The following is a 72,089-nucleotide window of genomic DNA, read 5'->3' as shown; positions in this document are numbered from 1 at the left end:
TTTTATCACGTTTTTAACCGACCGGAAGTTAAAAAAAAAAAAAATCGTAATCTGCTAGGATTGGAAGTTAACCAAATTTTGTTTGGGAGTTTTGCTGTTGGATTGTGGGACTGCACACGTGTTTTGGGCGATTGTATATACGATGGTTGATGAATTGACACAGAAAAAAAAAATGGCGTATTACTTCATTGGCGTTAGGAAAATATCACTTTGCGTTGTCCCTTGTTTTAAAAAACTATCTTACAAAGGCTATTATTTTACTTTTATCATCTGCCCGAGACTACTCGGGATAGTAAACCTGATGGTAAATTAAATGTTTTCACACGCATAAAAAAATTCAAATGTCAACTTAAAACTTGTACATCATGTTTTGTTTTAGTTCCTTGTATTTATTAATGAAATAAAAAAATTCGGTGATTTTTTGCATTTTTTTTTAAACAATTGATAAAGGAAGCGGTTAAGAATATATATAATTATAAATAGACTATACTAGATAACTAATTATATATATTAATTTAATTAAACAATGTTTAATTAGCAGAAAGTTTACTTGCAATGCATTGCTCAAAATATATCGAATAACAAGAATCCCCAAAGAAAATTTAGCGCAATGTAATAATTTCTACAAGTTAATTCGACAAAAAAAGAATTTTTTTTTTTTGTACTTTTATAAAGATATGATTCTTACTTTTTTTGACTTGACAGAATACGATTAAATAAACTTAAATATTAATATTTTCTTTCTTATTTATTACCTGAAGAAAATTATAAAGGGCATTATCATAATTTTGATTTTCCAAAGCTGACATTGTTTGTTTTATTTTTGTTCCTAGGGCTTAAATGAAACGGGAAATTACATCTTCTCGTAGATTAAACGTAAAATAAAAATGAATGCTTTTTTTAAAGATAATTGCATTGTTTAAAATCAGAATTAAAACTAAATAAATTTATCGTGTCGAAGTAAATACCTTTGATATTAAAATGTAAATTGAAAGTAACTTTTAAACAAAAACTTACCATCATAAATCAGGAAGAAGAAAAATAATCGTTTCAGCCTGCAAATAACGTTTGGGAATGAAATAATTTTTCATAAAGATAGGATAAGTTAATTTGTGGTAATGGTAATGTAATTGTAAATTTTATGAACTGAATGCGTTTTTTTTTTCTTTTACAAAATTCCAATTTATTCGAAAGTTATTGGAAATTTAAATGCTTATTTTCGTAATTTTGTTAATTCATTCTCTTGCTTTATATATCGACTGTTAATTCATTGTTGTAGAAGTTTTACTTTTCTCACTCGAGATCGTCATTCTATAAGTTCGTGTTTGATTTGATGTCAAAAGTAACAAAAGAATTTCATAAATCTTAACATGTATATGAAAATTTTTAAAAATAAAAAATTGTACTACAAAAAATATAAAACAGTTCTCTTTTTAAACTCGTTAAAAAGCAAAAGTATTTATATCTCATTTATTTATTTTTCTTGAGCCTTTAGGTTAATTCTCCGCATCCATTTCATTACGATTAATATATTGGCAAAAAGTTCTTACATATTTTGTTAAGAAATGTAATTTGCAGTTGTGGACTTTAAATATTGACAACAGAATCACTCCCGAAATAAAAAAAAAACCGACTGCATCTATAGCAAACCCTAACTGGCAAATATGGGGTGAGAAGATTTATTAAATCTACGTCTTGCCAGAAAAACAAAGTTCTTAATTTACAAAACAGTCAGGCCAGTTTTGACATACGCTTCTGAAGCTTGGACAATGACAAAACTGGAGAAAAATTGTGTCGCACTATTTGAGAGAAAGATTTTGCCGAGTATACTGGGTGGTGTAAATGAAAACAATAATTGGAGAAGGAGATTTAACTTTGAACTGTACAAGAGATTTATAAACACAACCCGATATTATTAAATGCATAAAAATAAATGGAATGAATTGGATGGCCCACGTGATTCGAATGAGTGATGACACTACAATAAAAAAGATGCTGGTTTTTAGATCCACTGGAACAAGAAAGCGGGTTGAGATGGGCTGACTCGGTGGAGTCTGATTTTCTTGCAATTCATGAAAAGAATTGGAGATCAAAGATAAATCGGAAGTGGTCATGGAGAAATATTCAGAGGAAGGCATTGGCCCACATTGGGCTGTCTGGCCAACTACTATGATGATGGTGTACTTTAAATGGGAAAAATGAATGGGAAACAATTACGGGTGAGCAAAGCGGACAGAGACTTCTAGAGATTAAAATTTGCTTTAATATGAAACAAGATTTAAAATTCTATTCATTAAAATAAATTTATCATTTTTGTTTTGATTTGATAAACAGCGCATGCAATTTAATTTTCTTAGTAAAAACTGGTTTATTCATTTTGGGATGACTATTCATTTACACCATTTTAGCTCAGAATCGATCATACATAGTTGATTCCAAACAAAAATACGAAATTGATTTATCATACCTTTATAAAACATTTTGTAGAAACGGAAAGTTCTTAAAAAAAATTTACAACATAAATTTAAGATCAAATGATGTCGCAGTTTTAGTTTTGTTTAAAGAGATTATAATCTGAGAAGAAAAACATCAAAAGCTTCCGTAAATAATTCACGCGTTTTCCGAAGAATGTTTCAAATAAATTCCTTACGCCAAATACATTTAAAGCCGATTAGGGGATTTAAAGATCGTAATTAAAATTTCTTAAAAGCACTTCATCTTAATGCTTTAGGCTGCTTAAAATTAAATTCTTTCGCCATCTACCAATAAAAATGCGCCAACTTAAACTAACGCGCAGTTTTCTTTTAAGTATTTTGAAATAACTTTCGTCTTAAGTGTTTCCTTTTAAGGAAGCATGTTGAAATTAAAATAAACACAAATAATAACCACAATGAATCTATTCCGTTTAATATACCTAATAAACGTAGATAGAAAACCAAAAGAAAGAAGAGCAAAGAATTTTTTGAAAAGTATAGCTCATTTATTTACTGTCGTAAAACCAGAACTGTTAATACAATCAAACCCCACTATAGTGAACATAGTTTATAGTGAACACCCGGATTTAGTGAATGAAATGTTCCCTCCCGTGCCTTGCTGATATACACATATAATATTATTTGTTGTGGATATAGAGAACCAAGAGAAGAGAGTAAATTGCATATTATGAATTTTTCTTTATTTGTCTTCGACTGATTTTACCACGTTTATATCAACTTGCCTTCACGTATGTCTGTTCGGGTGGAATTTTGTAATCGATTTTAAACTAACTTCCCGATTAGCTACAGGCTTCAAATTTGGCATATAGTTCAGAATCGGATGGCAATGCATGAAAATGAAGAGAAAGTAGACAGACAAAGTAAAATAAAATTAAAGAAAAATTTATATTTTCGCGATTGTCTTTTGTTGTCGATTCGATTATTTCAAATGAGTGTTACATGTCAGTTGAAAAGTTTTGTGTACAGTGAGTGAAAAAATTGAGATTTTGGAAGTGAGTACAAAAAAAAAATCAAAATAAAAAGTAATATTTTGAAAATCCACGTTTTTGTAGTGGAGAATAATAATTAAAAAACAAAAATTTGAAAAACATGGTGCGCATGAAATACATAACAGTACATATACACATTTTCTTACTCATACACATGCACAGCCACATATACATCCTCATACACATGCATTCTTTTTGTATTTCCTTTTATGGGTCGTTTATTTAAATAATGTGTCATAGAAGGAAGCAGTTCGGAAAAATGAGTTAAAATTTTTTGCAGTACGGATATAGTGAACACCCCGGTTATTGTGAACAGAAATTTGGGTCCCTTGAAGGTTCACTATAGCGGGGTTTGACTGTATTTTGATATTATGGATTTTCGACGGCGAAGTTTCAGAAGCGGTCGCTACCCTAAAGCAATTTTAAATTGGAGACGGGATTTTAAGGCGTGAAATTACATTTTAAATCAAGTTATGTGTTTTTCTTCAAAATTTTTTCAAACCGAATATGTTACTAATATAGGAGAGATTCCAGCGAACAATTTACACTGGATTTTCTTATTTATGAATATGAATAAAGTTATTTTTAAATATTTACATTTAGCATAAATATATTTTTGGCATACCTTTCGTGGATATTTTAGAAATAGATTTTCCATCTACAACACATTTTATGAGAAACGTATTAATTTCCCGCGTCTCCGTCGAATCGCCCAAAGGGAAAGATTTTCACAGTTCACTTTATTTTTTGGAATATCATTGTTGAAAACGAATGACATAGGTCAAACATATCTTGTCAAAATATTGAATATTTGTAAGAACGATTTTTTTTATATTTTTTTATCGGAAGAATAAAAGTTATAAAATGTAGGTGTGCGCGTGTAACGTGGAAAGCTTTGACAATTTTTTTTTACATCACTTCTTTTTCTGGGTTCTCCTTCTTAATTCGTTATTCCAGATTGAGCGCGTTCTCCCATTTTAAAGTATGCTAGAGTTAACATTTCAAGTTTTTCCTTTGGCCAAGCGTGAGAACCGGAGAAATTCCTCAACCTATTTCGTGAAAAAAATGATAAGAAATAATTCCTTTTTTATACAGTGACTTCATAGTTCATCAGTATTTCTTTGTAAGATTTTTCCTTGGTTTTTATGCCAAAGGACTTCGTGTCAAGAGGATATTCGCTCTCTATACCATTATGTCTAAATAAAGAAAGTCTTCAATATACAGTGGTGGCCAAAAGTGTGGACACTTTTTGAAAGTTTCATGTTTTTCAACTTTGCTTGTAGAATATATTAATTTTCACTTAAATACAAACGTTTATATATCAAATTGAAGGTAATTTAATGTAGAATTTAATAATAAATACAGTATCACAATATCTGTAGTACAAAAAGAGTTATGCAACTAATAGTAAGATCTATCTTAGATTTGCATTTTTTTAAAGTGATACTTACACAATCAATACTTAGTAAGATAACCCTTATTTTTTAAGACAGCTTCACAGCGTCTTTTCATCGAGTGAACGAGTGTTTGGAGTTTATCTTTCGTAACCACATGGTGCCAAGAATCAATTATAGCTTCAATAAGTTGTCTTTTATTGGATTAACGTTTTTTTCGTACAAGAATTTTCAAACGTCGCCACAAATTTTCAATTGGATTGAGATCAGGGCTGTTTCCTGGCCATGGTAATATATCTATGCCTTTATTTTGAAACCATGCTTTGCATACTTTTGCTGTGTGGCATGGAGCTGAATCCTGCTGAAAAATAAATGGTGCGTTGTTTGGGAAGACATCCCTGATGGAAGGTATTAATTTTGGTTTCAGGACAGTTTCGATGTATTTTTTGGCATTCAGTATGCCATCAATCACTTGAATTCGGCCTACACCATCTGCAGACAAGTATGCCCAAATCATGACATTTGTTAAGTTTTTTGTAGTTGCTTCAATGCAATCAGGATGAAGGGCTTCACCTACTCTATGTCTCACGTATTTTCTACCATTACTACCAAAGAGCAATATTTTACTCTCATCGCTCCAGATTACTTGCTTCCATTGATTTTCCGACCATTTAATGTGTTCTTTTGCCCACTTAACTCGTTTCTCATGTTGCTTTTGATTTAAATATGGTTTTTTCCTTGGAATTCTAACTTGTAGTCCAAATCCTGATAACCTTCTTCTTATTGTTCTTGAACTTACTGCAATACCCGCTGCATTCATTTCACATCTAATGGCATCTGATGAAATTTTTCTAACTTGTAGGCATAGTCGTATAATTTTTCTATCGGCAGTAGCACTTGTGCATTTTTTCGGCCTGATTTGGCTTTATTTTCACTGATTTCGTTTTTTCATAACGTAAACAGAACTTTTGTTCACCAGAACTTCCCCAACAACGCACCACTTATTTTTCAGCAGGATTCAGCTCCATGCCACACAGCAAAAGTATGCAAAGCATGGTTTCAAAATAAAGGCATAGATATATTACCATGGCCAGGAAACAGCCCTGATCTCAATCCAATTGAAAATTTGTGGCGACGTCTGAAAATTCTTGTACGAAAAAACGTTCATCCAATAAAAGACAACTTATTGAAGCTATAATTGATTCTTGGCACCATGTGGTTACGAAAGATAAACTCCAAACACTCGTTCACTCGATGAAAAGACGCTGTGAAGCTGTCTTAAAAAATAAGGGTTATCTTACTAAGTATTGATTGTGTAAGTATCACTTTAAAAAAATGCAAATCTAAGATAGATCTTACTATTAGTTGCATAACATTTTTTGTAATACAGATATTGTAATACTGTACTTATTATTAAATTCTACATTAAATTACCTTCAATTTGATATATAAACGTTTGTATTTAAGTGAAAATTAATATATTCTACAAGCACACAAAGTTGAAAAACATGAAACTTTCAAAAAGTGTCCACACTTTTGGCCACCACTGTATATATATAACGAGTGATTCTCACTAAAGATGATAATTCACTGTTCTTTGCTCCAAGATGTAATACTGTAATACTAAAAGAACTTTTTTTTAAAAAAACTTGACTTTAAAATGACTTTGCACTGGCATTGACTGTTTTGTAGTGTTAAAAAATTTAATTGAACTTCAAAATGTCATTTTCCTGGCATGTCCCAAACAATGTTTCCAATGATAACTAGCTTCAAATCTTCCCATAAATTTTTTAATATCTAATTTTTTTTATCTCAACCGGTGTAACCATTTCTAGAATATACGCAGAGGATATTATTTACAAAAACTTCGTTTAAAATAATTTTTTCTGTCAATAATTTGTTTGTCCCAAGAAAATCTGTCCTTTTCCTGGCTACTTTTATTTAGTGGTTTATAATCAAAATAGATAGAGCCAGCAATCAATATCTTATGTTAATAGATTGATTAGATACCCTCCTATATGAACATGTCTTGTTGCATGAATAAAGAACCAAATTTCTGGTTCAAAATCTAGTTCAAAAAATTTTTCAAGATGAGTAGGTTTTTGTGCTGTCATTTTCCTGGCTTCTTGAAATCATTAATAACATAAACTACATAGATTTATCTGAGTTATTTTGAGAAATCATGTTGCTTTCCGCAGAATGTAAACGTCTTAGGCCAAAATATTAAATTAAAGTAAAGTTATATGCTATAAAATAGCGAATTTGTCATTATCCTGGCTTATGAATTCTAGGACATTGAAGTGTTACCAGAATTTTTTTTTTTAACTGCTAATACTGTAAGGAGGAAAAGCAAATATTAACCTAATACCAAGTTTATGTATAATTGTAATATGGTTGGATGTAAACAAAGTTATTTATTTATTTAATGATTGATTATTATACAAAATTTTATTCTGTACATATCAACAACAACAAAAAAATTTGATTCTTTCTACAGTGGATAAAAATAATTAATTTAATCAATTTATGGTCCATCTAACATAAAGGCTTAAGTTGAGTTACTTACTATTAACTTAAAATGACTGTTTTTTAAACTTCTAAGCTAATATGTCATTTTCCAGGCATTCAAGATTTGGTGAATTTCTATTTAATTTTTTTTTTCGAGCAAATATGAATAAACTACACTGCTGTCTGTAAGATATTAATAAATGTAACTAAAGAAGTACACAAAAAAAATTTTAGATTATTTTGAAGACATTTTTTGGTCCGAAATTTCATGTTTAAAAAGAATCACCCATATATATATATATACTAAAGAAAAAGTGAAAAAAACTAAATGTTTCGTTAAATAGCTTATATTTTATTTATATAAATGCAACACGTTGTTAAAAAGTGTTGCATTATTAAAGAAGCGTATTATTTCCAATAATTTCTTTTAAATAATGTTTAGGGATCTTTAAATGACTGTTTATTGCGTTGTTTCTCCGATAAGTCTCATTTTACAAATGACCTCCGATTTAATTAAGCGGAAAACTATATTTTTACATAAATAGAAATCGTTTATTTTTATGTTCTAACAAGGAAAAGATAATTGCCTCCATTTTTAATTCCTCAATTGCCATTCCTTTATGATTTTTTTTTCTTCTGGCCGATCCCTTGAGCTATGTTTTATGTGGAAATGAAGATTTTCCGGTAGAATCTGCCCTGATAACGTGAAGGAAAAAAAATAATAAAAAGGTGTCATTGTTACTTTAAAAATTTACTCAAAAGGTAGTTTTTCTATCATCTATTTGTAATTAGCTTCCATCTAAAAGATTTTATACTAGTATCCGTTAGAGAAGGAAAGAAAAAAAAAAGTACATTTTGCATAGTTTCTTTTTTACTCGAAATTTTGTAATTAGGACTCAACAAAAGTAATTATGTTACGAAACAATTTTTTTTTACCATACATTTACAAATTATTTTTTTGATCCACTATTAAGAAAATATAAAATTTAAAAAAAAGGAAATTGTTAATTATAAGTTTCGAAATTGTAAGATAGCAAAGTTGGAAATTTGATTAAAAGTAACTTACGAAAAATGTATTCATGTTTTGGTTGTTGAACAAACTTCTATTTAAGGTTCACAGTTGAACTTCTATTTAAGGAACCTCCATTTTACTAATTTCTCTCTTTTGCGATTTTTTTCAAGGATTCAAGAACATTTTGGAATTTTCTATTGAACGAACTTTTCTTTAAGATCCTATTTCCCAAAATATTCGGAATATTTCAAACTTGTTAACGCACTTTACGGGGGAAATGACCTTGAATAAATTTTTGCAGCCACTTAACTTTTAAAGAAAGTGGTAAAATCCCTTTTCCTTTTTGTTTGCATTTCATACAGAAATCCATGCCAAAAATAAATTGATGAGAAATCATAGCAGTAATTTCTAAAGTATGAAACTATGATGTTATATATATAAACCTGATCGTACTATTCGTCAAAACAGGATTCTTAGTCAGCACGAAGAATTTTAAAATGCGGAGTACAAGGTTGACATTCCTTGAGAAGAACTTTAAAAAAATGTGGGTACAGCTGAGAGAGAACCACGAAATGAACGATGATGTACTGATTTTCCTTTTATTGATTCTGAAACTGCAGCCACAGAAACATTAATTGATTCGGATACTTTGGGCAGTGGGCAAAATAAAAACAATACGACAGTAAATTATGAAGACAGAAATGATGTTAAAATCACCAAACTTTTATATGATAAAACCATTTGAAACAGTCGTTATAAAATAAAGGTGTATCAATTGCTTATTATGTCAAATGTTTATGAATTTAAAACCTATTTTGTGTTGTATAAATATTTCAAATGGTGATTTTCTATTTAACGAATTTTCACATGTAACGAACATTTCATCCGGATTTAGCGACTTCGTTAAACAGACTGTAGTTACTGCGTTCATAAATACAGATATAATTATATTGATTTCAACAATTATAAACAATTATTGGCGCTAAGTTGTATCACACCTACAACTAGGCTTATATTATATAACTATAGGTTAACGATTCTGTAATAGATTAATTTCTGGATTGATGTAAGAGTTGTTGTTCGGAATTATATTCGATCTATGCTGAATCCAAGTTTAATCAGTCGATTTCGAATTGAGTTTAGTTAGTTAACACTAAACATACCAACACTTAATCTATACCTATTTCAATTTAGCATGTATATGCCAACATCTGAAGGTATACAGCAGAATGAAACGCCTCTGATATACTATTGGGAGTACAAATTAGTTCAGTCCGTTTTCAAAAGATGGCTCTAGCTGTTATGACTGTTTCATAGTGACAGCTGGTTTCGGTGGTTTCAAAGAGGTTAGACATCTGTCAATAATATACAATTTATATCGCTTTCATACAAAACCCCTTTTTTTTTACTTTGTTGTATGTGTCAAATTTTGTGGTTACTAAGCAGCATTTGCGGGAGGTTTTATGCTTCTGCTTTAATTGGAAAAAAGTGCAGAGCATCGAATACTTGTAGAAGTTTATGGCGACAATGCTCCAACTGATAAATCATGTAGGGAATGGTGTTGCATACTATGAGCTGCTACAATCTGGCAATTCCATTAGGGGGAGTTTGGTATAGGCTACAATTGATTCGTTTGAGCCGTGCATTACGAGAAAAACGGCCGAAATACGATCAAAGACATGACAAAGTTATTCTTCTGCATGATAACGATCGGCCACAGGTCGCAAAAAATTATTTTGAAACGCTCAAGTGGGATATTTCACCACGCCCGCCGTATTCACCGGACATTGCCTCTTCTAATGACTGGTTGCTTCGACAGATGCAGCACGATTTGGCATGTTACAGCTTCACTTCCTTCGCAGAAATCGAACATTGGCTCGTAACTTGGATCTCCTCAAAAGACGAGACATTTTTTTCCGAGATGGAATTCGAAAATTGCATGAGAGGTGGGGAAAAAGTAGTACACTACTTTGATTCATCTGTTCATTCTGAAATAAATGCATTTTTGACCACACAAAAAAGGGACCCAAACTCATTTGCACTCCGAATAGTTAATCATTATGGTATGCGTGTTTCGCACAATTCCTTTGCATTAAATTTTCAAGTGTTAGCAAAGGAAGAGAACATAAAATCGTTTAATAATAAGAGTACATTTATTCGCATATTTCTTTTACAACACTACCGAAATAGTTCGTGCCATGAAATCTTTCTATATCCAGGAACAAAAAATTCATTCCAAACATAATATATAAACCTATAATCGTAGATTCGAAGACTTAGTTAACTCGATTCTACTCGCGTCCTCCTCAGTAATATGGATTGTTCCAGCATTTCATGAAATCAGAAAAAAGACAAACATTCATCAAAGTGATCAAAACACTTCCCCAAAACAAATAGCTTTCTTTACTGGGGAAATAAATAAATAAAAAAAAACATGAATTATTCAACACTGATTACAAAACTCGAGTACTTTGTTCGTAATGTAATGCTCCAGATTCGTGATTGTCATGAAGTCTAGACTGTTTCACGTATAAATGTTGCCTTATCTGAAGATAGTTTATTTAAATTTCACGATACGTAGTTTACAAGGGATTTAAACAGCTGAAGAATTTAGACGATAAAAAATATCGCGTCATAACAGTTTAAATCCATGCATATTTATGTGTTTCAATCGAGGTTTTCTTTTTTTTTAAAAAAAAGGGTCAAATTTTATGTGACGCTTTTACATATATTTTTGTATTTAAGATAGTTATTTTCAAATGTGTTTTCAGTGTCAGGATTAATTGAATGTGGTTCTATTATAAAAGAGGCACAAGAGTCAGTTGTGACACTAGGTTTATAAATATAGAATTTAATGTTTATTCAAAACTAGATAGATGAATAAAATAAAAAACATTTCAAGCACTTCTTCGTAATCAGTACACTAAAGGTAGGTACTTTATTGACGTCACACTGGAAAACAACGGCCTATAGGCGACGGTCTGGAAAACATCCCCGAGGATGATCCGAAGCAATTTTGATCCTCTGCAGAGGGGATGGCTCCCCCGCTTCGGTAGCCCGACGACCTGAGCGAAGTCGAGCACTTTAAGGTACGAGGACCCATACCGCACACCCTCGGTCCCTACGCAGGCTGATCCAAGTGGTCACCCGCCCGCACAATGATGCTCGAGTTCGGTGTTCTACTGGAACCGCGACGATCAGTCCACTGTGGGACCAGTACTCTAAACGGTTAAGCGATTTTAAAAAATCTAAATTTGTCAACATCCATTTAATACCACTACTATAAATTTATAGAAGAGGTGACAGCATTAACAAGAACTAACAATTGAAGTATAAAAGTCAGTGAGTACGTGTACTTACAAATTTTTGAATGAGAATTCTTTTCTAGCGGGAACAACGAAAAACTGAAACAAACTGAGCTATAAGTTGGAATGAATTGGAAGGTTAAAAAGTGAATAGTTCATATCAATAAAGAGTTCTATATTATTTTATGTTGTTGTTAATTTACGTAGCACTAGAGCTGCATAATGGGCTATTGGCGACGGTCTGGGAAGCATCCCGGAGGATGATCCGAAGACATGCCATCACAATTTTGATCCTCTGCGGAGGGGATGGCACCCCCGCTTCGTTAGCCCAACGACCTGCACGCGAAGTCGAGCACTTTACGGTAGCACAGTTCAACGAGGACCAATACCGCACTCCCTCGGTCCCTACGCAGACTGATCCAAGTGGGTCACCCACCCGCACACTGACTGCAGCCAGTGATGCTTGACTTCGGTGATCTGCTGGGAACCGTGTCTTAACGATCAGTCCACTGCGGGACTCTCATGTTATAAGAGATCTATATTATCTAACAACAGAGCTCTACAAAGTACACTTTTTTTCCTCCTTTCTTCATGTAAAGATAAAGTTTTAAAGCTAATCGAGTTACTCGGTATAATTTCTCTCTAACGAAAGAATATTCATCTAATCTTCTCCGATTTGTCTTGAGAATTTTGCGAACTTGTTTCAAATCCGGTGGGACTTCCAATCTGTAGATTAAATCAACTCACGGAAAGTGTTGGAATTCTCCACAGAATTTGAGGAAAGGCATTACAATAATTAGAGCCCCCCCCCCCTCTTCCACGTAAAAGTTTTTCCTACTTTCGAAGAATTGCGGTTAGTGGATATCGTACACATTTTGGCAGCGATTAAATTAATAAACTGAATTTATCTAGAATAACATGTTAGATATTCGAAGAAAGAATTCGTGGGCATTTCGAAAGTAAGGTAATCGAAGAACGTATTATGAGAGAGCTTGACGGAAAAATTTAAAATCAAAATTTTTATTTATTACAGAATGACGATTTTGAAATTAATCTATAAAAAAAAAAATCGGCTTCAAAAGACATTTCAAACTTTTACTAATATTTATGAGTTTTGTTCAAACTGATATAAAAAAAAAATAATAAATAAATAAAATTGCATGCTTCGTTATTCTTTGAATGGTGCGAAAAATGAATTTCCAAAAGCAATGCGTTAAATCATACTAAATTCATAATCATAATTAAATTTTAAAGAAGTCGTATATTTAAAATTCAACAGACTTTAAAATGACGCAAAAAAATAAATTATACCTTATAAATCAAAATATTTTCGATTGTTATTAAATAAAAATATTTACAAAAAAAAAACTTTTTTTTTGCGTGGAATTATTTTTGGATCAGCGAATTTTATAATTGTACGCAAATTTTTTTAAATTCGCTGAATAAGTGATGTGGCGAAATACGCAAAAAGTAAAATTAACATGAAGCGATCCGAACTTTGGATCGCTCTCCAAAACAAACTATGGGGACACTATTTTCCCAGATTGCGACTACCCCTGATTTGGGAGGTCAGAAATCCTATCCGCCAAATAAACGGTATGGTTTTTCCGAGTAAGTATGCTTTGGGTCAGATTTTCCAACTTAAAATAGGGTCTACACCATGGGTGCAAGTTGGAAAAAAGGCCAAGACTGAAAATTTTTTGACTGAAATACCTAACATACACAATACCCCCTCGACATATGCAAACTATCTAAGAAAGCTTTACCATAATACATCAAGTTTAAATACTGTGCAAAAAATATTTATTCATCTGTTTTCTGATAAAGTAACAACAGTACATAAGAAAGTAGACCAATAACGTAGACCTAAAAAATATTTTTAAAGACAGAAAAAAAAATAATTCCGATTTCCGTCTTCGAGTCAGTCTTGTTTCCGTCCGCGGACATTTTCGAAAGACGGAAATCCGTCCTTGGGACGGAAGACTTGCACCCATGGTCTGCACTCATTAATTAGCTTATTTCAAGCCTTGAATCATTAAGAATATAATTCCTAGGATCTGATCATAAGATATTTAGGATGGTTCCTTTTTTGTTTGCCACACTGTATACGCATATTATGCTATGCTAAAAATTTTACTTCATTTAAAAATAGTACAATGTTCAATGACGGTTAGAAAATATAAAATGATACATTCTGATTATTATTCTATTATCAACATTTTTCTTTTCTTTTAAATTTTTTTTGTTTTTTGTAAGAAAAAGCCTGTCAACTTTATTTCTTGGTGTAGTAAAGGCAGGAGGTTAAAATAAAGTAGTTTGCCTACTTCGTGCACAAGCAGACTTAGAACTCGGGAGTTCAAACACACAAAATAACGTTCGAAACACGTGAATGAGTTACTGAAAGAAGAGTTACTGAGTCTTTTTTAAAAACTCTTATCAGTAAGAAAATAAACAAATGACAACAATTCTGAAATGATGCACATGGTCCTAACATTATTCAAGGCCCTGGTTCATTCTTTTTTTTGCTTTACGGCCTCCCTCATTTGTTAGTAATTCATTTTATAGCCCATAAGAGTTTCAAGAATGTTTTACATTGTAGTGCGTCTAACACACAACAGGAATACAATTCCAATTCACTCGCATATAAGACATGTTATATATATGTTACAGGCAAAGTATGAAATCCCGGCATTGTATAGAATGACTAGGCATTGTATAGAATGCCTAGGCATTCTATTCAATGCCGGATGCTATTTAGGCAAAGTATAAAATAAACGTCCTGATGAGGTTATTATGTAAATGATGTGCATGTTACAGTGAATAAGCGAAATCGGTGGTTGTTGACTTTCACCGGTGAATGTTGACAATCACATAGTCGCTTTGGTGAATGTTCGAAATATTTATTACATCTGATTTGATATTTAATTTATTACAGGATATAATTACATTTATTCGATATTTTAATACTTACAGACGATATATTAGAAGAAACATCAGTGTTTGGAGTATCGGGCAAATGTATACCGTACAATGGCGCTTAACTAGACCTAGTATATATTTCGGACATTTACCAAAGGTCCCGTCATGCTAGTTCTAGTTAAGTGCCACTCCCCGGTATACCCTACACTGATGCTTTTTTGTAAGGTCAAGTGCCACTGCCCGGTATTTCCTACACTGATGTTTCTTCTATTCTATCGTCAGTAAGTATTAAAATATCGAATAAATGTAAAACTACCGATTTCGGTCATTCACAGTAACATGCATTTCTCAAAAATAAAATTATTATTCTAAAACAATACTGAGAGTGCCATTGAAAAGCATTTATTCAAAATGTGGAAAGAAAATTAAAAAGTTATGCAAAACAAAATTTAAGCCTTTCTTATTAAGGGAAACATAAGTTTCATATAAAAAATATGAAATTAACCTACTTGTTGCAACATGGCAGGCTTGAACGACATTTTGAATTATATTTCATTAAATTCCTCCATTTCCATGTAGCACAGTAAAAAATAATTTTTGTTATTAGTCAAAAGTCACGAGCCTTGCTAAGTGATATTTGAAACGAATCGGAGATGTATTTTATACTTTGCCGGTTTCTCATTTGGCAATCTATAGAATGCCTAGGAAATGTGTGAAATCATTTCATACTTTGTCGGCTAATTTTAGGCATTCTATACAATGCCTAGTCATTCTATACAATGCCGGACTTCATACTTTGCCGGTAACATATATAAGACATGTCTTATACTCGCATATAGACGATTCTATGTTAGGGGTACCTCTTCATAGATGAAGGTTGACAGGGTCGATATCTCCACATGGGTGACCTTCGGACGTGATGTGAACACGCCTACTTCGATGGATGACTCCCAGTGAATAGTTGGCTTGCTACTTGTGACTGCTACAATATGGACCTCGCGCTTTTGCTACTCAGTCTCGATCACACACAACGCCGGCCTGTATAAACTCGACTGCTAATGGTAACACAGGAGCGACCACGACCGTGAGTTTAATACAGCTCTCACGATCAGCACTCAAAGAGTACGGTGATCTTAATACAGCTCTCCCAAAACAGCAATGAATCAACCAGTGGGATCTGCTCATCCATTCTATTACAGTTATAATTCTGGTGGGAGAGTACTGCCGTGCATCTACCACTACAAGAATAAAATTCCAATTTACCAGTATAGAAGATACATTAACTCGAGTCTAGGGTGTGGTATCTTTTCATAGATGGTTGACAGGGTCGTTAACTACTCTCCCCACATATATGTTGACTAAATAAATGAAGTTATTTCCATTCATCCTATGAAGGCAAGACAGAAAGAAATTCTTCACTATCATTGCTTTGAATAGTAACTAGAAGAGAAAAAAGAAACTGCTTTGTTGGATGCGAAATCTATTCATTGAAATGTGACTTTTCATCCTGCACTTGTAGTTAAGACATCTGTAAATCACGTTGTCTCGCTCTTAATGAGTCATTTTCCCTCTGCTCGTTCTTACTTAGGTATTGCAATTGAAACTGCAATGTTTTATAGGTAGACCCATCATTAGATTCATTGTGAACATCTGGGCTAGAAACATATGGGGTGATTGCGACACAAGGTGATAAACAATAAAAATGTAATGTGCAATAACTCGACATCAATTTATTGATTCTACATGTTTTTGAACTAATATCACACTTTCATAGTAACGCATTTAAAAAAAAAACTTAGTTCTTACAAGAATTGTGACTATGTATTTTAAAATCGTGATACGATTTTTATATCGCGTGAATACAAATCTCAAAGTGTCATTTTAAAATCACGCATAAATACAAAAATCGATATTACAAATGCGTGAACACGAATCGCCAAGAGCGCCGGCAGGGGGGGTGCACTTGCACCCCCTGGCTTTTTTTAAGCAATTAAAGAGATACAGAAAAACAATTTTGTTATAAAACATTTTTTATTAAAGATATTTTTATTCAAAAACAAATAATTAATTATTGATGCATTACAATTAAAAAATTATTTAATCAAACATGAGTTGTAATCGTCTTGTTTGCTGTCCAAATCTGTTTATAACTTTTTCAATGAATTCTGAGTCATCTTTGATTCTTTTCTTGTGCACACTAAGCATGCACAAACTGCTTAATCTCTCGCTGGACATTGTAGACCGATTCCATGTTTTGATGCGCCGCATTGTACTAAAAGTGCGTTCAATAGTGCAAGTAGTAGCTGGAAGAATTACGCCAATTTTGATTACCTCCGCTACAGCTGGATAAAACGGAGCCGCCTCATTATTGCAAATACTGAATTCATTATTGTAAATACTGATTGAAGACTTTAAAAAATTCTATTAAAAATTAAATATAAATCTGTAAAGAAATACTTACATAAAGCTACATTTTTCTACAAAAAAATATCAGAATGCAGTCAATTTGTAAAATCTATTCATATGTCGAACACTCGAAAGTAATTTTTTATCTAAACTGTCAAAAAAAGATTTTTTTCTTGGGCAGATATCTAAGCTATATTTTTAAATTTCATTGAATAAAATATAAATAATATTATATTTTCTATTAGTTATTTAGTTTAACAAAGGTGTATAACACAAACTGACTTCTCACAACTGTAAAACTTCATCAACACAATAAATACCAAGGTTAAGCGTGCACAAACACGTTAGTATGCGAAACTACTGTTAGTAGTTATTTGTGTTTCAAAGTCAATAGCTATGCCAGCGCCATCAATTCAGTTTCTCGTGGCAAAATTTGAAAGTACAAGCAATTCGTACTTTTTTTTAAATATCTTGTTAACAATGAAGAAATGTATTGTGAAAAAAATTAACAGATGAAAGTCTATGTAATAACAGAATATTTGTAATTTGTTCGAGGGTTGCACCCCCTTTTTATATTATATGCTGTTTAAAAATGTGTGCATATACATTGCGATATTTGATTTTTAAATGACGCACAGTTGTTGTTGTTAATTTACGTCGCACTAGAGCTGCACAATGGGCTAAAATGACGCACAGGCAAACCACTGTGAATGATTTTTAAATTGTGTGAATACGATTCACATCCACTTTTAAATCACGTCAATGCGAAAATCCATAGACTATTATATTGAAATTGTGTGAATATGAATCGCGATAGGAGCCGATTCCAGCGTGTGGTTTCAAAAATTAAAAACAGTGAACATTCCGTCACACTAAAAGAATAAAATGGGAGGAAGAATGACATTCATAAACACGTCTCGTACACGTGACTTAGCGGAAGTTTCAACATTTAATTTTAGATTGCAGAACTCTGATTTCCTCGAATTTCGACTTCATTTGTTTCATTAGTTTTGATTCGCGGAAGTTCGTGAATCAATAGTCTTCAAATGCGCGGAATGTAGCGACATTCGCAGAAAAATGACATGACCTACGCCTTCTTTCTAAACCTAGATGGATAATATGAAAACCCCGGAATTCCGGGAATACACAATCACCCCTGAAACATGGATGTTAGATAGAATGTTGTTCTCAAAACTCGTTCCATCTTAATGGTTTTTTTTTTAAATTTTAAATGCTATGTTGTTTATCATTGCAAAAAAAAAAAGTGAAGCGTGAATAGTCGGAAGTTTACTGTATAAGTTAAGTAATATTTTCCTGGTGGTCATCGCCCAAAATAATTATAAATTAACGCGTAAAAATAAGATGGCAGAGCAGTGACGGACGGGCGTGGGTTCGATCCCAACCGTTCCATCCTCGTGCTTATACTGTATAATCTGAAACAAATAAGAATAAAAATGAACAATTATGTATCCGTGTAGCTATAGTTAAAACCAAAAAAAGAACTTTTAAAATGTTATTTTTTTACAAACTGGCGGCAATTTTAAAAAATAACTAAAGGGGTTTTTTTTTTTTTTTTTTGCATTTATATTATATTTTTAAAAAATTGAATTTTGGCATAGGTATACTTTTTGTTAGTTCTAATTACCCTAGTCGCATCTAATTTTCTACAAATTTCCAAAATAAGCAAACATTAAAATCTAGTAGTTTGTAACCCAAATATTCAAATATTATATGTAGAATTTTAAAAATAAATGAAACAAAATTTATTTTTAAAAAAAAATATATTTTGCACAGTGTAGCTTATGATACAAAAATGCCAAATACATAAAAATCTCCATTCTAAATTTTTTTGTCTTTCTATTGCACAGCAGTACAGGGGTCTGTCTAGATTTCAACGAGGTACCTATTTCGTGAAAATGTAGTAATAATTTGTGAAAATTAAAAATTTTATTAAAAAATCAACAAAAAAATATGGTAAAGTAAGAAGATATTTTCAAAAATAGTCACTACAAATAAAAATCATCTTTCCCCATATGTTCAAAAATAATTCCTCATACGTTCAAAAATAATTTTGCTATTGTAAAATTTTAGGCTTAAAATTGTATCTAAATTTAAAAATCCATAAAAACCATTGTACATTGTTAAATGTCAACTTGAATTTTTTAAAAAAAAACATGCAGTACTTGCACTATAAGTTATTTTCAATATGAGTCATATAGAAAGAAGTTTCACAGAGAAAAAAAAATTTTTATAAAAAAAATAAAGGTCTGATAATATGGCTTAACCGACAGGCTAGGTCACCACACCGCACGATCTGACCAAGCACATGCTACCTATTCGTATATGTTTAATTAACCCGGGATATGTCGTTTCATACGGGGATACAAAAACAAAATTAAGAGAGAAGAATCTTAGAATTTTCTTTTTTAAAAGCATTTCGTGAAACTACCATTTCTCCTAAAGTTGAATTTGTGAAGGCACCGCTAAACGATAGTAAATTTGCCCTGGATGGAGACTTTTCCTATGGGGTTACCTTAAACCTCCAGTTTATGCGACAACTGAGGTTATAGCCATAGCAGGCATCAAAAGTATACTTGGCATATTCGAACGCTTCCAGTCATCGTTTTTATGTCGTTGTAGACTGAACAATGACGCTTGGGTCAGAGGTGTCCTTTTGAACACCGTTATGTGATGATTAGTGATATAAATCTTTTAATAGTTAGGTTGTCTTGTAGTATCACTTTCAGGGTTCCCACTCAATTTTCGAAAAAAAAAAGTCAAGGACTTTTCAGGACATAAAATCAAATAATTCAAGGACACATTCAGTATTACAGTCAATATACTAAAGTACATGTCAACCAGATTTTATAATTAGGTCAAAGCAGAAATTGTATATTTTCAAAGCACAATGCTTATTTGACAAAATAATAATATTAATAATAATTTAATTTATCAGCCACTAATGCAAATGGTTTATAGTTATATTTCTGCTTCAAATCACTTTGAAAAATTCCAATTGACTAAAAAAACTCCAATTGACACCTGCGAACATTTAAAAACTAGCATCAGTGAAACTTTTCATGAAAAATTTGATGAAGTACATTAGAATTGATGAAAAATAATATTACATTAAACAAGCATAGATAAAGTTTACGTAATTGCACGTTTATTAAAATATAAATACTTTTTTTTAATATGTTAAATCCAAATTTTAGGTTACAAGAAATGAATATAATTAGATAAATATCAAAATATATCCATTTAACACATCTGCTTCAATTTTAATAACAAATTATCGATTTTGTTACTTCCGAATATCAGTTGAACACAATAAAATCTATAGTAAAACAATATTTTACAGATAACTAACTAAGACTTACGAAGCTTTATTTTAGATCCATAAAATGCAAAGCGGGATTTTTAAAATTTTATGAACATGCGAAATTTTTACTATGCATAAGTTTTAAAAATCACATTTATACAAATCTAGATATACTATAATGTAAATCAAAATTATAAGAAAGGTGAAGTAAGTCTCGAAGATTGAGAAAATTACACATCACAATTTGCGATTTGCAAATTGAAATCAAATTGCGGTGTATGTTTCTTAAATTGGAACAATATGAATAGCAAATGTTATAAAAAGCAGGAACTATCAAGACGTAAATCACAATTATGTGAATTCTGTTGCATGATTAGCTAATAATTTTTATGTGAATATCATTATGAGAGAAATTGTAATATGTGACTCGAAAGTTGCTTAATTTAGAACAACAATGCGTGATTCATAAATCATTTTGATGAGAATTGCAAGCGTTAATTTTTAAATTTCTTTTATGCGAATCGCGATGCGCAAGTCTTAAATCCTTCTCATACCATATAAACTACTTGAATGAGAATTATGATGCAAGATTCTGAAATTACTTAAATATGCATCACGTTACATGATTCAGGAATAACTTCAATTGAAGTCATGATGTGTGTTTGATAACTCATTTTAATGTGAATCATGATGCGTAATTTATAAAATACCTTAATACAAATCCTGATGAGAGATTTGGAAATCACTTTAAAGCAACATTTGATATACGATTCATTCATTACTTTCATTTGAATCCCAATTCGTAGAACATTTTACGTGAATTCGGATCCATAAATCAAGAATCAGTTTAATGTGAATCATGATTTTTATTCATAATACATGAAATCTAGAACTAAATTTTATTTATAAGCAGTAAAAACTAAATATAAAAATCTGATTTTATATGATAACAAATTAATGATCCCTTCTTATAAAAATTAAAAAAACAATTAGGATAACAATATTATGAAGTTAACGCATTGAACATATTTCTAAATCGATGAAACACTAGTTATCATTCAGAAACTACGACTACAAAAACTAAAATATGCTAGAAATTTCAACTTTCTAAACATCAGAGATGAACAATAATCTGGAGTGAAAAATTTTGTATCTTCTTTAACCTCTTTTCACTTCAAGCATTAAAAATTGCATCTGCCAGAATTTCTATAATTTTCGTTTGAATTTATTTATTATTTTTTTACTGCTTTTTTGTAAGAAAGAATAGTATTATTCTAAATCCAAAAAAAAATCAAGTACTTTTCAAATACCCTATGTCAGAATTCAAGGACTTTTCAGGACCCTGATTTTTTTTCCACAAAATTCAAGGACTTTCAAGGTTTTCTAAGTACAGTGGGAACCCTGACTTGCATCCCTAAGGGTTGTTTTCATTCTGTAGTTACATTTAATGTAACTCTTCTGAATACCCTAGCTGCATTTCAGAAAGCAGAAGAAAAAAACACAGAAAGGAAACATTTTTAAGTTAATAATCAATATAATACAGGGTGTTTATAAAGTCCCGGACCCATTTTGATGTTTAATAACTCATAAAATAATAAAGATAGATTAAAATTAATAACATAAATGGTTAGATAGACTCAAAGAGTTTTATGACCCTCGTCAATGAACATCCACATGTGCCCCCTTTGTCGCACGGAGAATACCAAGTCAATAGTTAATTTTACGCCAGGTAGCGGCAGGCATGTCGGCATCCACAGAGGCTATTGCGGTTGTAATTCTGGCTCTCAGGGTGTCATCAATGTTCGACACGATCCTCCTGTAAACATTGTATTTAATAAATCCCCAAAGAAAAAAGTTCAGCGGCGTTATATCAGGTGATCTGGGTGACCAAGGAATTGGACCTCCCCGCCCAATCTATCTTCCTGGAAAATTATACCCCAATGAGGTGGCGCACCATTTGTGGCAAAAAGACATGTGACTGAAGCTCTTCTAGTTGTGGAAATACGAAGTTTTCCAACATGTCTAAGTGAACGACTGAGGAGACCGTCTTTTCTGTAAAAAAGAAAGGCCCAATGACTCGGTCGTGCATTAGTCCACACCACACAACCTTTGGGGAATCCCTTTGTGTCTCATGGGGGTATTCATGGGGGTTTTCAGATTCCCATTTGCGTACATTATGGCGATTAACAATGCCAGAAACATGAAAGGATGCTTTGTCGGAGAACATTATGCGCTTCAGAAAATCAGCAGCATCTTCTATTCTTCCTACCATATCTGTTGCAGACGATATTTACAAAAGTAAAGATATTCAAACCTGAAAAGGAAAATATATGTATTCCATCAATAAATGCCATAAGTTTGTTGATGTCTTCATTATTTTATGAGTTATTAAACATCAAAATGGGTGCGGGAATTTATAAACACCCTGTATATTCCACGGATACACAATTCAAAAAAGACCTGCTGTTGGATCACATGTTTCAAAAATAGCTGATTCAACAACCAATATTTACTTTTTCCCATCAGAATACTGAAAAGAAAATGAGTTCAGTTTTTAAAATATAAAAATAAAAATTTAGATAACACATTATCTGAATAGTGTTCAACAAATAAGTGGCAGCTAAATGTATGGTTTAATCTGTATTATTTTCAGTTTTGTAAATTAAAAGAATTTTTCTTTATTTTGTGGTAAAGCTTTTAAGGTATTAGCTACAAGATTTAGAATACATTCTCTACCATTAAATAAAATATTTTACAGAAAGCAGAGCATCCATGTGTTTACATGGGTCAGTGAGGTTTTATTATTTATTTTATTGCAATAATACAAAACATTTGTCATTCACCAAGTAACAGCACCATAAGGTTACAATTTTTTGAAGTAACTAAAATTTAATGGAGCTTACATTAGTATATCCAAAAAATAGAAGTTAAGAAATCATCATAATAGAAATAGCACTCAATTTTAAATTTATTACTTTTTATTGGAGGAAATGAATAGATTTTTATATGCTCCATGCGTTTATTGAAATTAGAATTTTACAACATATTTAAATAAATACTATTGTTAGAACATGTTAATATCTGACATACTTTCAGACCTTTATAGTTTGAGTTTCCATGAAGTTCAGTTATGCAATTTCTTTTACTACAGTAAAACCTTGCTGCAATATTTTGGGGATCTAATAAATATAGAGTTGTAGAGGGATATATTATTATATAACGAGGGCCTACATACTTTGGAGACAGAATAAGATTTTTTTTAAATTTTAATGTTATACATATAGATATTAACTATAAATGTATTCATATATTATGCCAAAAATTTATTTGCAGAGTGTTCATTATGGTTAAATATTACAAACAATTGAAATAATTTCAGAAATTAAGATCGTAGACACAGCTGAAAACCAATTTATTGAAAATAATCTGACATTTTTGTTTGTTTACTCATTTTTTTTACTGTCAAGTCAACCAACAAAGAATGCATTGAGTCCAAAGTACGAAAATGATTTTCATTTGTGTAAGGTCCTCCACCCACCCTCTACAGAGAAAATGTTCTCTTTCAGGTGTTAATGTGTGGTCATTTGTGATTTGTGATCAGCTCTTAACAGGAAGGAATATTCAATCAGATAGGAATGTTACGTCTGTGACTTCTTAACAGATAAGGGAGGGAATTCTAGGAATGGAAGCTCTTGGGGTGGTCAGCAGTGAGTCTTCTCTTACCAGAAAAGATGGGGGGGGGGGAGAAATGGTAAAGGAGGATAAAATAAGATTTTTAACTTTATTTGAAAACAATGGGAAAATAAATAAATGGGGAAAATAAGGTTAAAATTTGGAGAAAAAAAATCATTTTACAGGAGGTCGTTGCTTCAGAGAATATCGTAATATTGAGAGGAGCATGATATTAATTCATATGTAAGTTTGTCAGGACCACACAACATTATCGTTATAAAGGCAGTTATCATTCTATTGGATTAGTAGTAACAAGAGTTTACTGTATTTAAAATTGTGAAATAAACAGAAATGTGTAAGTAGATACACGTTTTCAGGTATTATTTTGTAAAGAATTTTCTAGATAACCTTGAGCCATGCTGTTGCCTAACCTCATCTGCACAACATTGCTTACAGTTCATGAGTAGAAACAAGGTTTCTATATTAAACAAGGTGCATAGTCAAATCTTTTAACAAAAAACCAGCACCTTTTAAGTACTTTTTAAGCACTCGAAGAAATATTTTTAAGCATTATATACACAAACAAAATGCAAAATAATTTTCAAAGAATTTTACATGATCATGATAAAATAACTAATTTCTGACGAACTCTTTTCTTGATTATATTAGCCATTGTAAAATGATCAAGAAATTTTTTGGTTCAATATCAGAGAACGGAAAATGAAGCTTGAAATTGAGAATATCTTGCAAAATGCAGCAGAATTGCTCATGAGAGTGTAATAATCTCACCGAACGCAGCTCAGTATACACACATGCGGAACCGCAAGTATTTCATCAAACATTTAAAATGATTGGTGCTTTCATACTGGACCGACGGCAGCCGAAATGGTCAGCAGTTTAATGAATTGTGAGAACATTGAATAGAACAATGCGAAAAGCACGCTTTCGCATAATGCATGGCGGAAATCAACACGGTAAAGAAAAATGTCTTATTTTTAAAAGGGGAATATTAAACACTTTTTAAAAACACCCACTAAAAAAATCACCATTTAAAAAACGAAAATAAGCACCTTTAAGCAGGTTTTAAAAACGCTACATACCATGTTTAAAGTGAATAAGAAAAACTTATTTTCAATACAAAAAGAACCAAACGATAATAAAATTGTAAATAAAATCTTTTGCAGAAAACAGTTACTAAAATATATTTTTCTGTGGTCACAAGAATAACAAAATAAATGACAAATTAAAAGTTATCACCAGGAAAAATAAAACATTTGTTGCAAGTTAAATGCTATTTATTACGTAAAATATAAGTATTTTTAATTATCAATTTCTGTTTTCAAATATATCTTGTGATAAATGAGAGAAAAAATTTCTTGATGTGGTCAAAAGTAACGCTGTACATAACCCTATATAAATCTTCCATATATTCAAGAAATTTTCATTTTCCCAAGTGATGGAGAAGATAGTGACAATTTATTGGGAGTTTAAAACTGGGCAAGTTGATGGTAACTTTCAAACTTTTTTTTGCATACTTTTCAAAGTGAACAGCACATTTCAGAGATGAGAGTAGTTAGAGAGCAAAAATAGGATATCCAAGAACACTTATATAAATATGCAGAAACTATGAAATACAAATTTCGACAGAAAAGTGTGATTTTTAAACCTTAAAACCATGTGATTACAAATGCCAATGATTAATTTCAAAATTGTCTGTATAGGAATCATATGCACAATTTTAAAATCGTGTGAATAAGTATTGTAATATTTGATTTCAAATCACATGAATGTGAAAGATATTGGATTTCAAAAATACAAATCATGATATGTAATTTTCAGATCGCTTAAATACGAATCACGATGCATAATTTTGAAATCCAATGAATGTGAATCACAATGTCTAATTTTTAGATCATATCTAAATACGAAAATCGATGCTTCATAGTACAAACACTTGAACGAATCAAGTTATTGGATTTTAAATTAGAGTGAATACGAATCGCTACGTAGGATTTTAAAAACGTGTGAATACAAATCACGATATTGGATTTTTAAACTCGTAAATAAGAATCGCAATGTTCAATATTTAAATCCCGTGAATAAGAATCGCAACGCACAACTTTTAAATCAGGTTAGTATGATAATGGATGTCTGTCATTAAAATCGTGTGAATAAGAATCGAGAAAAGAAGCAGCCATGTCTGAATTACGAAAATGAGCTATCCCGAGGGCAGGTAAGAATGTGGAAAATCTTATTTTCCGTGCGAAAAAGAAAAGAAAATAGCTCAAATAGGAAAATATGCGGAAGGGTGGCAGCTACGTAGTTTGAATTTTCTGTTTATCTTTGAAAATCTTAAATAAATATAATTATTTTATTTCAACGGCTGAATTTTCAGAAAAAGCGGAATATTTATTTTTAAAAAACTTAAACTTTTAGAGAATCAGAGTTTTTGATTTAAAAAAAAAAAGGCTGAAATTCGAGAGACAAAAGCGAAAAAATTTCATCCCTGACATTTAGGGTCTTATCAAAAGTCATTCAACTATTTTTTTTTACCCATCAATCGGTCCATTAAAAATTCTGGAGTATTTCAATGGCTCGAAATACAAGATTATAAATCAATTTATTAATGATTAAAAAATATGGCAGCCATAACTTTTCTTACAAAAATTAAGCACACAAATAAGAAAAACCTGTAATAGCATCAAATGCCAGTGCAAGTTTAAAAAAATGTACAGTAGAGAACCGATTATCCGGAACGATAGGGACCATCGCTATTCCGGATAACTGATTTTTCCGGTTTGCTGAAAAAAAGGCCTGTGGTATCAGACAACTATAAAATTGGTGACCTGGACCACACATGCTACCAGGTCATGTTCTTTATTGAATTTATCTGACATAGCAAATATAAAATAGTTAGATATTTAAATGTGAGCAATAAAGTATTTTTTTTGGTCAAATAGAGCTATAAGTAAGAAATTATCAATGATGTTATTTTTAAAATAGGTGAAAAACTGAATCGCTTATTGTAAAATTTGAAGCAGTGACTAACGCTTAATAAATCAGAAAATTCCATTTCGTTTTTCGATCATCCCTATTTATTTAATGAATGAATTAATATTTGAAAAAAAAAAAACTGTATTAACATCAAGTGTGATCCATAACAAGTTTAAACAAAAATGTATTTGAATTTGAATGGATAATATAAAGTATTTTATGAATGATTGAAAATTTTAAGATATAGGTAGAGTGTGAACTAATAGAAGGAATTGAAAAAAGATAACAAGAAATGGAAATAAAAATACTAAAAATTATTCTCCACAAGTATTAGTACTTACCCACTGTCGGCATTCGAGGCATCCAAATTATTTTCTAGGTTGGAAAGGTCTCTGATTTAGACCACCCCTGTAAAATGAAAACATAAAGTTCATAAATGACAATGATATAAACATAACTATTAACATATTTATTCAAATATAGTGTAAACAAAAAATTTCCAAAATCTAACAATTTCGCATCCATAAAATGTAAAATAATTTTATATACGAAAAACAAAGCTAACCTTTGAGGTTTCATTTGAAAAAGTGGGAGTGAGGTTCATGTAATTGTAAGACATGAGAAATGTCCACATTTTGGTTAAAATATTTAAAATCACCAGATCAAATATTTTTATGAAAGTAAATTCACATCCAATTATTATTGTTATTATGCCATTCAGGAACGCAATTGAAATTTAAAAACAAAATTCAAAATATGTACAATGACATGAATTTTGTTCTTGAATTTATAGTATATGTTTGTATCACATAACGTGACATGAGGATAAGGGTAATTGGGGGAAAGGGGAGTACAGGATAAAATTGTTAAATAATGGACAGCCTCTGCATTTAGTATAATTCTCATGAAAATAGATAAAATAATTAGTATTGCTCAAAATTTAGGTCAAGACTTAAATATTTGCATCCATTATTAGCTATAAAGTAAAAGTAAGTCATGTAAAATAAACATAACCAACTACATCTTAAACATTTCAATTAATTTAAATAAAACAAATCTATAATGAAAAATAAGAACAATTTCATTATTTAACTCTTTACATTCGGAAGCACAGTATCGAGCAGCTTCCCGACCTTAACTTTGAGGGCTTTTCACGCCCTCAATGCACAGCAGGAATCAAACAGACAGTCAAATGTAGGGTAGTTTCTAACGAAATCTCTGGATATTATCATTAAAAATAAGTTTTTCTGAGAGACTGACTTAGGAGTTTTTCAATTTCTTTTAACCCAAAATTTTTCTTTTATTGCATTTGAATACTGCATTGAAATAAAGATTTTTATTGCACATTGACTTTGCAATAATACATAACCAATAAGAAATTTCGATATTTCTGTGAAAAAAATGAAGCAAATTAATTGAGAGGAAAGTTGTAAATGAGATTTTTCAAGGAAGGATATACCGCCGTAAATAAAAAATATTTGTAAGACTTCATTACATCAAAGAGTATTTTGATTTAATAAAGTTTTATTTTGCATTGTAGAGTGAATGTTTAGTTTTCATATTCTAGAAATTTAAATATTTAATTTTGTTTTAATAATTGGAATGTTTTTTTTCTTCATTTCTTCAGATAATTTGACAGTTGAATATAATTCAAATTATAATGTTGGACTTGCACACAAATAGATTTCTACAAAAAAAATGAAGCACATAAAAAATCATAAATACATTTAAATATATTAAAAAAAAATTATTCAGAGGAACGAAACAAATCTCCCGGACTCATTCTGTAAAATGTCAACAAAAATAAAGTATGACACTTTTATTAAAATTGGCAATTTCATTATATTAATTGTAATATACTTAGTTTTTATTTCAATACTTCAAGATTCAGAATAAAGCGGCATGTTAATAGCAAGGTATTTTCAGAAACAAATCTCCCAGACTTAAACAAAATTCTTGCTATATGTGCCAATATTACTTGTTTTTTTTTATTCAACATATATGATACAAAGTCTCCATAAAAAAAAAATTCAAATATTACATTTTATAGACAAATTAAAAAAAAAAACAATTCTTCCCAGACAGAGGTTCAAGATGTAGATTCATATAATAGTATAAACAAATATTTAATTATGAGCAGAAGCAATATTTTCCACAAGAACAAAAAATATGAAACAACTTACAATAAAAACCAATTTATTAATAGACACATCAGTCATCTATTGTATATCTTGTGTGTATGCCAAATCTTTCAACAAAAATAAGCACCTTTTAAATACTTTCCAAGACTTTACATGATTATGATAAAACTAGTTTCTGACAAAGAACTCTTTTCTTGATTATATTAACCACCATAAAAAGATAAGAGATTTTTTTGGTTCCATTTCAGAGGGTGGAAAATGAAACTTGTAATGGAGAATATCTTGTAAAATGCAGCAGAGTTGCAAGTGAGAGTGTAAGAATCTCACTGAACCCAGCTCAGTTGACGCAAATGCAGACTCGCAAGTATTTCATCAAACATGTATAATGACTGCCGCTTTCATACGTTATAAAACCGACGGTTGGTCGAAATGGATTGTGGTTGAATGAATTGTGAAAACATTGAATAGAACAATGTGAAAGGCAAGCTTTTGGATAATACATGGCGAAAATCAACACTGCAAAAAAAAAAATCTCATTTTCAAAAAAGGATAATTGAGTATTTTTCAAAAGCACCTTTAAGGGCTTTGAAATAACGAAAATAATCACCTTTAAATATTTTTTTAAAATACTACACACCATGAGAAATAGCATTAATTTTTGATATTTCTTTTGGTCAGAAAAAAAAAAAGAGTTTCTTCTATTTTTTCAACCGTTGTTGGAATAAACTTATTTCTTCCAGGGCGGTTTTTTCTTCTGTGAAAGAAACTTGCCATCCCTTGATTATATTCACCAAACAGATGTCGTTAGAGATGCACTATCTTCCTAATATTCAAATATTTTACATATTCGAAGATGTGCCGAAAGAAGACGATACTTACTTTTTTTCGGCAAGTTTTCGAATTCAACGAGGATGATTTTTTAAAACTTATTAAACCTGACGACTAAATTAAGTTTTATATTTGGCACAAAAGCATTTTTCACTTTTATGAAACGCTTCCGCTCTGTATAACTAATTAAGTAAAGTTCTTTCAATTCTATCAATTACAGCACACTCATAAAATAAATAATTTCATTAAACAATTACACTAATAGAGAGAAAGTAGAATACAGCAGCAATTCTAAATCAAAGATTTGACTGGAAGATAAATACAAATCTGTTTCGAAACAAACTGACTTCAAACAACCTCTCTAACATCGAAAACTAAAGAATGTCACAGACGTAGACCACGAGGCAATTCAATTTGATGGAGGCGATTAAGAGGGTTTACGCTTTCCGTTGACTAACTCGAGGTTTCCATTATAAATTAGATGTCCTGCTCTGTCAAAAAAAAATTTTTAAAATAACAACCAAGTTTCGATTTGAAACTTGCTAAACGATAACGATTAAATGTCCAATGCCAATAAAGTTCTTCATCCATTTGTTATAGGGTCAGCAGCTCATGGGGCATTCTCACTGTTTGTAAATCGCATATGTGTGAGAATTTTCTCCTTAACAGGCACAAGCAGCTTCTAAACATTAATGACACAGGCTTACATGCCCAACTTTTGGAAAGGAATAAAATGAAGACAAGTTTTCATTTTGTTAAAAAAGTTTATTATTTTTAATATTGCATTATTTATCCTTGTGCAAAAACATAATTTAGTATTAAAAGCATATTTATTTACAGTTAAAGAATAGTGTATTCACTTTTGTAATTCAATAAATTACAGAGCTTCAAAAGTTATAAATATTTTCCTATAATATTTTTTTCCTTTAATAAGTTAAAGCTAGTTGTATAAAAAGTATCAAATATTTATTAATATATGTAATTATTATGTGTACAAATGTTACACATATAGAATTTTTATCTTTTACTAATGTTCAAGGTTTTGGACACTTTAAGACAGTTTTAGACGATAAAACTCACATGTCCTATAAAACCCAGTTTGGGGCATTCAAAATCCCAACCCTGGTAGAAACATATATTCTGATATAAAACTGCAGAATCATTTTAGAGCAGTGCTACAAGAAACAGAATAAATGTTGGTACTCTCATTCAAATTTAACAAATGTATTTAATTTGTAATAAACAATTTATTAATGATTATTCAAATTTCATTTAATGGGACCGTCTGATTAAAAATATTATATTAAAAATTGTTTCGTAACATAATTACTTTTGTTGAGTCCTAATTACAAAATTTCGAATAAAAAAGAAACTATGCAAAATGTACTTTTTTTTCCCTTCCTTCTCTAACGGATACTAGTATAAAATCTTTTAGATGGAAGCTAATTACAAATAGATGATAGAAAAACTACCTTTTGAGTAAATTTCTAAAGTAACAATGACACCTTTTTATTATTTTTTTTCCTTCACGTTATCCGGACAGATTCTACCGGAAAATCTTCATTTCCACATAAAACATAGCTCAAGGGATCGGCCAGAAAAAAAAGTCATAAAGGAATAGCACCTTATTCTTGTTTTTACCGACGGTTAAATTCTGATTAAAAATATCTGTTGTCTCATCATGATATTTTTCAAAGCAACTAATGGAAAAAAATATAACTAAATAACTAAAAAATAACTAAAAAAATAAAAAATAACTAAAAAAAATATCTGAAGCTCAATTCTCAAATCATTTTAAGAATATGTGTGGACTATTTGAAAGAAGAGGGAAATGAATTTTTCGAAGCAGAATCAATATTGTTATAATCTATAAGTTGTAGTGTGGATACATATATTGCTTATATATGACTCATATATATGCTTATATATGGCTAAGTAAAGAATAATAAACTAAAATTTATGATAATAAAATTTAGGACAATTTATACTATTTTTATGTTTTATTTACATTACAGCACAACAAGATCAGAAATAGGAAAAAAACTAGAAAATACTTTAGAAATACAAACTATAAATGAATTAAATATACCATCAACTTAGAACAGTACAGCTCGATCAGAAATAGGAAGAAAAAAACTAGCAAATACTTTAGAAATACATACTATAAACGAATTAAATATACCATCAACTTATAACAGTACAGCTATATTAGAAATAGTAAAAAAACTAGCAAATACTTTAGAAATACAAACTATAAATGAATTAAATATTCCATCAACATATAAGAGTACAGCTAGTTCAGAAATAGGAAAAAAAGTAGCAAATACTTTAGAAATACAAACTATAAATGAATTTAATATATCATCAACTTAAAACAGCAATGCCAGATCAGAAATAGTAAAAAAACTAGCAAATACTTTAGAAATACGAATTATAAATGAATTAAATATAACATTAACTTATAACTGAACAGCTTGATCAGAAATAGTAAAATAACTAGGAAATACTTTAGAAATACATACTATAACGAATTAAATATACCATCGACTTAAAACAGTACAGCTCGATCAGAAATACAAAAAAAAATTAGTAAATACTTTAGAAATACGAATTATAAATGAATTAAATATAACATTAACTTATAACTGTACAGCTTGATCAGAAATAGTAAAAAAACTAGGAAATACTTTAGAAATACATACTATAACGAATTAAATATTCCATCTACTTATAACAGTACACCTATATCAGAAATAGTAAAAAACTAGCAAATACTTTAGAAATACAAACTATAAATGAAATAAATATCCCATCATTAGAAGTACAAGCTATAAATGAATTAAATAAACCATTAACTTATAACAGTACAGCTACAGCAGAAATAGTAAAAAACTAGCAAATACTTTAGAAATACAAACTATAAATGAAATAAATATCCCATCAACTTATAATAGTACAGCTAGATCAGAAAGAGTAAAAAAACTAGAAAATACTTTAGAAATACAAACTATAAATCAAAAAAATGTACCATCGACTTAAAACAGTACAGCTCGATCAGAAATACTAAAAAAAATTAGTAAATACTTTAGAAGTACAAGCTATAAATGAATTAAATAAACCAATAACTTATAACAGTACACCTAGATCAGAAATAGTAAAAAACTAGCAAATACTTTAGAAATACAAACTATAAATGAATTTAATAAACCATCAACTTATAACAGTACAGGTAGATCAGAAATAGCAAAAAAACTAGGAAATACTTTAGAAATACATACTATAACGAATTAAATATACCATCAACTTATAACAGTACAGCTAGATCAGAAATAGTAAAAAAAAATTAGTAAATACTTTAGAAGTACAAGCTATAAATGAATTAAATAAACCATTAACTTATAACAGTACAGCTTGATCAGAAATAGTAAAAAAACTAGAAAATACTTTAGAAATACAAACTATAAATCAATAAAATATACCATCGACTTAAAACAGTACAGCTCGATCAGAAATACAAAAAAAAATTAGTAAATACTTTAGAAATACGAATTATAAATGAATTAAATATAACATTAACTTATAATTGTACAGCTTGATCAGAAATAGTAAAAAAACTAGCAAATACTTTAGAAATACATACTATAAACAAATTAAATATACCATCAACTTAAAACAGTAATGCCAGATCAGAAATAGTAAAAAAACTAGCAAATACTTTAGAAATACAAACTATATACGAATTAAATATACCATCAACTTAGAACAGTACAGCTCGATCAGAAATAGGAAGAAAAAAACTAGCAAATACTTTAGAAATACATACTATAAACGAATTAAATATACCATCAACTTATAACAGTACAGCTATATTAGAAATAGTAAAAAAACTAGCAAATACTTTAGAAATACAAACTATAAATGAATTAAATATTCCATCAACATATAAGAGTACAGCTAGTTCAGAAATAGGAAAAAAAGTAGCAAATACTTTAGAAATACAAACTATAAATGAATTTAATATATCATCAACTTAAAACAGCAATGCCAGATCAGAAATAGTAAAAAAACTAGCAAATACTTTAGAAATACGAATTATAAATGAATTAAATATAACATTAACTTATAACTGAACAGCTTGATCAGAAATAGTAAAATAACTAGGAAATACTTTAGAAATACATACTATAACGAATTAAATATACCATCGACTTAAAACAGTACAGCTCGATCAGAAATACAAAAAAAAATTAGTAAATACTTTAGAAATACGAATTATAAATGAATTAAATATAACATTAACTTATAACTGTACAGCTTGATCAGAAATAGTAAAAAAACTAGGAAATACTTTAGAAATACATACTATAACGAATTAAATATTCCATCTACTTATAACAGTACACCTATATCAGAAATAGTAAAAAACTAGCAAATACTTTAGAAATACAAACTATAAATGAAATAAATATCCCATCATTAGAAGTACAAGCTATAAATGAATTAAATAAACCATTAACTTATAACAGTACAGCTACAGCAGAAATAGTAAAAAACTAGCAAATACTTTAGAAATACAAACTATAAATGAAATAAATATCCCATCAACTTATAATAGTACAGCTAGATCAGAAAGAGTAAAAAAACTAGAAAATACTTTAGAAATACAAACTATAAATCAAAAAAATGTACCATCGACTTAAAACAGTACAGCTCGATCAGAAATACTAAAAAAAATTAGTAAATACTTTAGAAGTACAAGCTATAAATGAATTAAATAAACCAATAACTTATAACAGTACACCTAGATCAGAAATAGTAAAAAACTAGCAAATACTTTAGAAATACAAACTATAAATGAATTTAATAAACCATCAACTTATAACAGTACAGGTAGATCAGAAATAGCAAAAAAACTAGGAAATACTTTAGAAATACATACTATAACGAATTAAATATACCATCAACTTATAACAGTACAGCTAGATCAGAAATAGTAAAAAAAAATTAGTAAATACTTTAGAAGTACAAGCTATAAATGAATTAAATAAACCATTAACTTATAACAGTACAGCTTGATCAGAAATAGTAAAAAAACTAGAAAATACTTTAGAAATACAAACTATAAATCAATAAAATATACCATCGACTTAAAACAGTACAGCTCGATCAGAAATACAAAAAAAAATTAGTAAATACTTTAGAAATACGAATTATAAATGAATTAAATATAACATTAACTTATAATTGTACAGCTTGATCAGAAATAGTAAAAAAACTAGCAAATACTTTAGAAATACATACTATAAACAAATTAAATATACCATCAACTTAAAACAGTAATGCCAGATCAGAAATAGTAAAAAAACTAGCAAATACTTTAGAAATACAAACTATATACGAATTAAATATACCATCAACTCATAACAGCACAGCTCGATCAGAAATACTAAAAAAAATTTGTAAATACTTTAGAAGTACAAGCTATAAATGAATTAAATACACCATTAACTTATAACAGTACACCTAGATCAGAAATAGTAAAAAACTAGCAAATACTTTAGAAATACAAACTATAAATGAATTTAATAAACCATCAACTTATAACAGTACAGGTAGATCAGAAATAGCAAAAAAACTAGGAAATACTTTAGAAATACATACTATAACGAATTAAATATACCATCAACTTATAACAGTACAGCTAGATCAGAAATAGTAAAAAAAAATTAGTAAATACTTTAGAAGTACAAGCTATAAATGAATTAAATAAACCATTAACTTATAACAGTACAGTTTGATCAGAAATAGTAAAAAAACTAGAAAATACTTTAGAAATACAAACTATAAATCAATAAAATATACCATCGACTTAAAACAGTACAGCTCGATCAGAAATACTAAAAAAATTAGTAAATACTTTAGAAATACGAATTATAAATGAATTAAATATAACATTAACTTATAATTGTACAGCTTGATCAGAAATAGTAAAAAAACTAGGAAATACTTTAGAAATACATACTATAACGAATTAAATATTCCATCTACTTATAACAGTACAGCTATATCAGAAATAGTAAAAAACTAGCAAATACTTTAGAAATACAAACTATAAATGAAATAAATATCCCATCAACTTATAACAGTACAGCTCGATCTGAAATACTAAAAAAAATTGTAAATACTTTAGAAGTACAAGCTATAAATGAATTAAATAAACCATTAACTTATAACAGTACAGCTAGATCAGAAATAGTAAAAAACTAGCAAATACTTTAGAAATACAAACTATAAATGAAATAAATATCCCATCAACTTATAACAGTACAGCTAGATCAGAAATAGTAAAAAAAAATTTGTAAATACTTTAGAAGTACAAGCTATAAATGACTTAAATAAACCATTAACTTATAACAGTACAGCTCGATCAGAAATACAAAAAAAAATTAGTAAATACTTTAGAAATACGAATTTTAAATGAATTACAAACTATAAATGAAATAAATATCCCATCAACTTATAATAGTACAGCTAGATCAGAAAGAGTAAAAAAAAACTAGAAAATACTTTAGAAATACAAACTATAAATCAATAAAATGTATCATCGACTTAAAACAGTACAGCTTGATCAGAAATACTAAAAAAAATTAGTAAATACTTTAGAAGTACAAGCTATAAATGAATTAAATAAACCATTAACTTATAACAGTACTCCTAGATCAGAAATAGTAAAAAACTAGCAAATACTTTAGAAATACAAACTATAAATGAATTTAATAAAACATCAACTTATAACAGTACAGCTAGATCAGAAATAGTAAAAAAACTAGGAAATACTTTAGAAATACATACTATAACGAATTAAATATACCATCAACTTATAACAGTACAGCTAGATCAGAAATAGTAAAAAAAAATTAGTAAATACTTTAGAAGTACAAGCTATAAATGAATTAAATAAACCATTAACTTATAACAGTACAGCTTGATCAGAAATAGTAAAAAAACTAGAAAATACTTTAGAAATACAAACTATAAATCAATAAAATATACCATCGACTTAAAACAGTACAGCTCGATCAGAAATACAAAAAAAAATTAGTAAATACTTTAGAAATACGAATTATAAATGAATTAAATATAACATTAACTTATAATTTTACAGCTTGATCAGAAATAGTAAAAAAACTAGCAAATACTTTAGAAATACATACTATAAACAAATTAAATATACCATCAACTTAAAACAGTAATGGCAGATCAGAAATAGTAAAAAAACTAGCAAATACTTTAGAAATACAAACTATATACGAATTAAATATACCATCAACTCATAACAGTACAGCTCGATCTGAAATACTAAAAAAAACTAGGAAATACTTTAGAAATACATACTATAACGAATTAAATATACCATCAACTTATAACAGTACAGCTAAATCAGAAATAGTAAAAAAACTAGCAAACACTTTAGACATACAAACTATAAATCAATAAAATATACCATCGACTTAAAACAGTACAGCTCGATCAGAAATACTTAAAAAAATTAGTAAATACTTTAGAAGTACAAGCTATAAATGAATTAAATACACCATTAACTTATAACAGTACACCTAGATCAGAAATAGTAAAAAACTAGCAAATACTTTAGAAATACAAACTATAAATGAATTAAATATAACATTAACTTATAACTGTACAGCTTGATCAGAAATAGTAAAAAAACTAGGAAATACTTTAGAAATACATACTATAAACAAATTAAATATACCATCAACTTATAACAGTACTGCTAGATCAGAAATAGTAAAAAAACTAGCAAACACTTTAGACATACAAACTATAAATCAATAAAATATACCATCGACTTAAAACAGTACAGCTCGATCAGAAATACTAAAAAAATTAGTAAATACTTTAGAAGTACAAGCTATAAATGAATTAAATAAACCATTAACTTATAACAGTACACCTAGATCAGAAATAGTAAAAAACTAGCAAATACTTTAGAAATACAAACTATAAATGAATTTAATAAACCATCAACTTATAACAGTACAGCTAGATCAGAAATAGTAAAAAAAATTAGTAAATACTTTAGAAGTACAAGCTATAAAGGAATTAAATAAACCATTAACATATAACATTACAGCTTGATCAGAAATAGTAAAAAAACTAGAAAATACTTTAGAAATACAAACTATAAATCAATAAAATATACCATCGACTTAAAACAGTACAGCTCGATCAAAAATACAAAAAAAAAATTAGTAAATACTTTAGAAATACGAATTATAAATGAATTAAATATAACATTAACTTATAATTGTACAGCTTGATCAGAAATAGTAAAAAAACTAGGAAATACTTTAGAAATACATACTATAACGAATTAAATATTCCATCTACTTATAACAGTACAGCTACATCAGAAATAGTAAAAAACTAGCAAATACTTTAGAAATACAAACTATAAATGAAATAAATATCCCATCAACTTATAACAGTACAGCTCGATCTGAAATACTAAAAAAAATTGTAAATACTTTAGAAGTACAAGCTATAAATGAATTAAATAAACCATTAACTTATAACAGTACAGCTCGATTAGAAATACAAAAAAAAATTAGTAAATACTTTAGAAATACGAATTATAAATGAATTAAATATAACATTAACTTATAACTGTACAGCTTGATCAGAAATAGTAAAAAACTAGCAAATACTTTAGAAATACAAACTATAAATGAAATAAATATCCCATCAACTTATAATAGTACAGCTAGATCAGAAAGAGTAAAAAAAACTAGAAAATACTTTAGAAATACAAACTATAAATCAATAAAATGTACCATCGACTTAAAACAGTACAGCTCGATCAGAAATACTAAAAAAAATTTGTAAATACTTTAGAAGTACAAGCTATAAATGAATTAAATAAACCATTAACTTATAACAGTACACCTAGATCAGAAATAGTAAAAAACTAGCAAATACTTTAGAAATACAAACTATAAATGAATTTTATAAACCATCAACTTATAACAGTACAGCTAGATCAGAAATAGTAAAAAAAACTAGGAAATACTTTAGAAATACATACTATAATGAATTAAATATACCATCAACTTATAACAGTACAGCTAGATCAGAAATAGTAAAAAAAAATTAGTAAATACTTTAGAAGTACAAGCTATAAATGAATTAAATAAACCATTAACTTATAACAGTACAGCTTGATCAGAAATAGTAAAAAAACTAGAAAATACTTTAGAAATACATACTATAACGAATTAAATAAACCATTAACTTATAACAGTACACCTAGATCAGAAATAGTAAAAAAACTAGCAAATACTTTAGAAATACAAACTATAAATGAATTTAATAAACCATCAACTTATAACAGTACAGCTAGATCAGAAATAGTAAAAAACTAGCAAATACTTTAGAAATACAAACTATAAATGAAATAAATATCCCATCAACTTATAACAGTACAGCTAGATCAGAAATAGTAAAAAAAAATTTGTAAATACTTTAGAAGTACAAGCTATAAATGACTTAAATAAACCATTAACTTATAACAGTACAGCTCGATCAGAAATACAAAAAAAAATTAGTAAATACTTTAGAAATACGAATTATAAATGAATTAAATATAACATTAACTTATAATTTTACAGCTTGATCAGAAATAGTAAAAAAACTAGCAAATACTTTAGAAATACATACTATAAACAAATTAAATATACCATCAACTTAAAACAGTAATGGCAGATCAGAAATAGGAAAAAAAGTAGCAAATACTTTAGAAATACAAACTATAAATGAATTTAATATATCATCAACTTAAAACAGCAATGCCAGATCAGAAATAGTAAAAAAACTAGCAAATACTTTAGAAATACGAATTATAAATGAATTAAATATAACATTAACTTATAACTGAACAGCTTGATCAGAAATAGTAAAATAACTAGGAAATACTTTAGAAATACATACTATAACGAATTAAATATACCATCGACTTAAAACAGTACAGCTCGATCAGAAATACAAAAAAAAATTAGTAAATACTTTAGAAATACGAATTATAAATGAATTAAATATAATATTAACTTATAACTGTACAGCTTGATCAGAAATAGTAAAAAAACTAGGAAATACTTTAGAAATACATACTATAACGAATTAAATATTCCATCTACTTATAACAGTACACCTATATCAGAAATAGTAAAAAACTAGCAAATACTTTAGAAATACAAACTATAAATGAAATAAATATCCCATCATTAGAAGTACAAGCTATAAATGAATTAAATAAACCATTAACTTATAACAGTACAGCTACAGCAGAAATAGTAAAAAACTAGCAAATACTTTAGAAATACAAACTATAAATGAAATAAATATCCCATCAACTTATAATAGTACAGCTAGATCAGAAAGAGTAAAAAAACTAGAAAATACTTTAGAAATACAAACTATAAATCAAAAAAATGTACCATCGACTTAAAACAGTACAGCTCGATCAGAAATACTAAAAAAAATTAGTAAATACTTTAGAAGTACAAGCTATAAATGAATTAAATAAACCAATAACTTATAACAGTACACCTAGATCAGAAATAGTAAAAAGCTAGCAAATACTTTAGAAATACAAACTATAAATGAATTTAATAAACCATCAACTTATAACAGTACAGGTAGATCAGAAATAGCAAAAAAACTAGGAAATACTTTAGAAATACATACTATAACGAATTAAATATACCATCAACTTATAACAGTACAGCTAGATCAGAAATAGTAAAAAAAAATTAGTAAATACTTTAGAAGTACAAGCTATAAATGAATTAAATAAACCATTAACTTATAACAGTACAGCTTGATCAGAAATAGTAAAAAAACTAGAAAATACTTTAGAAATACAAACTATAAATCAATAAAATATACCATCGACTTAAAACAGTACAGCTCGATCAGAAATACAAAAAAAAATTAGTAAATACTTTAGAAATACGAATTATAAATGAATTAAATATAACATTAACTTATAATTGTACAGCTTGATCAGAAATAGTAAAAAAACTAGCAAATACTTTAGAAATACATACTATAAACAAATTAAATATACCATCAACTTAAAACAGTAATGCCAGATCAGAAATAGTAAAAAAACTAGCAAATACTTTAGAAATACAAACTATATACGAATTAAATATACCATCAACTCATAACAGCACAGCTCGATCAGAAATACTAAAAAAAATTTGTAAATACTTTAGAAGTACAAGCTATAAATGAATTAAATACACCATTAACTTATAACAGTACACCTAGATCAGAAATAGTAAAAAACTAGCAAATACTTTAGAAATACAAACTATAAATGAATTTAATAAACCATCAACTTATAACAGTACAGGTAGATCAGAAATAGCAAAAAAACTAGGAAATACTTTAGAAATACATACTATAACGAATTAAATATACCATCAACTTATAACAGTACAGCTAGATCAGAAATAGTAAAAAAAAATTAGTAAATACTTTAGAAGTACAAGCTATAAATGAATTAAATAAACCATTAACTTATAACAGTACAGTTTGATCAGAAATAGTAAAAAAACTAGAAAATACTTTAGAAATACAAACTATAAATCAATAAAATATACCATCGACTTAAAACAGTACAGCTCGATCAGAAATACTAAAAAAATTAGTAAATACTTTAGAAATACGAATTATAAATGAATTAAATATAACATTAACTTATAATTGTACAGCTTGATCAGAAATAGTAAAAAAACTAGGAAATACTTTAGAAATACATACTATAACGAATTAAATATTCCATCTACTTATAACAGTACAGCTATATCAGAAATAGTAAAAAACTAGCAAATACTTTAGAAATACAAACTATAAATGAAATAAATATCCCATCAACTTATAACAGTACAGCTCGATCTGAAATACTAAAAAAAATTGTAAATACTTTAGAAGTACAAGCTATAAATGAATTAAATAAACCATTAACTTATAACAGTACAGCTAGATCAGAAATAGTAAAAAACTAGCAAATACTTTAGAAATACAAACTATAAATGAAATAAATATCCCATCAACTTATAACAGTACAGCTAGATCAGAAATAGTAAAAAAAATTTGTAAATACTTTAGAAGTACAAGCTATAAATGACTTAAATAAACCATTAACTTATAACAGTACAGCTCGATCAGAAATACAAAAAAAAATTAGTAAATACTTTAGAAATACGAATTTTAAATGAATTAAATATAACATTAACTTATAACTGTACAGCTTGATCAGAAATAGTAAAAAAACTAGGAAATACTTTAGAAATACATACTATAAACAAATTAAATATACCATCAACTTATAACAGTACTGCTAGATCAGAAATAGTAAAAAAACTAGCAAACACTTTAGACATACAAACTATAAATCAATAAAATATACCATCGACTTAAAACAGTACAGCTCGATCAGAAATACTAAAAAAATTAGTAAATACTTTAGAAGTACAAGCTATAAATGAATTAAATAAACCATTAACTTATAACAGTACACCTAGATCAGAAATAGTAAAAAACTAGCAAATACTTTAGAAATACAAACTATAAATGAATTTAATAAACCATCAACTTATAACAGTACAGCTAGATCAGAAATAGTAAAAAAAATTAGTAAATACTTTAGAAGTACAAGCTATAAAGGAATTAAATAAACCATTAACATATAACATTACAGCTTGATCAGAAATAGTAAAAAAACTAGAAAATACTTTAGAAATACAAACTATAAATCAATAAAATATACCATCGACTTAAAACAGTACAGCTCGATCAAAAATACAAAAAAAAAATTAGTAAATACTTTAGAAATACGAATTATAAATGAATTAAATATAACATTAACTTATAATTGTACAGCTTGATCAGAAATAGTAAAAAAACTAGGAAATACTTTAGAAATACATACTATAACGAATTAAATATTCCATCTACTTATAACAGTACAGCTACATCAGAAATAGTAAAAAACTAGCAAATACTTTAGAAATACAAACTATAAATGAAATAAATATCCCATCAACTTATAATAGTACAGCTAGATCAGAAAGAGTAAAAAAAACTAGAAAATACTTTAGAAATACAAACTATAAATCAATAAAATGTACCATCGACTTAAAACAGTACAGCTCGATCAGAAATACTAAAAAAAATTAGTAAATACTTTAGAAGTACAAGCTATAAATGAATTAAATAAACCATTAACTTATAACAGTACACCTAGATCAGAAATAGTAAAAAACTAGCAAATACTTTAGAAATACAAACTATAAATGAATTTTATAAACCATCAACTTATAACAGTACAGCTAGATCAGAAATAGTAAAAAAACTAGGAAATACTTTAGAAATACATACTATAATGAATTAAGTATACCATCAACTTATAACAGTACAGCTAGATCAGAAATAGTAAAAAAAAATTAGTAAATACTTTAGAAGTACAAGCTATAAATGAATTAAATAAACCATTAACTTATAACAGTACAGCTTGATCAGAAATAGTAAAAAAACTAGAAAATACTTTAGAAATACATACTATAACGAATTAAATAAACCATTAACTTATAACAGTACACCTAGATCAGAAATAGTAAAAAACTAGCAAATACTTTAGAAATACAAACTATAAATGAATTTAATAAACCATCAACTTATAACAGTACAGCTAGATCAGAAATAGTAAAAAACTAGCAAATACTTTAGAAATACAAACTATAAATGAAATAAATATCCCATCAACTTATAATAGTACAGCTAGATCAGAAAGAGTAAAAAAAACTAGAAAATACTTTAGAAATACAAACTATAAATCAATAAAATGTACCATCGACTTAAAACAGTACAGCTCGATCAGAAATACTGAAAAAAATTAGTAAATACTTCAGAAGTACAAGCTATAAATGAATTAAATAAACCATTAACTTATAACAGTACACCTAGATCAGAAATAGTAAAAAACTAGCAAATACTTTAGAAATACAAACTATAAATGAATTTAATAAAACATCAACTTATAACAGTACAGCTAGATCAGAAATAGTAAAAAAACTAGGAAATACTTTAGAAATACATACTATAAAGAATTAAATATACCATCAACTTATAACAGTACAGCTAGATCAGAAATAGTAAAAAAAAATTAGTAAATACTTTAGAAGTACAAGCTATAAATGAATTATATAAACCATTAACTTATAACAGTACAGCTTGATCAGAAATAGTAAAAAAACTAGAAAATACTTTAGAAATACAAACTATAAATCAATAAAATATACCATCGACTTAAAACAGTACAGCTCGATCAGAAATACAAAAAAAAATTAGTAAATACTTTAGAAATACGAATTATAAATGAATTAAATATAACATTAACTTATAATTTTACAGCTTGATCAGAAATAGTAAAAAAACTAGCAAATACTTTAGAAATACATACTATAAACAAATTAAATATACCATCAACTTAAAACAGTAATGGCAGATCAGAAATAGTAAAAAAACTAGCAAATACTTTAGAAATACAAACTATATACGAATTAAATATACCATCAACTCATAACAGTACAGCTCGATCTGAAATACTAAAAAAAACTAGGAAATACTTTAGAAATACATACTATAACGAATTAAATATACCATCAACTTATAACAGTACAGCTAAATCAGAAATAGTAAAAAAACTAGCAAACACTTTAGACATACAAACTATAAATCAATAAAATATACCATCAACTTATAACAGTACAGCTAGATCAGAAATAGTAAAAAAAAACTTGTAAATACTTTAGAAGTACAAGCTATAAATGACTTAAATAAACCATTAACTTATAACAGTACAGCTCGATCAGAAATAGTAAAAAAACTAGAAAATACTTTAGAAATACAAACTATAAATCAATAAAATATACCATCGACTTAAAACAGTACAGCTCGATCAGAAATACAAAAAAAAATTAGTAAATACTTTAGAAATACGAATTATAAATGAATTAAATATAACATTAACTTATAATTGTACAGCTTGATCAGAAATAGTAAAAAAACTAGGAAATACTTTAGAAATACATACTATAACGAATTAAATATTCCATCTACTTATAACAGTACAGCTATATCAGAAATAGTAAAAAACTAGCAAATACTTTAGAAATACAAACTATAAATGAAATAAATATCCCATCAACTTATAACAGTACAGCTCGATCTGAAATACTAAAAAAAAATTGTAAATACTTTAGAAGTACAAGCTATAAATGAATTAAATAAACCATTAACTTATAACAGTACAGCTAGATCAGAAATAGTAAAAAACTAGCAAATACCTTAGAAATACAAACTATAAATGAATTTAATAAACCATCAACTTATAACAGTACAGCTAGATCAGAAATAGTAAAAAAACTAGGAAGTACTTTAGAAATACATACTATAACGAATTAAATATACCATCAACTTATAACAGTACAGCTAGATCAGAAATAGTAAAAAAAATCTGTAAATACTTTAGAAGTACAAGCTATAAATGACTTAAATAAACCATTAACTTATAACAGTACACCTAGATCAGAAATAGTAAAAAACTAGCAAATACTTTAGAAATACAAACTATAAATGAATTTTATAAACCATCAACTTATAACAGTACAGCTAGATCAGAAATAGTAAAAAAACTAGGAAATACTTTAGAAATACATACTATAACGAATTAAATATACCATCAACTTATAACAGTACAGCTCGATCAGAAATAGTAAAAAAACTAGGAAATACTTTAGAAATACGAATTATTAATGAATTAAATATAACATTAACTTATAACTGTACAGCTTGATCAGAAATAGTAAAAAAACTAGGAAATACTTTAGAAATACATACTATAATGAATTAAATATACCATCAACTTATAACAGTACAGCTAGATCAGAAATAGTAAAAAAAAATTAGTAAATACTTTAGAAGTACAAGCTATAAATGAATTTAATAAACCATCAACTTATAACAGTACAGCTAGATCAGAAATAGTAAAAAACTAGCAAATACTTTAGAAATACAAACTATCATCAGTATCTCGACAGTCCTGGTTGGACCCTGGCTTTCTCAAGAAGACTGCACCAGTCCTTTCTTCTGTAGTCTACAGAGATTGTCCGGGTATTTATCTTCTTGAGACCAATACAAACTATAAACAAATTAAATATACCATCAACTTAAAACAGTAATGCCAGATCAGAAATAGCAAATACTTTAGAAATACAAACTATAAATGAATTTAATAAACCATCAACTTATAACAGTACAGCTAGATCAGAAATAGTAAAAAAAAATTAGTAAATACTTTAGAAGTACAAGCTATAAAGGAATTAAATAAACCATTAACATATAACATTACAGCTTGATCAGAAATAGTAAAAAAACTAGAAAATACTTTAGAAATACAAACTATAAATCAATAAAATATACCATCGACTTAAAACAGTACAGCTCGATCAAAAATACAAAAAAAAAAATCGTAAATACTTTAGAAATATGAATTATAAATGAATTAAATATAACATTAACTTATAACAGTACACCTAGATCAGAAATAGTAAAAAACTAGCAAATACTTTAGAAATACATACTATAACGAATTAAATATCCCATCAACTTATAATAGTACAGCTAGATCAGAAAGAGTAAAAAAAACTAGAAAATACTTTAGAAATACAAACTATAAATCAATAAAATGTACCATCGACTTAAAACAGTACAGCTCGATCAGAAATACTAAAAAAAATTAGTAAATACTTTAGAAGTACAAGCTATAAATGAATTAAATAAACCATTAACTTATAACAGTACACCTAGATCAGAAATAGTAAAAAACTAGCAAATACTTTAGAAATACAAACTATAAATGAATTTAATAAACCATCAACTTATAACAGTACAGCTAGATCAGAAATAGTAAAAAAACTAGGAAATACTTTAGAAATACATACTATAACGAATTAAATATACCATCAACTTATAACAGTACAGCTAGATCAGAAATAGTAAAAAAAAATTAGTAAATACTTTAGAAGTACAATCTATAAATGAATTAAATAAACCATTAACTTATAACAGTACAGCTTGATCAGAAATAGTAAAAAAACTAGAAAATACTTTAGAAATACAAACTATAAATCAATAAAATATACCATCAACTTATAACAGTACTGCTAGATCAGAAATAGTAAAAAAACTAGCAAACACTTTAGACATACAAACTATAAATCAATAAAATATACCATCGACTTAAAACAGTACAGCTCGATCAGAAATACTAAAAAAATTAGTAAATACTTTAGAAGTACAAGCTATAAATGAATTAAATAAACCATTAACTTATAACAGTACACCTAGATCAGAAATAGTAAAAAACTAGCAAATACTTTAGAAATACAAACTATAAATGAATTTAATAAACCATCAACTTATAACAGTACAGCTAGATCAGAAATAGTAAAAAAAAATTAGTAAATACTTTAGAAGTACAAGCTATAAAGGAATTAAATAAACCATTAACATATAACATTACAGCTTGATCAGAAATAGTAAAAAAACTAGAAAATACTTTAGAAATACAAACTATAAATCAATAAAATATACCATCGACTTAAAACAGTACAGCTCGATCAAAAATACAAAAAAAAAATTTGTAAATACTTTAGAAATACGAATTATAAATGAATTAAATATAACATTAACTTATAATTGTACAGCTTGATCAGAAATAGTAAAAAAACTAGGAAATACTTTAGAAATACATACTATAACGAATTAAATATTCCATCTACTTATAACAGTACAGCTATATCAGAAATAGTAAAAAACTAGCAAATACTTTAGAAATACAAACTATAAATGAAATAAATATCTCATCAACTTATAACAGTACAGCTCGATCTGAAATACTAAAAAAAATTGTAAATACTTTAGAAGTACAAGCTATAAATGAATTAAATAAACCATTAACTTATAACAGTACAGCTAGATCAGAAATACAAAAAAAAATTAGTAAATACTTTAGAAATACGAATTATAAATGAATTAAATATAACATTAACTTATAACTGTACAGCTTGATCAGAAATAGTAAAAAACTAGCAAATACTTTAGAAATACAAACTATAAATGAAATAAATATCCCATCAACTTATAATAGTACAGCTAGATCAGAAAGAGTAAAAAAAACTAGAAAATACTTTAGAAATACAAACTATAAATCAATAAAATGTACCATCGACTTAAAACAGTACAGCTCGATCAGAAATACTAAAAAAAATTAGTAAATACTTTAGAAGTACAAGCTATAAATGAATTAAATAAACCATTAACTTATAACAGTACACCTAGATCAGAAATAGTAAAAAACTAGCAAATACTTTAGAAATACAAACTATAAATGAATTTTATAAACCATCAACTTATAACAGTACAGCTAGATCAGAAATAGTAAAAAAACTAGGAAATACTTTAGAAATACATACTATAATGAATTAAATATACCATCAACTTATAACAGTACAGCTAGATCAGAAATAGTAAAAAAAAATTAGTAAATACTTTAGAAGTACAAGCTATAAATGAATTAAATAAACCATTAACTTATAACAGTACAGCTTGATCAGAAATAGTAAAAAAACTAGAAAATACTTTAGAAATACATACTATAACGAATTAAATAAACTATTAACTTATAACAGTACACCTAGATCAGAAATAGTAAAAAACTAGCAAATACTTTAGAAATACAAACTATAAATGAATTTAATAAACCATCAACTTATAACAGTACAGCTAGATCAGAAATAGTAAAAAACTAGCAAATACTTTAGAAATACAAACTATAAATGAAATAAATATCCCATCAACTTATAATAGTACAGCTAGATCAGAAAGAGTAAAAAAAACTAGAAAATACTTTAGAAATACAAACTATAAATCAATAAAATGTACCATCGACTTAAAACAGTACAGCTCGATCAGAAATACTGAAAAAAATTAGTAAATACTTCAGAAGTACAAGCTATAAATGAATTAAATAAACCATTAACTTATAACAGTACACCTAGATCAGAAATAGTAAAAAACTAGCAAATACTTTAGAAATACAAACTATAAATGAATTTAATAAAACATCAACTTATAACAGTACAGCTAGATCAGAAATAGTAAAAAAACTAGGAAATACTTTAGAAATACATACTATAACGAATTAAATATACCATCAACTTATAACAGTACAGCTAGATCAGAAATAGTAAAAAAAAATTAGTAAATACTTTAGAAGTACAAGCTATAAATGAATTAAATAAACCATTAACTTATAACAGTACAGCTTGATCAGAAATAGTAAAAAAACTAGAAAATACTTTAGAAATACAAACTATAAATCAATAAAATATACCATCGACTTAAAACAGTACAGCTCGATCAGAAATACAAAAAAAAATTAGTAAATACTTTAGAAATACGAATTATAAATGAATTAAATATAACATTAACTTATAATTTTACAGCTTGATCAGAAATAGTAAAAAAACTAGCAAATACTTTAGAAATACATACTATAAACAAATTAAATATACCATCAACTTAAAACAGTAATGGCAGATCAGAAATAGTAAAAAAACTAGCAAATACTTTAGAAATACAAACTATATACGAATTAAATATACCATCAACTCATAACAGTACAGCTCGATCTGAAATACTAAAAAAAACTAGGAAATACTTTAGAAATACATACTATAACGAATTAAATATACCATCAACTTATAACAGTACAGCTAAATCAGAAATAGTAAAAAAACTAGCAAACACTTTAGACATACAAACTATAAATCAATAAAATATACCATCAACTTATAACAGTACAGCTAGATCAGAAATAGTAAAAAAAAATTTGTAAATACTTTAGAAGTACAAGCTATAAATGACTTAAATAAACCATTAACTTATAACAGTACAGCTCGATCAGAAATAGTAAAAAAACTAGAAAATACTTTAGAAATACAAACTATAAATCAATAAAATATACCATCGACTTAAAACAGTACAGCTCGATCAGAAATACAAAAAAAATTAGTAAATACTTTAGAAATACGAATTATAAATGAATTAAATATAACATTAACTTATAATTGTACAGCTTGATCAGAAATAGTAAAAAAACTAGGAAATACTTTAGAAATACATACTATAACGAATTAAATATTCCATCTACTTATAACAGTACAGCTATATCAGAAATAGTAAAAAACTAGCAAATACTTTAGAAATACAAACTATAAATGAAATAAATATCCCATCAACTTATAACAGTACAGCTCGATCTGAAATACTAAAAAAAAATTGTAAATACTTTAGAAGTACAAGCTATAAATGAATTAAATAAACCATTAACTTATAACAGTACAGCTAGATCAGAAATAGTAAAAAACTAGCAAATACCTTAGAAATACAAACTATAAATGAATTTAATAAACCATCAACTTATAACAGTACAGCTAGATCAGAAATAGTAAAAAAACTAGGAAGTACTTTAGAAATACATACTATAACGAATTAAATATACCATCAACTTATAACAGTACAGCTAGATCAGAAATAGTAAAAAAAATCTGTAAATACTTTAGAAGTACAAGCTATAAATGACTTAAATAAACCATTAACTTATAACAGTACACCTAGATCAGAAATAGTAAAAAACTAGCAAATACTTTAGAAATACAAACTATAAATGAATTTTATAAACCATCAACTTATAACAGTACAGCTAGATCAGAAATAGTAAAAAAACTAGGAAATACTTTAGAAATACATACTATAACGAATTAAATATACCATCAACTTATAACAGTACAGCTCGATCAGAAATAGTAAAAAAACTAGGAAATACTTTAGAAATACGAATTATTAATGAATTAAATATAACATTAACTTATAACTGTACAGCTTGATCAGAAATAGTAAAAAAACTAGGAAATACTTTAGAAATACATACTATAATGAATTAAATATACCATCAACTTATAACAGTACAGCTAGATCAGAAATAGTAAAAAAAAATTAGTAAATACTTTAGAAGTACAAGCTATAAATGAATTTAATAAACCATCAACTTATAACAGTACAGCTAGATCAGAAATAGTAAAAAACTAGCAAATACTTTAGAAATACAAACTATCATCAGTATCTCGACAGTCCTGGTTGGACCCTGGCTTTCTCAAGAAGACTGCACCAGTCCTTTCTTCTGTAGTCTACAGAGATTGTCCGGGTATTTATCTTCTTGAGACCAATACAAACTATAAACAAATTAAATATACCATCAACTTAAAACAGTAATGCCAGATCAGAAATAGCAAATACTTTAGAAATACAAACTATAAATGAATTTAATAAACCATCAACTTATAACAGTACAGCTAGATCAGAAATAGTAAAAAAAACTAGGAAATACTTTAGAAATACATACTATAATGAATTAAATATACCATCAACTTATAACAGTACAGCTAGATCAGAAATAGTAAAAAAAAATTAGTAAATACTTTAGAAGTACAAGCTATAAATGAATTAAATAAACCATTAACTTATAACAGTACAGCTTGATCAGAAATAGTAAAAAAACTAGAAAATACTTTAGAAATACATACTATAACGAATTAAATAAACCATTAACTTATAACAGTACACCTAGATCAGAAATAGTAAAAAACTAGCAAATACTTTAGAAATACAAACTATAAATGAATTTAATAAACCATCAACTTATAACAGTACAGCTAGATCAGAAATAGTAAAAAACTAGCAAATACTTTAGAAATACAAACTATAAATGAAATAAATATCCCATCAACTTATAACAGTACAGCTAGATCAGAAATAGTAAAAAAAAATTTGTAAATACTTTAGAAGTACAAGCTATAAATGACTTAAATAAACCATTAACTTATAACAGTACAGCTCGATCAGAAATACAAAAAAAAATTTGTAAATACTTTAGAAATACGAATTATAAATGAATTAAATATAACATTAACTTATAATTTTACAGCTTGATCAGAAATAGTAAAAAAACTAGCAAATACTTTAGAAATACATACTATAAACAAATTAAATATACCATCAACTTAAAACAGTAATGGCAGATCAGAAATAGTAAAAAAACTAGCAAATACTTTAGAAATACAAACTATATACGAATTAAATATACCATCAACTCATAACAGTACAGCTCGATCTGAAATACTAAAAAAAACTAGGAAATACTTTCGAAATACATACTATAACGAATTAAATAAACCATTAACTTATAACAGTACACCTAGATCAGAAATAGTAAAAAACTAGCAAATACTTTAGAAATACAAACTATAAATGAATTAAATATAACATTAACTTATAACTGTACAGCTTGATCAGAAATAGTAAAAAAACTAGGAAATACTTTAGAAATACATACTATAAACAAATTAAATATACCATCAACTTATAACAGTACTGCTAGCTCAGAAATAGTAAAAAAACTAGCAAAGACTTTAGACATACAAACTATAAATGAATTTAATAAACCATCAACTTATAACAGTACAGCTAGATCAGAAATAGTAAAAAAAAATTAGTAAATACTTTAGAAGTACAAGCTATAAAGGAATTAAATAAACCATTAACATATAACATTACAGCTTGATCAGAAATAGTAAAAAAACAAGAAAATACTTTAGAAATACAAACTATAAATCAATAAAATATACCATCGACTTAAAACAGTACAGCTCGATCAAAAATACAAAAAAAAAATTAGTAAATACTTTAGAAATACGAATTATAAATGAATTAAATATAACATTAACTTATAATTGTTTAGCTCGATCTGAAATACTAAAAAAAATTGTAAATACTTTAGAAGTACAAGCTATAAATGAATTAAATAAACCATTAACTTATAACAGTACAGCTAGATCAGAAATAGTAAAAAACTAGCAAATACTTTAGAAATACAAACTATAAATGAAATAAATATCCCATCAACTTATAACGGTACAGCTAGATCAGAAATAGTAAAAAAAAATTAGTAAATACTTTAGAAGTACAAGCTATAAATGACTTAAATAAACCATTAACTTATAACAGTACAGCTCGATCAGAAATACTAAAAAAAATTAGTAAATACTTTAGAAGTACAAGCTATAAATGAATTAAATAAACCATTAACTTATAACAGTACACCTAGATCAGAAATAGTAAAAAACTAGCAAATACTTTAGAAATACAAACTATAAATGAATTTAATAAACCATCAACTTATAACAGTACAGCTAGATCAGAAATAGTAAAAAAACTAGGAAGTACTTTAGAAATACATACTATAACGAATTAAATATACCATCAACTTATAACAGTACAGCTAGATCAGAAATAGTAAAAAAAAAATTGTAAATACTTTAGAAGTACAAGCTATAAATGACTTAAATAAACCATTAACTTATAACAGTACACCTAGATCAGAAATAGTAAAAAACTAGCAAATACTTTAGAAATACAAACTATAAATGAATTTAATAAACCATCAACTTATAACAGTACAGCTAGATCAGAAATAGTAAAAAAACTAGGAAATACTTTAGAAATACATACTATAACGAATTAAATATACCATCAACTTATAACAGTACAGCTAGATCAGAAATAGTAAAAAAAAATTAGTAAATACTTTAGAAGTACAATCTATAAATGAATTAAATAAACCATTAACTTATAACAGTACAGCTTGATCAGAAATAGTAAAAAAACTAGAAAATACTTTAGAAATACAAACTATAAATCAATAAAATATACCATCAACTTATAACAGTACTGCTAGATCAGAAATAGTAAAAAAACTAGCAAACACTTTAGACATACAAACTATAAATCAATAAAATATACCATCGACTTAAAACAGTACAGCTCGATCAGAAATACTAAAAAAATTAGTAAATACTTTAGAAGTACAAGCTATAAATGAATTAAATAAACCATTAACTTATAACAGTACACCTAGATCAGAAATAGTAAAAAACTAGCAAATACTTTAGAAATACAAACTATAAATGAATTTAATAAACCATCAACTTATAACAGTACAGCTAGATCAGAAATAGTAAAAAAAAATTAGTAAATACTTTAGAAGTACAAGCTATAAAGGAATTAAATAAACCATTAACATATAACATTACAGCTTGATCAGAAATAGTAAAAAAACTAGAAAATACTTTAGAAATACAAACTATAAATCAATAAAATATACCATCGACTTAAAACAGTACAGCTCGATCAAAAATACAAAAAAAAAATTAGTAAATACTTTAGAAATACGAATTATAAATGAATTAAATATAACATTAACTTATAATTGTACAGCTTGATCAGAAATAGTAAAAAAACTAGGAAATACTTTAGAAATACATACTATAACGAATTAAATATTCCATCTACTTATAACAGTACAGCTATATCAGAAATAGTAAAAAACTAGCAAATACTTTAGAAATACAAACTATAAATGAAATAAATATCTCATCAACTTATAACAGTACAGCTCGATCTGAAATACTAAAAAAAATTGTAAATACTTTAGAAATACGAATTATAAATGAATTAAATATAACATTAACTTATAACTGTACAGCTTGATCAGAAATAGTAAAAAACTAGCAAATACTTTAGAAATACAAACTATAAATGAAATAAATATCCCATCAACTTATAATAGTACAGCTAGATCAGAAAGAGTAAAAAAAACTAGAAAATACTTTAGAAATACAAACTATAAATCAATAAAATGTACCATCGACTTAAAACAGTACAGCTCGATCAGAAATACTAAAAAAAATTAGTAAATACTTTAGAAGTACAAGCTATAAATGAATTAAATAAACCATTAACTTATAACAGTACACCTAGATCAGAAATAGTAAAAAACTAGCAAATACTTTAGAAATACAAACTATAAATGAATTTTATAAACCATCAACTTATAACAGTACAGCTAGATCAGAAATAGTAAAAAAACTAGGAAATACTTTAGAAATACATACTATAATGAATTAAATATACCATCAACTTATAACAGTACAGCTAGATCAGAAATAGTAAAAAAAAATTAGTAAATACTTTAGAAGTACAAGCTATAAATGAATTAAATAAACCATTAACTTATAACAGTACAGCTTGATCAGAAATAGTAAAAAAACTAGAAAATACTTTAGAAATACATACTATAACGAATTAAATAAACCATTAACTTATAACAGTACACCTAGATCAGAAATAGTAAAAAACTAGCAAATACTTTAGAAATACAAACTATAAATGAATTTAATAAACCATCAACTTATAACAGTACAGCTAGATCAGAAATAGTAAAAAACTAGCAAATACTTTAGAAATACAAACTATAAATGAAATAAATATCCCATCAACTTATAATAGTACAGCTAGATCAGAAAGAGTAAAAAAAACTAGAAAATACTTTAGAAATACAAACTATAAATCAATAAAATGTACCATCGACTTAAAACAGTACAGCTCGATCAGAAATACTGAAAAAAATTAGTAAATACTTCAGAAGTACAAGCTATAAATGAATTAAATAAACCATTAACTTATAACAGTACACCTAGATCAGAAATAGTAAAAAACTAGCAAATACTTTAGAAATACAAACTATAAATGAATTTAATAAAACATCAACTTATAACAGTACAGCTAGATCAGAAATAGTAAAAAAACTAGGAAATACTTTAGAAATACATACTATAACGAATTAAATATACCATCAACTTATAACAGTACAGCTAGATCAGAAATAGTAAAAAAAAATTAGTAAATACTTTAGAAGTACAAGCTATAAATGAATTAAATAAACCATTAACTTATAACAGTACAGCTTGATCAGAAATAGTAAAAAAACTAGAAAATACTTTAGAAATACAAACTATAAATCAATAAAATATACCATCGACTTAAAACAGTACAGCTCGATCAGAAATACAAAAAAAGATTAGTAAATACTTTAGAAATACGAATTATAAATGAATTAAATATAACATTAACTTATAATTTTACAGCTTGATCAGAAATAGTAAAAAAACTAGCAAATACTTTAGAAATACATACTATAAACAAATTAAATATACCATCAACTTAAAACAGTAATGGCAGATCAGAAATAGTAAAAAAACTAGCAAATACTTTAGAAATACAAACTATATACGAATTAAATATACCATCAACTCATAACAGTACAGCTCGATCTGAAATACTAAAAAAAACTAGGAAATACTTTAGAAATACATACTATAACGAATTAAATATACCATCAACTTATAACAGTACAGCTAAATCAGAAATAGTAAAAAAACTAGCAAACACTTTAGACATACAAACTATAAATCAATAAAATATACCATCAACTTATAACAGTACAGCTAGATCAGAAATAGTAAAAAAAAATTTGTAAATACTTTAGAAGTACAAGCTATAAATGACTTAAATAAACCATTAACTTATAACAGTACAGCTCGATCAGAAATAGTAAAAAAACTAGAAAATACTTTAGAAATACAAACTATAAATCAATAAAATATACCATCGACTTAAAACAGTACAGCTCGATCAGAAATACAAAAAAAAATTAGTAAATACTTTAGAAATACGAATTATAAATGAATTAAATATAACATTAACTTATAATTGTACAGCTTGATCAGAAATAGTAAAAAAACTAGGAAATACTTTAGAAATACATACTATAACGAATTAAATATTCCATCTACTTATAACAGTACAGCTATATCAGAAATAGTAAAAAACTAGCAAATACTTTAGAAATACAAACTATAAATGAAATAAATATCCCATCAACTTATAACAGTACAGCTCGATCTGAAATACTAAAAAAAAATTGTAAATACTTTAGAAGTACAAGCTATAAATGAATTAAATAAACCATTAACTTATAACAGTACAGCTAGATCAGAAATAGTAAAAAACTAGCAAATACCTTAGAAATACAAACTATAAATGAATTTAATAAACCATCAACTTATAACAGTACAGCTAGATCAGAAATAGTAAAAAAACTAGGAAGTACTTTAGAAATACATACTATAACGAATTAAATATACCATCAACTTATAACAGTACAGCTAGATCAGAAATAGTAAAAAAAATCTGTAAATACTTTAGAAGTACAAGCTATAAATGACTTAAATAAACCATTAACTTATAACAGTACACCTAGATCAGAAATAGTAAAAAACTAGCAAATACTTTAGAAATACAAACTATAAATGAATTTTATAAACCATCAACTTATAACAGTACAGCTAGATCAGAAATAGTAAAAAAACTAGGAAATACTTTAGAAATACATACTATAACGAATTAAATATACCATCAACTTATAACAGTACAGCTCGATCAGAAATAGTAAAAAAACTAGGAAATACTTTAGAAATACGAATTATTAATGAATTAAATATAACATTAACTTATAACTGTACAGCTTGATCAGAAATAGTAAAAAAACTAGGAAATACTTTAGAAATACATACTATAATGAATTAAATATACCATCAACTTATAACAGTACAGCTAGATCAGAAATAGTAAAAAAAAATTAGTAAATACTTTAGAAGTACAAGCTATAAATGAATTTAATAAACCATCAACTTATAACAGTACAGCTAGATCAGAAATAGTAAAAAACTAGCAAATACTTTAGAAATACAAACTATCATCAGTATCTCGACAGTCCTGGTTGGACCCTGGCTTTCTCAAGAAGACTGCACCAGTCCTTTCTTCTGTAGTCTACAGAGATTGTCCGGGTATTTATCTTCTTGAGACCAATACAAACTATAAACAAATTAAATATACCATCAACTTAAAACAGTAATGCCAGATCAGAAATAGCAAATACTTTAGAAATACAAACTATAAATGAATTTAATAAACCATCAACTTATAACAGTACAGCTAGATCAGAAATAGTAAAAAAAAATTAGTAAATACTTTAGAAGTACAAGCTATAAAGGAATTAAATAAACCATTAACTTATAACAGTACAGCTCGATCAGAAATACAAAAAAAAATTAGTAAATACTTTAGAAATACGAATTATAAATGAATTAAATATAACATTAACTTATAACTGTACAGCTTGATCAGAAAGAGTAAAAAAAACTAGAAAATACTTTAGAAATACAAACTATAAATCAATAAACTGTACCATCGACTTAAAACAGTACAGCTCGATCAGAAATACTAAAAAAAATTAGTAAATACTTTAGAAGTACAAGCTATAAATGAATTAAATAAACCATTAACTTATAACAGTACACCTAGATCAGAAATAGTAAAAAACTAGCAAATACTTTAGAAATACAAACTATAAATGAATTTAATAAACCATCAACTTATAAAAGTACAGCTAGATCAGAAATAGTAAAAAAACTAGGAAATACTTTAGAAATACATACTATAACGAATTAAATATACCATCAACTTATAACAGTACAGCTAGATCAGAAATAGTAAAAAAACTAGGAAATACTTTAGAAATACATACTATAACGAATTAAATATACCATCAACTTATAACAGTACAGCTCGATCAGAAATAGTAAAAAAACTAGAAAATACTTTAGAAATACAAACTATAAATCAATAAAATATACCATCGACTTAAAACAGTACAGCTCGATCAGAAATACAAAAAAAAATTAGTAAATACTTTAGAAATACGAATTATAAATGAATTAAATATAACATTAACTTATAACTGTACAGCTTGATCAGAAAGAGTAAAAAAAACTAGAAAATACTTTAGAAATACAAACTATAAATCAATAAACTGTACCATCGACTTAAAACAGTACAGCTCGATCAGAAATACTAAAAAAAATTAGTAAATACTTTAGAAGTACAAGCTATAAATGAATTAAATAAACCATTAACTTATAACAGTACACCTAGATCAGAAATAGTAAAAAACTAGCAAATACTTTAGAAATACAAACTATAAATGAATTTAATAAACCATCAACTTATAAAAGTACAGCTAGATCAGAAATAGTAAAAAAACTAGGAAATACTTTAGAAATACATACTATAACGAATTAAATATACCATCAACTTATAACAGTACAGCTAGATCAGAAATAGTAAAAAAACTAGGAAATACTTTAGAAATACATACTATAACGAATTAAATATACCATCAACTTATAACAGTACAGCTAAATCAGAAATAGTAAAAAAACTAGCAAACACTTTAGACATACAAACTATAAATCAATAAAATATACCATCGACTTAAAACAGTACAGCTCGATCAGAAATACTTAAAAAAATTAGTAAATACTTTTGAAGTACAAGCTATAAATGAATTAAATACACCATTAACTTATAACAGTACACCTAGATCAGAAATAGTAAAAAACTAGCAAATACTTTAGAAATACAAACTATAAATGAATTTAATAAACCATCAACTTATAACAGTACAGCTAGATCAGAAATAGTAAAAAAAAATTAGTAAATACTTTAGAAGTACAAGCCATAAAGGAATTAAATAAACCATTAACATATAACATTACAGCTTGATCAGAAATAGTAAAAAAACTAGAAAATACTTTAGAAATACATACTATAACGAATTAAATATTCCATCAACTTATAACAGTACTGCTAGATCAGAAATAGTAAAAAAACTAGCAAACACTTTAGACATACAAACTATAAATCAATAAAATATACCATTAACTTATAACAGTACACCTAGATCAGAAATAGTAAAAAACTAGCAAATACTTTAGAAATACAAGCTATAAATGAATTAAATAAACCATTAACTTATAACAGTACACCTAGATCAGAAATAGTAAAAAACTAGCAAATACTTTAGAAATACAAACTATAAATGAATTTAATAAACCATCAACTTATAACAGTACAGCTAGATCAGAAATAGTAAAAAAACTAGGAAATACTTTAGAAATACATACTATAACGAATTAAATATACCATCAACTTATAACAGTACAGCTAGATCAGAAATAGTAAAAAAAAATTAGTAAATACTTTAGAAGTACAAGCTATAAATGAATTAAATAAACCATTAACTTATAACAGTACAGCTAGATCAGAAATAGTAAAAAAAATTAGTAAATACTTTAGAAGTACAAGCTATAAAGGAATTAAATAAACCATTAACATATAACATTACAGCTTGATCAGAAATAGGAAAAAAACTAGAAATTACTTTAGAAATACAAACTATAAATCAATAAAATATACCATCGACTTAAAACAGTACAGCTCGATCAAAAATACAAAAAAAAAAATTTGTAAATACTTTAGAAATACGAATTATAAATGAATTAAATATAACATTAACTTATAATTGTACAGCTTGATCAGAAATAGTAAAAAACTAGGAAATACTTTAGAAATACATACTATAACGAATTAAATATTCCATCTACTTATAACAGTACAGCTATATCAGAAATAGTAAAAAACTAGCAAATACTTTAGAAATACAAACTATAAATGAAATAAATATCCCATCAACTTATAACAGTACAGCTAGATCAGAAATAGTAAAAAACTAGCAAATACTTTAGAAATACAAACTATAAATGAAATAAATATCCCATCAACTTATAACAGTACAGCTAGATCAGAAATAGTAAAAAAAAATTTGTAAATACTTTAGAAGTACAAGCTATAAATGACTTAAATAAACCATTAACTTATAACAGTACAGCTCGATCAGAAATACAAAAAAAAATTAGTAAATACTTTAGAAATACGAATTATAAATGAATTAAATAAACCATTAACTTATAACAGTACACCTAGATCAGAAATAGTAAAAAACTAGCAAATACTTTAGAAATACAAACTATAAATGAAATAAATATCCCATCAACTTATAACAGTACAGCTAGATCAGAAATAGTAAAAAAAAATTTGTAAATACTTTAGAAGTACAAGCTATAAATGACTTAAATAAACCATTAACTTATAACAGTACAGCTCGATCAGAAATACTAAAAAAAATTAGTAAATACTTTAGAAGTACAAACTATAAATGAATTAAATAAACCATTAACTTATAACAGTACACCTAGATCAGAAATAGTAAAAAACTAGCAAATACTTTAGAAATACAAACTATAAATGAATTTAATAAACCATCAACTTATAACAGTACAGCTAGATCAGAAATAGTAAAAAAACTAGGAAGTACTTTAGAAATACATACTATAACGAATTAAATATACCATCAACTTATAACAGTACAGCTCGATCAGAAATACTAAAAAAAATTAGTAAATACTTTAGAAGTACAAGCTATAAATGAATTAAATAAACCATTAACTTATAACAGTACACCTAGATCAGAAATAGTAAAAAACTAGCAAATACTTTAGAAATACGAATTATTAATGAATTAAATATAACATTAACTTATAACTGTACAGCTTGATCAGAAATAGTAAAAAAACTAGGAAATACTTTAGAAATACATACTATAATGAATTAAATATACCATCAACTTATAACAGTACAGCTAGATCAGAAATAGTAAAAAACTAGCAAATACTTTAGAAATACAAACTATCATCAGTATCTCGACAGTCCTGGTTGGACCCTGGCTTTCTCAAGAAGACTGCACCAGTCCTTTCTTCTGTAGTCTACAAAGATTGTCCGGGTATTTATATTCTTGAGACCAATACAAACTATAAACAAATTAAATATACCATCAACTTAAAACAGTAATGCCAGATCAGAAATAGTAAATACTTTAGAAATACATACTATAAACAAATTAAATATACCATCAACTCATAACAGTACAGCTCGATGAGAAATAGTTAAAAAACTAGCAAATACTTTAGAAATACAAACTATAAATGAATTAAATATACCATAAACTTATAACAGTACAGCTAGATCAGAAATAGGAAAAAAACTTAGAAAAATATAGTAAAATTGAAGCAGGAAATAAAGCCTATTCATAATTAAATAAATATCAGGTAGATATGTACAGGAACATTTCAACTAAGTAAAAATTTTACAAAATGAAAGCTGAAATATTTTCAAAGGTTAATATACAATCAATGCCAAAAAGCAAAGTAAAGAAATTGTTACGTTAACAAAATATGACACCTGTTAAAAGAAAAATAATTAATTTTTGGAGAGGCTTTAAATACCAAACTCCCTGTAACTTATAAAAGTTTTAGGATATACCATAAAAGTAAGACACTTCTTTCTAAAATAGTTGTCAGGAAAATTACACAAAAAAAAAAACAATAAGTTAATTGAACATAATTTATGAAGTGTAAGAGTTCTAAAACACACGATAATTATATAGAAGATGGTTTAGCAAAATATTCCAAAGCAAGAAAAAGTCTCCAAAAAAAAAAGTTTTTTGACTCTTTAAATAATGATGAAAAAAGTAGGAAAGAAAGAGTGCATAACACAAAATAAAGTCAGACAAAAAAGATTTATGAATGAATTTGTACAAGAAATTTTAAACTGAGACAAGGTACATAATTGGATATATTTATCATTTTGTAAGCTCAAACCATTTTGGATAGTGAAACAAAATTCAGAAGACAGAAATAATAGGGTCAGGTGTGATTAAGTGGGCTAAAGAGCAGATATATTAAAAAACAGTTATTTTTTTCCTTTTAAATTAAGATAATTAGTTCATTATTACTTTAGAGACATACAGGGTTTAACCGCTTCCCTGTTTATCCAGAGTTAATTCGGATATGTACACATTGCAAATATTTATTATCCTGAGAAAACTCGGGCGTGGCAAAATTAGTCTATTTTGTTTTATCACGTTTTTACTGGACTGGAAGAAAACATAATCTGCTGTGCTTGGAAATTTGCCAAATTTTGTTTGGGAGTGTTGCTGATGGATAGTGGGACACTTTGTGCGATTGCATATACGATGGTTACTGAATTCACATTTAAAAAATTGACGTATAACTTCACTACTGTTTGGAAAGTATCACTTTGTTTTGTTCCTTGTTTTAAAAACTATGCTACAAACACTAATATTGAAATTTTTTTATTTGCCCAAGACAAATCGAGATAGTAAAACTGATGATAAATTAAATCATATTTACACATAAAAAAATTTAAAAATTCAACTAAAACTTGTGTATTATGCTTTACTTTAGTTCCTTGTATTTATTAATAAATTAAAATATATAGGGGAGAGTCGGGTAGCCCCGCTCACTTGAGTATTGCTTATATTTCTGTATAATATTGAGTAATAATCAATATTTTTGTATGTTTCTATTGTTTGACCATATAATTAAATAATGCAAAGTGAATAAACCAAAAAAAGAATAGTTTAACTTAAAAAAATAGAAATTTAAAAAAACATGTTTTTCAGCTCTTTTCAAAATGCGTCGGGTAGCCCCGCCCTGTTACAAAAATTATGTTTTTTGGCTGTTTTTTCAGGAGTAAATGAAAGTGACCAATGTATTGACATTAGATAAACCTCATTTATCATTTTTATCAAAAAATTATTTTATTTATTACATATTTATGTACTTTTAGTGAATTCTATCATTTAATAACAATCATTTAATAACAACAATATTTGTTGTTAAAAATGCATATAACATTCAAATTTGAAGCAATAAAATAATAATCTTTGCAACCGTACATTTATCAACGAAATAAAATTGGGCAGTGATACCTGACATTCATGTGAGCGGGGCTACCCGAAATTCTATTTTTTTGTAAATTTGTAATTACTCGAACAATTTTTCAAAAATAAACTTCTTTCTTCGTGCAAATTAAACCTAAGACTACATACTTTAATGCTGTATGTATAGAAAAAATTATTTTATAAGTATTAAAATGAAGTTTAAACAAAACATTCAACCAATTTTTCTTAACTTCATGAATACTGTATTCAACATATTTTCAAAACTATTGTTTACCATGTTAACAGCAGCATAAATACTTAAAACTTTGAAAATAATCTCTTTTTAATATAACAATTAATGTCCGATGGCACATTGACTTGAGAAAATATTCTATACATATGAAATTGACGTTGGGCGGGGGTACCCGCTGGGCGGAGCTACCCGACTCTCCCCTATATAAATTTTTTGCTTTTTTTTCAATTCTTTTTTTTTAAAGGAAGCAGTTAAAACAAAGATTTTTTTTTTCAATTTTATAAACTGAAAAAAGTTTAATGTTTACAAATTATTTGCTTCTGATCAACTCCTACTGTTGTACAAGTTGATCAGAAGTTATTAAATTAAGCTGCTAATAAACTTTTTTCTAATATCATAACAAACAGGCAAATATAAGTAATTTTAGTTTAAACTAGCAGAGGGGTTCTTAAAGAAGAGATCAACATAGAAGTTTAAGAAAAAACTTTCAAAATTCTATTCATTCTCAATTGCTTTCTGAAGTGGGGTAAATTGGATATATAGTTACGCTGAGAGCTTAGTGAAAAAAAAAAATAATACAATAGGAATATTTGTTTTTAAATTTCTATGTTACTTTAGTAAATTAATAATGCTTTAAAATTTTAATTAAATGGTTGAATACTTCTGTTTTTAATATTACATAGTAATTTTGAGACCAAAAAAAATTTCTTTCAAATTTTATGTTTTTTTTTTAAGGGAAAAATTACAGGAAGAAAATAACAGTGTCATAACTAGCACTTGATCCACTTAGGACAGAAAAAAAAAACATGGAAATAACCAGAAGGTATGACTAAGTCAGCATTAGAAATAAAGATAAGTTTACATACAAGTTTCTACTTTCATATTCATGGAAAAACAAAGCAATTTCTGTAAAATAATTAAATTCAATAAAAATACATGCCTGTTATAAAGGGTAAAAACATTTTATATTACTACAACTGCAATAAATATTAATTTTCATATCATCATTTATATTTCAAGCAATCCAAAACTATTTCACTTTTCTTGATATTTTTGATGAAATTGTGTCCAGAATACATTATTAAATGAAATCTTAGTTAAGCTGACTATTTGACACAGTGAAACCTTATTATTGAAATCTTCAATTAAATGGAAAAATAAATATGAACATTTGTAATTTTTTTTAAATAATCAAAATAAAATTTAAGACCATTCTTATTTCAAAAGCAATATTTTCATTAAATGCACTCTGTAAGAAAATAAAACAAAATAATTATTCTTCATTTTAACTCAATAATTACCTATTGTATATAAAATGTATTAAGTTCATTAAAATTAATTTTAGAGTTTGCTTTTAGAGCAATTTTACCAATTATCTTACCAATTACCCTAACCAATTATTTTGAAGTTAAAAAATGTAAAATTCAACATACTTTTTTATTTTATTAATAAATACCAGGAACTAAAATAAAACAAAATACACAAGTTCTAAGTTAAAATTTTAATTTTTTCTTATGATTAAGAAACCTTTAATTTAAAATCAGTTAACTATCCCGAGTTATTTAGGGCAGAGCTCATTCTAGGCAGGGTAAACAGGGCGCAGCACCCTGCTGCCCTTTTAGTCAAAAGAATCCAGCCTGTTGCCCCTGAAGTAAATTAGTGCCCAGATGTAATAGTCTCCATACCCTTTCTTTCCTCAATCCTTCTTTATTTTTTCGCTAAACTCTTCAATGGATTTCTTAAACTTTAGTTATTTGCAACTCTTTTTATTTAGTTTGTCATTGCCGTCAATACGTAGATTTATATGGGAAAGGAAAAGTAGCCATCACACCCCCTTGTTGCACTTGTCTTTGAAAGTTTGCAGTTACTTCACTATCATTAAATCATAATGATTACTAATCATTTTAATTATTAAATTATAACTATAGACACTTAAAAAAACACATTTATTATTTAATTAATATATGCATGCCTTTTAAATAAATTACTAAACTAATTAGCTCATTAACTTGATATATATATGGTCATTTATTAATAAAAATTAGCAATTAATATGATTGCTTTGCTACTTTTAGTAAAGTAAGAAAAAATTGACAATGTTTTTTAATAGAACGTGTAAAGCCCATAGAAAGAAATTATTGCCTTTTTAGAATAATAATGCCCTTTTTTTAAACTTTTGCACAAAGCCCTTTTTTCTGCCTAGAATGAACTCTGTTAAGGGCAAATGAAAAAAGGTAAATATGAGTCTTTGTAGGATAGTTTTTAAAACAAGGGACAACATAAAGTGATAACTTTGAAACATCAGTGAAGGAATGCGCAATTTTTTTTTACTCTTATTGCAATGTCAATTCAGCAACCATTGTATGTACAATCATACAAAACACGTGTGCAGTCCAACAGCAAAACTCCCATATAAAACTTGGCAAACTTCCAATGACAGCAGATTATGCTTCTTGCTTACAACCGATTAAAACGTAATAAATGTACTGGCACATTCTGCTAAGCCCGAGTATGGACAATTACAGCACATCATAATTTTTTTTATTTTCATACCTAACTTATTGGAAATTCTCCCCTGAAACCGAAAATCTGATTGTTTTTTGCGGCAAATGTTAAATTATTTAGTTATTAAACATTTAAATTGCCCCAAAAGGCCTCCGTAAGTGATGCAATCAAAAACGACCCCTGATTGGTTATGACGTCAAATGTGCCGAAGGGAAACGTGCCGTCTCCATCCGCTAAGGCTATTTCAATGCTCTTTTAGTTTTGATATCACATGTATCGTATGAACATCCTTTGTAAAGAATCAGTAAAAATTTTGTGAATTAAATTTACGGTTCCGAGAGTGTGTGCAAAATGAAAGAAAGATTTTAAAACTTCAAACGTTGTTATTTATCATTAGAATATCTGAAGAAATGATTATGAATGATAAACTCTTTACAGCCAATCAACATTTCTTTTCGGCTGAAATCAGTGGTGTTAAAGTTCATAGAAAATACTATTTTATTCCATTTACTTTTAAATTAAAATAATGCTTCATTACAACCTAATTACATAATTAAAATAAGTTGCAGATTGGATAGAAATTTTATACATTTTGATATAGGATGAATGATTTTATAATTCGTTATTGCATTAAAACAAATCAGTGTTTTCATAAATCTAGTCCATTGAAAAATATCAGTCCATCATCGTTACAATCTATGTGCTAATGATCAAAAATTCAAATAATGTAATTTAATGTTGCTTCTTTAATTTATTTATTTATTACTAGAGTTGAAGGATTTTCTTTTTAAGTAAATATTTACTAATGCAGTTTATGTTATCTTTTTTTTTGTTTCACTATGCATTAAATATTTAAATACACATTAACGCTTATATTTATTATTCCTAGCTTAAATAGGAATTCCGTTACAGTTCAAAATTATTTTTATTTTTAAATTTATAAATTTTAATTCCTTTTTCTGCAATATAGTATTTATAAAGTATGGTTATTGTTAATTTCTCTCCTTATTTTTGCATGCTATTTGTCAGTGCTTGCAATGAAGAATTCTAAAATAGTAAAATTAATACATTATACATTTTTAATTAAAAAAAATTTAATAAAATAGTTTTAAAAAAATATCAGGTTCTGCCTACGGTATAGCCGAAAACGTATCAACACTTTCAAGAATCTAGTCCATTGAAATATATCTGACCATCAACATCACCATAATCTAGTTATACTTAAAATTTCACTTAATTTCTCATTTATCCATATCTAATTAACTTATTTATCCACAAAATTTCAGCGAATATCATTAAGCTGGAAGTTTTTGTTTCACTAAAGCTAGAGAAGAAAAATAAAAAATTAACTTATACAAAATGGAAAGAAATTCTAATGCACATTCTTAATAATTTATTAAATAATTAAAAAATAAACAGTAATGTTGATTTTTTTTCTCAATATTTTTATTTTTTGAGTAAATAGGAACTTTGCTATGGCGAAATTTTTTTTTTATATGCATTTATGAAATTTTATTCCTATTTCTGCTATAAAGAACTAAATAAATGCATATGCTTGATTTCAAATACTTATAGCATAGATTAAGACAATTAAAGTAAAGTTAATAAAATCTGCAGGAATATATATATATATATATATATATATTAAAGTTTTGCTGGGATCACAAGTTTTTTAAGAGGCTACTGCTGTGAAGACAATTACATGCTTTGAATTCACGCTAGAATAAATAGATAAAAATTATCAGTAACTTACGCTGTCCTACATTTTAAAATCTAAAACTATTTATTCTACATAAGAAATTGATCCAACATTTCTTTCACTTAAGATGAAAATAAATCTTCCAAATGAATTTGAAGTATACATTAAAATTAAGATTATAGTTAAAAAATGAAAAAACGAAGTTATTTTGTATTTATAACGCATCATTTATTTGCAATACCATGCACTTTTTTATTGAACTAAAAAATCTTAAATATTCCGAGCTAGAAAATTTCGTCAAGTATTAACAATGTTTCAGTGGGTACCACTGAAATTTAACGTTATAAAAATACGTTATATCAAATCCTAATTTTTATTAAGCGATGTTAAGGCGCAATTTTTTATACAGATAGCTTTAGACCACCTAAAATGGTTGGATTTAATTAGCAAATTTAAACGAAAGCAAGAACGTATTGGTTTTCACAGCACAGCTATTGTAAGTGAACGGCAGATGGACACATGTGACGTCAGTTCGTGAATAATCACGTGACTCCCCGTTTCAGGCGAAAACGAAAGTAAGCGTTTTTTGATTGAAAATAACTAAATAAATAGCCTTCTTAGAAAAGTAATAAAATGTTTTCTGGGAGTTTTGAGGGATTCTGAATGCATTAAAATTATAAAAAAATTTGACTGTAATTGTCCATTCTCAGGATAATCAGGGAAGGGGTCAAAATAAGCCCCAAAACAGCTCCTAGATTATATAGCTTTTGCTATATTATCTAAGAGCTGTTTTGGGGCTAATTTTAACTGCTTTCCTTAACACTATTAAATATTTTGACAAAAAATTTAAATTTTGCATAATCATAAAACTAATAAATTTTTGAAATAAACCTAAAAGTTTTCTTTTCTTATGAATGAATTTTCATCAACAAATTACAATAAGCAATATTAAAGCTTTTTATAATATTCTGAGCTGAAAATTGGGTCGAAATGAACATTTTTAAATCATAACATATCTTAAAACATATTTATTAATACAGTTCTCATTCAGCATTCCTACCTAAATTCCGAACTACAGCTAGAATCATGCAGTTTTCTTAAGTAACACCTGGTAATCGAGTCATCGCATCAGGTGGCTTCTTTCTTGTGATTTCTAGTGCATAATCTTTGAACACCATATTTTGCTTCAGAAAATTTTACCTAAAAATAAATATATTTATTACCAAGAAGTAATATTATGCATAATATAACCCAGCAGAGAAAACTATGCTTATTTTAATTTCTAAAAATTCCTTAAAATTCTTTTCTTTTTTTTTTTTGTTGCCTTTTTCAGGGGTGTGAGCCCAACTCAAAAATCCTGAAAATTTCTTGATTAAAATCATCAATGATCCATTTCAAAACAATTATGTCTTTACAAATTTAAATCATTGATATTTTCACAACATGAAATTCTAAATAAATTATATGCAGCATAATTTTATTTTTTATATTTTATGTCTATCGTTGAGCAGCAGACCAAATTCGGGGTTTAAGACTACTTATATTCAACTCCGTAGCCTTGTCATTTTTAACACAATCCAGAAGACAAGGGAACTCCTGGATCAGTACCCCCAGAGGGTTTGATTTGTTATGGGAACATGGAGGATTTCGCGACTCAACAGATTTAAAGCGCATCAGTCACCATTTGCTTCGGCCAGCGAGGATCCAACCATGCAGCATAATTTAAATGAATAATTACGTATAAGTTTACTTTTGTTTCTAATTACATTTATTTATCCTACCAGAAAATATATTTACAAATGAAAGAGACGGCAAGTATAAATTCTAATCAGTGTGCATAGCCAAATTATTCAACAAAAAATAAGCACCTTTTAAGCACTCAAAAAAAATTTTTAAGCACTTTAAAAAATTATATAGTTTGGTTTTAGAGACATCTTTAAAATTAGCCCCAAAACATCTCTTATATAATATAGCTATGCACCAATTAATATTTTAAAACAAATTTAAAGTTTGCATAATCAAACAAATAATAAATTTTTGAAATAAACAGGGGGCAAAGCAAAATCTTTCAACAAAAAATAAGCTTTTTTAAGTACTTTTCAAGCACTCAAAAAATAATTTTAAGCACAATATACACTTATAAAATGCAAAATAATTTTCAGACTTCAAATGATATGATAAAATAACTAGTTTCTGACAAAGAACTCTTTTCTTGATTATATTAGCCATTATAAAATGATCGAGAGATTTTTCGGTTTGATATCGGGGGTGGAAAATGAAATCTGAAATCAAGAACACATTGCAAAATGCAGCAGAGTTATACATGAGAAGGCAATAATCTCACCGAAACCAGCTCAGTAGACGCACATACAGACTCGTAAGTATTACATCAAACATGTAAAATGATTGGCGCTTTCATACGCTATGGACGGACGGTACGCCAAAATAAATTGTGAAAACGTGGAATAGAACAATGTGAAAAGCATGCTTTTGCATAATACGTGGCGAAAATCAACATGGTAAGGAAAAAAAATCTCACTTTTTTAAAAGGGAAAATTAAGCACTTTTTAAAAACACTCAAAGAAAAAAGCACCTTTAATGGATTTTAAATAACGAAAATTAAAAATAAGCACCTTAAAGCACTTTTTAAAAAAACTATGCACCTTAAGAAACCTAAGAATTTTCTTTTCTTATGACTGAGTCTTCATTAACAAATTACATACAATTTAAAACAAATCTTAATGAATAGATAAACAACATTAAAGCTTTATATAATATTCTGATCTGAAAATTGGGTTAAAATCAAACAGTTAAGTTCATGGAGTTTTCTTAAGTAACGCCTGGTAATCGATTGATCGCATCAGGTGGCTTCTGTCTTGAGATTTCTAATGTATAATCTCTGAACCCCATTTTTTGTTTCAGAAAGTGTTACCCAAAAATATACATATTTATAACCAGGAAGTAATACTATACATAATATACCCACACACAGAAAACTAGGCATATTTTAATTTCATGATAAATTCCGTAAATTTATTTTCTCCTTTAGTAGGTTTTTTTTTTTCTAATTACTTACAAAATGATACATAAAATAGCTTGAAATTCAGCGCTAATAATTAAACAAAACTTATTAAACCTGATGACTAAATTAGGTTTTATATTCGGCTCAAAAACATTTTTCACTTTTATGAAACGCTTCCGCTCTGTATAACTAATTAAGTAAAGTTCTTTCAATTCTATCAATTACAGCAAACTCATAAAGTAAATAATTTCATTAAACAATTACACTAATAGAGAGAAAGTAGTCAGCAATTCCAAATCAAAGATTTGACTAGAAGATCTGTTTCGAAACAAACTGACTTCAAACAACCTCTCTAACTAAAGAATGTCATAGACGTAAGCACGAGGCAATTCAATTTGATGGTGGCGATTAAGAGGGTTTAAGTTTTTCGCTGACGAACTCGAAGTTTTTATTTTAAATTGGATGTCCCGCTCTGTCAAAAACAAGTTTCGATTTGAAACTCGCTGATCGATAACGATTAATCGATAACGATAACAATAAAGTTTTTCATCCATTTGTTATAGGGTCAGAAGCTTATGGAGCATTCTCACTGTTTGTAATTCGCATATGCGTGAGAATTTCCTTGTTAACACAGCAGCTTATAAACATCAATGACAGAGGCTTACATGCCATTCCAGCACATAAGGTTCATACTCACTACTTGCTATTTGCGAATCCAGGAGCACTTCCACCTAGATGCAATTTCTAAAGATTCCCG

General features: G+C 27.4%; 1 long non-coding RNA gene across 1 annotated transcript; it reads right to left on the bottom strand.

Moving 5' to 3' along the window:
- Window positions 1–16,634: 16,634 nt before the first annotated feature.
- On the bottom strand, window positions 16,635–71,830 carry LOC147812570 (uncharacterized). The gene is made up of 7 exons (XR_015433288.1): window positions 71,597–71,830; window positions 69,371–69,510; window positions 61,784–61,919; window positions 57,891–58,026; window positions 51,308–51,428; window positions 46,138–46,273; window positions 16,635–27,424 (listed from the first exon to the last, which is right to left on the bottom strand). It is a non-coding gene; the product is annotated as an uncharacterized LOC147812570 (long non-coding RNA).
- Between the last annotated feature and the right edge of the window lie 259 nt (window positions 71,831–72,089).

The sequence above is a fragment of the Parasteatoda tepidariorum genome, chromosome 4, assembly GCF_982258835.1.
Source record: "Parasteatoda tepidariorum strain Cologne lab strain chromosome 4, Ptep-v5.0, whole genome shotgun sequence".
NCBI lineage: Eukaryota > Metazoa > Arthropoda > Arachnida > Araneae > Theridiidae > Parasteatoda > Parasteatoda tepidariorum.
This window is presented reverse-complemented; position numbering and strand designations above follow the sequence as displayed.